The 70,836-nt window shown below is 38.2% G+C and overlaps 6 protein-coding genes and 1 pseudogene across 11 annotated transcripts; 2 read left to right on the top strand and 5 right to left on the bottom strand.

The window, feature by feature from the left end:
- Positions 1-15,844: 15,844 nt before the first annotated feature.
- Positions 15,845-16,581, bottom strand: LOC120294441 (annotated as a pseudogene).
- Positions 16,582-28,206: 11,625 nt separating this feature from the next.
- On the top strand, positions 28,207-32,819 carry LOC104449387 (2,3-bisphosphoglycerate-dependent phosphoglycerate mutase 2). 4 transcript variants are annotated; one of them, XM_010063521.3, is made up of 9 exons: positions 28,209-28,375; positions 29,125-29,405; positions 29,841-30,064; positions 30,445-30,563; positions 30,648-30,804; positions 30,978-31,079; positions 31,178-31,297; positions 32,384-32,446; positions 32,544-32,819. In XM_010063521.3, the coding sequence occupies exons 1-8, from the start codon at positions 28,365-28,367 to the stop codon at positions 32,426-32,428; spliced, it is 1,059 nt and encodes a 352-aa protein (XP_010061823.2). In that variant the 5' UTR covers positions 28,209-28,364; the 3' UTR covers positions 32,429-32,446; positions 32,544-32,819. The 4 variants fall into 4 exon arrangements, with proteins under 4 accessions (XP_010061825.2, XP_010061820.2, XP_010061821.2 ...); XM_010063523.3 differs by lacking the exons at positions 32,384-32,446; positions 32,544-32,819 and adding an exon at positions 32,083-32,377 and having other exon boundaries at positions 28,207-28,375; positions 29,194-29,405; XM_010063518.3 differs by lacking the exons at positions 32,384-32,446; positions 32,544-32,819 and adding an exon at positions 32,083-32,377 and having other exon boundaries at positions 28,207-28,375.
- An 865-nt stretch (positions 32,820-33,684) lies between these two features.
- On the bottom strand, positions 33,685-38,040 carry LOC104449386 (phosphatidylinositol transfer protein 3). Of its 2 annotated transcripts, none has more exons than XM_010063516.3 (6): positions 37,789-38,040; positions 35,965-36,109; positions 35,672-35,854; positions 35,211-35,309; positions 34,592-34,834; positions 33,685-34,291 (listed from the first exon to the last, which is right to left on the bottom strand). In XM_010063516.3, exons 2-6 carry the CDS (start codon positions 36,037-36,039, stop codon positions 33,875-33,877), a joined length of 1,017 nt encoding a protein of 338 aa, XP_010061818.1. In that variant the 5' UTR covers positions 36,040-36,109; positions 37,789-38,040; the 3' UTR covers positions 33,685-33,874. The 2 variants fall into 2 exon arrangements, with proteins under 2 accessions (XP_010061818.1, XP_010061819.1); XM_010063517.3 differs by having other exon boundaries at positions 35,965-36,106.
- Positions 38,041-39,539: 1,499 nt separating this feature from the next.
- On the top strand, positions 39,540-43,268 carry LOC104449383 (metallophosphoesterase 1). Of its 2 annotated transcripts, none has more exons than XM_039314829.1 (4): positions 39,540-39,932; positions 40,639-41,177; positions 42,028-42,114; positions 42,926-43,268. In XM_039314829.1, the coding sequence occupies exons 2-4, from the start codon at positions 40,840-40,842 to the stop codon at positions 43,209-43,211; spliced, it is 711 nt and encodes a 236-aa protein (XP_039170763.1). In that variant the 5' UTR covers positions 39,540-39,932; positions 40,639-40,839; the 3' UTR covers positions 43,212-43,268. The 2 variants fall into 2 exon arrangements, with proteins under 2 accessions (XP_039170763.1, XP_010061817.2); XM_010063515.3 differs by having other exon boundaries at positions 40,580-41,177.
- A 15-nt stretch (positions 43,269-43,283) lies between these two features.
- On the bottom strand, positions 43,284-49,460 carry LOC104449384 (probable beta-D-xylosidase 7). The gene is made up of 6 exons (XM_039314827.1): positions 48,935-49,460; positions 48,531-48,836; positions 46,488-46,657; positions 46,292-46,389; positions 44,067-44,831; positions 43,284-43,981 (listed from the first exon to the last, which is right to left on the bottom strand). The coding sequence occupies exons 1-6, from the start codon at positions 49,442-49,444 to the stop codon at positions 43,392-43,394; spliced, it is 2,439 nt and encodes an 812-aa protein (XP_039170761.1). The 5' UTR covers positions 49,445-49,460; the 3' UTR covers positions 43,284-43,391.
- A 4,287-nt stretch (positions 49,461-53,747) lies between these two features.
- On the bottom strand, positions 53,748-59,435 carry LOC104451906 (probable beta-D-xylosidase 7). Its single transcript, XM_010066464.3, is given in 7 exon segments — positions 53,748-54,526; positions 54,620-55,132; positions 55,135-55,383; positions 56,453-56,550; positions 56,629-56,798; positions 58,610-58,912; positions 58,990-59,435. Coding segments are annotated over 7 exon segments (2,343 nt in total). The 5' UTR covers positions 59,407-59,435; the 3' UTR covers positions 53,748-53,933.
- Positions 59,436-61,150: 1,715 nt separating this feature from the next.
- On the bottom strand, positions 61,151-66,979 carry LOC104449382 (probable beta-D-xylosidase 7). The gene is made up of 6 exons (XM_010063514.3): positions 66,475-66,979; positions 66,061-66,363; positions 64,918-65,087; positions 64,722-64,819; positions 62,021-62,785; positions 61,151-61,931 (listed from the first exon to the last, which is right to left on the bottom strand). Exons 1-6 carry the CDS (start codon positions 66,886-66,888, stop codon positions 61,339-61,341), a joined length of 2,343 nt encoding a protein of 780 aa, XP_010061816.2. The 5' UTR covers positions 66,889-66,979; the 3' UTR covers positions 61,151-61,338.
- Between the last annotated feature and the right edge of the window lie 3,857 nt (positions 66,980-70,836).

Below are 70,836 nucleotides of genomic sequence, written 5' to 3'. Positions count from 1 at the left end.
AATATTCAATATAATTCCTAAAATATATGAAAATAGTCAATGTGATCCTCTTGTCAATTCAATTTAACGGAATTTGTTGATATGACTTTCAATCCATTAAATTTGAATGGTGGATCAAAAAAAAAAATTACATGCGGATTGTCTATGTGAGATATTCAACTCAAATTAGGAAAAGAATTTTTCAACGTGGAATATTTGATGTCCATAATCCTTTTTTTTTTAAAGTAGATGGAGAAAGGCCGACTTGTCATTTTTAAAAGTCTAACTCAACATATAATATTTCACGTTATCAAAAAAACGCATGCTTTGTCAATTGAGCAAATGAAAGGATTGGATTGAACATTTTACTTATAGGGAGGGAAATGCATGTCCAGATTGGCTAGCAAATCAACTTATCTAATCCAACAATGCGGCTGATAATTATGTATTAAATAGAGTACTAATAGGTTTGCTTTCTTTATTGTTAGGATATCATATTGGATTATGTTTATTAGGAAAGTAATGATATAATTTTTGGGTTATGTCCCTATATATATAAAGTTCAAGTATGATATTGCACATTAAACTCAAAGTTTAAGAATCATTTGTGCCAATTTCCCTAAATATTCCTAGAGCTACAGGTACCAATTTTACAACCACCTAATACAAATGATCATGGCATGCGAGCCCGCTTAGGCCTACCTAGTGGGCCAAGTCGGCCCAAAAGGCCAAACAGACAACTCCTTTATTGGGCCTAGCCCATCCAATTATGCTTGCCGGAATCAAGGATGACATTACACATTAAATTCAAAGTTCAAGGATGACACATATGGGTCATATATAAGTCACTTACATTTTGAAGAAACTAGTTGAATTGGTTTAAAAATTGAAAACTTAAAATAAACGGGTCTTAAATGGGTTGGACTTAGAATTCATTTCTAATCGAAGCCTCACACTCTATCTTTCCTTCTTTAACTTTATAAAAATATTTGGTTTTATAAAAATCAAATAATTATTTTTTCTATTTCTTTTTCTTTTTTCTTTCTTCTTCCTCCTTTCTTAGCTGGTGGCCAGTAATTCTAGACAAAGCTCGAGCTCTTGACCTCGAGCAAGCTCGAGGTCGTCGACAATTGGCGAGGCTCGAGCCTCGTTGATCTAGCAAGACTCGAGCTCGCCAGCATCGAGTAAGCTTGAGCTCACCAATGTCTAGCGAGCTCGATCTCGCTAATCTGGCAAGACTGAGGCCTTGCTAATGATTGGAAAGGCTTACGCCTCACCGATCTAGCAAGACTCAAGCTAGCTGTGTCAGGTGAGCTCAATCTCACCAATTTGGCGAGCCTTGAGCTCGTTGACATCGGGCGAGCTTGAGCTTGCCTAGGACTAGTCACCAGCCATTGCCATGGCCAGCGATTAGTCAAAGAAAAAAAAAAAAAAAAAAATTAAAATTAAAATTCAATTTTTTAAAAGAAAAATAATTAAAATTCCATTTTTTTAAAAACATACTGAAAGGAGTCAAGGTGGAAAATTTAATCATACCAAAGGGCAAAAAAATATTTTCTAATTTATTTTCAAATTTATGGGAAAAACCAAAAATATTGTATTTTTCCTAAAAAAGTACTTCTTGGAAAATATTGAAGAATTGTCTGCTAGATTTGTATTGTATGAAAGATTTTTAGCAATACCCATTTAATATATATATCATAAGAAATAAGCTTTCTTAGGTTTAGTTAAATAGGTCAAGTATGAGTCAAAAATTTTGTATTACGATAAATGAATCAGAGTTAAATGTGTTGAATTGGGTCAGATCATTTATTATTCGACCCAAACCCTACCCAATTCACCCATTTAATAGGGATTCACCCACAAGATTTATTCTAGGGCATGACCCCAATCATGGACGTCCAGTCCCCCTCATTGATCAGACTACCACTGGAGAACTCTTTCCATGAAAACCAGTTAGGCATAATGCATGATGACATCGGAGAAATCGTGAGTGGAGCTTTTCATGAAGTGCCGACCCATTCCAAAAAGATGAGCACCGCTGGAACTTCAATAGTGGATTCGGTACACAGAGATCACCTAATATCACTCGTTTTGGCCAGGGAAGGTCTTGGCCAGGGGACTCTAGGATAAGATCGGCAAAAAGAAAGAAAAACACAAGAGGTCGAAGCTTGGTCCTAAAGGAGAAGATGGGTAGAGGACCCCAGCAATTCTTCTCTGTCTTGTCAGATTGTTTTCAGAAGCCTGTCAACATTTTTCAACGGAATGTCCCACATCAGAAAATGAACGGAATGTCCCACGCCAAAAAATCATAGCCTGCCCACTTGCTTTTGCAGTCGGGCCTTTTTTTGTGCTCACGACAGGGGCCATGGGAGTGCCCTTGGGTATCACTTGAAGATATGAGTCACATCAAAGAATTATAGCCTGTCAACCATTATCGATCATTTAGGTGCTACCTGTAAAAGAACAACCCTAACTGTATTTTTGGTATAAATTTGTTGTGTGGTGCATGAATTTGAGCAAACAATTTTCTTCTTAGACCCAATTCACCCAGCCAGGTATAAAAGTTTGTCGAACTAGACTCGATCTACCCATTGCTCAAGTCTAATGGTTAATGAGTGGACCGTGTGTATTATGCACCATGAAAACAAACGTTCTCTTTTTCCGTATTTGATGTTTATCCAACCAAGTTTACGCATAATGACTCTCAAATCATAATGATTTTAACTCAAACTAATCCTACAGTCTGCTTTATACTTAAAGGCTAGAACACCCTGCTCGACGAATTTGGACATGGCGATCTGCATGCATCTTAAGGATCGATTAAAACCGAGGCTCGGGCATGTTGTATTACTGAAAAAGAGGTCACGTATCTGGAGAAGTGGGAATTGAATGATGCCTTATGAACCGGGTCGCAATCCGGTGCTGGGTTCCTAAGCTCCATGGTATGATGCGCTTTGAACGAGGGAAATGAAAAGGACAGTTGAGAAGTCAGCTGCGAAGTGAGGAAAGCAGAGGCACTCGTTAACTCCACTCGGAGTCAACGCATGCCGCCCAACTATGCCCTTCGACACGAGTCTGGTGGTTACATGCTCCGAGAGACATGTTTGACATGAATTGATTAGTTAATTAGGGCGCGTGAGTACAAACAGCAAGATAACTTTCGTGATCCTTATCTTTGAACTCACAATCGTTTACGGAGTATTCCATTTGAACGATAATTATTCAATTCAGCTATAATTCGAAACTCCTATGTTCATAAAACCCATCATGGTAGGTACACTAAAATCCAAGCCAAAAATGAATATCCTTAAAAAAAAAAAAAAAAAAAAAAAAAAAGGGCTCAACGAGCAAACAACATTTCTAGAAGCTACAAAGCTTACTTATACACCACCATTTTCATTGGGTTTCAAATTGTTACACTTATCGGTTAAAAGTTGAGCCTTTCGAGTAAGAACATGATAAAACACATCGGATTCATCACTCAAGACCTATATAACCAAACACCAAGACGATATGGGAGATGTCAAATTTTTGGAGTTACATTAATTTGGACAAAAGATTGGCATACTAGGGAACCCAACATTTGGTCCAACTTATGCAATTTTGCTTACGAAGTTGTCTTAGATGTTTTTGCCAACAGGGTTAAACCTCTGCTGCCTCAGATTGTGTCTGCTAAACAAGTTGCCATTGTTCAAGAACTTCAAATATAAGATAATATTCGGGTCGTGCAGGAACTGTTACATCAGCTGAAGGTAAGGAGTTGGAAGAAGAAATTTCAAGCAATCCTGAAATTGAAAATGAGAAAAGCTCGTGATCAAGTCGAATGAGTCTTTTTGGAAGCATAATTGAGAAATATGGGATTCACGGAAGAATAAATGAATCGGCTCATTCAGTGTAAAGGTGAATAGGGAGCCTTAGGAGTACTTTTAGCTGTTGAGGGGTATGCGGCAAGGGGATCCACTCTCTCCATGTTTGTTCATTTTGATAGCGAATGTTCTATATAGATGGTCAATAAATGCAGCAGGGGAAGAAGGCAGGCTCATTTGATACCCCCTGCATTGGCTTCCTCATCATATCTGTGGAAACAAGTATGGAATCTGAGAACAAAAATCAAACCTTTTGCTCGGAGTGTGTCGGAATGCATTGCCTACAAAGTACATTCTGTTCAGACGGCATATCGTTCAAGATGCACTCTGTAAACGACATCCGGAGACAATACAACACCTGTTTCTTCCTTGTCTGTGGACCCGTGATCTCGGCCTGAAGATGAAAGAAGAGACGCACAGAGATTCCGCACGGGTTCTTCCTTCAATTAGTGCTCTGAAAATCAACGTGGATGGAAATGTGAGAGCTATCTCAGTGATTTTCAAACATCATAGAGGAATTTTTGTGGAAGGGATGGCTCAGAACATTCGGCGAATTCTCTTCCTTGTGATTGGGCTTCTTATCCTCCATTGCAGAGTTAGGACATTCTATCCTCTGATGCCGATTAGCTGTACTCGGCTACTTTTACTTGAATGAGATGAAGGCAAAGGTACTTCTACCCAAAAAAGGGTACATGATAATTCAGTTTTCAGTTCTCCTATGTGGCGATGGCGTGACTAAAACATGGAACACTAAACTAAAACAATGTCGTTTTGGATTTAATTCTAATTTTTAAACATAAGCCTAATTAAATAAAAAATATTTTTAGAAAACACAAAAAAGAGCCGAGGCAAGGACGAAGGCCCTTGCTACCCGTCGCCCGAAAGGGCTGGCAGAGGCTTGGCGAGCACCCATGGCCCCAGTTGAGGCCTCGGCAACCCTCACCGGCCCTAGCCAACCCCTACCGGCCCTTTCGACGGCGGGAGGGGGTGTGCAGCGACAAGGGCCTACCGCCCTTGCCTATAGCTTCATTTTTTTCCTTTTTTCTTGAAATACTTTTTTATTTTATTTAATTAATATTTTGGTTAAAAAATTAGAATTTAAGTCACGTCATCGCCACGTAGGAGAGAGAAAATATTTAAAAACCACGTTAGCATTTTTCGTTGGTCTAAATGAAAAGTTAACTAAAAGACTCGATTGTATCAATTTGACAAGTTTTAAAACTTAATTATACTTTTTTAAAGTTTTAGGACTCAATCATACTTTCATGACAAGTTTTAAAACTTCTTGTGCACATATCTCAATAAATTATATGATTCTACTGCATAAAATACCAATACAGATTGTTCTTTTTTCGATAGACATTAAACTCATAAAAATCATTACCGTTAACCCTATAAACGTCCTTACTGAATTCTCGATCGGTTTCATCGATCAAATGCCTTCCATTGCTCCCTCGTATGTTTTGGCTGAACTATAATCTCCAGAATGCGATGACCCGCCTGTTTGCCCCTTTTTTATGTCCAAAGGCTTAGGGCATGGAGTTTGCTCACATCGACATATATAATATAGTTTTGTCGTAATATATGACAGCATCCAAGTATAAAACTACCGACTATACAGGACGGTGTTGCCGGCTTCGTCGAAACCTCGTAGTCAGAAGACGAATTTTCCAATATAACACGGATTTGTAAGATAGATAAAATAGGGAGGAAAGGACCCTTCTTTATTTTTGGATATTCATGAGCTTATAGTCTATTTACTAATCTGCAAGCATACAAATACAGCTGCAAGCTTAAATCATGGTGATCTTATTGAGAGAAGACGCACGAGTCCAAGCATCTTTATATTCATTAGCCTTATTAATTAGATCCATTGCCGCCGCTAATAGGTATGAGATCTCGATAAGTACAAAGAGAGAACTCCACAGCTGGGCTTTGGACGGCAACCACAATGCAGGAATGGGAAGTATCCTCCATGCTCAACACGAACCCAAGAGACAGCTTTTAGGTTCACTGAAAACCAATCATTCAAACCACAAAACATTTGCTTTTTTTCACGAGACTATGTGTTTCACCATTTCAAGAGGGCCCACCGAGGAGGAACTGAAGAAGGAGAAGGAAAAGAAGAGGAAAGCGAAGCAAAAGGAGAAAGAGAGGGAAGCCAAGGAGAAGGAGAGGAGGAAGAGGGAGGAAAAGGAGAGGGAGGAAAAAGAGAAGAGGACGAGAGCCAAGGAAGAGCCAAGGAAGAGAGCATCTTGGCTGGAGGAGTTGAAGAGGAGAAAGGAAAAGGAGAGGAAAAACGGGAAGAGTTGAGAAGGAAGGAGGAGGAAGAGAAGACACAGAAGGTCAAGCATGGATTGCGCAAGAAACGAGCCTGGTCTCTACACTAACCACAATGTGGTGCATTTCTTTTCTTAGTTATAATCTCGCGCTTCATTTGGCTTTATACTTGCAATTTCATTTCGTTTCTTATATGTAATAATTTGTTGTATACATCAATATCAACTAGCGAATCACCGTTATATTTTTTATTTCGATGAACTCCCAAAGCTTGTTTGATATATATGTAAGAGTTTTCTTGAATTTTTTTTTTAGAATAAATTGTTTTAGTTGGTTAAAATTTTATCTAGTGGGTGGAGGGGCACCATATGTGTGGAAGGCACGTTATATTCACATATTTAAGCAGTATAGAATTATACTTAACATTGATGATTCCTTTCTTACTAATGAGGTGAATTGGAAACTCAAGAAGTTAATGAGAAAAGTGTAAAAAGCTTCTTTCGACGGGTTTATTTTAAAAGTAATTACAGCATACATTGGTTTAAAAAAAAAATTGTACTCAATCGGCTTTATACTCAAATGAGAGAGTGGATAGTTATAATTTTCAAATCAACGGTAGGTAAGACCACTTGCGTGCTCTAGTTCTTCTTATTTTAGTACCACATCTGGAGGATCCCTAGGGACTGCATTTGAGGCTATTCATAATTAATTAGTTATGTTGATGTCGAATAAGTTTTGGGATATAGAACTCTCAAAAATGATAAATTTATCGAATTGACTCTTGTAGGATCATGACACGCCACATTAACATCAGAATAAATAAAACTTTGTTGTCTCCTAATTTTAAAGAGGTAAATACTAATAATCAAAGTTCTGATGAGGTGAATACAATCCCAAATGAAACTCAAATCTTCTTAAACCGCAATAAAAGCCAAAGACAAAAGTGGTTTGACATCTCATATTACAAGTGTTGAACAAATGACAGTAATTTATTTTATCCTTTTTTGTAACGTATGTTGAAACAGACCTGGCGAATATACAGTTTTGGATTTGCTTTGAATATTACAACAGCCAAATATAGACTAAATTATAGGCTTATCTGTTATTCAACAAATTTCCAATTTCAAATCATTTTAACTCACATGTTTCAATTATTTTTAGCATTATTTTGATTTAGTTTGTTATAATCTTTAACAGATTTTGATTTTCAAATTTGCGCACAGCTGTTGCTATCATCGCAAACATAATTTGATTTATAAATATCAACTAATATTTTATCATCATTAACTGATCAAATGGCTTGCGATTTTTTGACTCTCTTTGCATTGTTTTCCCTTATCTTAGTTATTATATTCTAGTAGCATGTCTATGCATTACATGGTTTTATGTGCACATCACCTTAAACGATTTATTAGCATATACAAAATTATAGTAATATTACATGATTTATTTGCACAAGTAGAAGCACACTATATTTTTATAAAATTTCTAGACTATTTTGTTTTAAACGTATTCTTGGGTGTATATTGGAGAATAAGCACACTCATTATAAGATAAAAAAAATTTGATTTAATTTTCACAGTATTATAGATCTTAAATGGATGTATGCATGAATTATAAGATTTATTACTTATGGTACACATGCTCTTTGAATAATTTATAAATATTGAAGATTGAAATTATTTTGTAAAACACATTTGGATGCAAATTAGTGTTGACAAATCACAATCTAATTTTATATTAGAGTGACACAAGACATAACTACGAGAAGCAAAAGAAAAATGTTAACAAAGAAAACTTCACATAGGTAAAACCAATGAAAATGACGAACATGTAAGAGTTTTCTTGAATTTCCTCCATATATATATATATATATATAATTGGTTTAGATGGTTAGAATGTCCACTCTACAAAATTTTATGTAGTGGGTGGAGGGGGACTATATGTGTGGAAGGCACATCGTAATCATATAGCGGTATAGAATTATACTTAACATTGATGATTCCTTTCTTATTAATGAGGTGAATTGGAAACTCAAGAAGTTAATGGGAAATGTGTAAAAAGTTTCTCTAGACAAGTTTATTTTAAGAGTAATTATAGCGTACATTGGTGTTTAAAAAAAAATTACTGAAGCGGCTTTATACTCATCTCAGAAAGCAGATAGTTATAATTTTCAAATCAATGGTAGATAAGGCCACTTGTGTGCTCTATTTCTTCTTAAATTAGTACCACATTTGGAGGATCACTAGGGACCACATTTGAGGGTATTCTTGTTTAATTATTTATGTTTATTTTGAATAAATTTTGGGATATAGATCACTCAAAGATGATAAATTTATTGAATTGACTTTTTTAGTATCATGACACGTCACATAAACATCGGAATAAATAAAACTTTTTTGTCTCCTAATTTTAAGGAGGTAAATACTAATATTCAGAGTTTTAATAACGTGAATATAATCTCAAATGAAATTCAAATTTTCTTTAAACTGGAAGAAAAGCCAAAAAAAAGTGGTTTGACATCTCATTTTACAAGTGTTGAACAAATGATAGCAATTCATTTTATTCCTTTTTGTAATGTATGTTGAAATAGACCACACTGAGAAATGTAAAAGAAATTAGCAAATCCGACAGATATATAGTTTTGGATTTGCTTTGGATTGCAACAACTAAATATAGACCAAATATAGACTTATCTGTTATCCTTAACAAATTTCAAATTTCAAATCATTTTAGTTTTGATTATCCTTAGCACTGTTTTGATTTTAGTTTGTTATGATCATTAACGGATTTTGATTCTCAAGCTCTATTTTGATTTTAGTTTGTTATGATCTTTAACCGATTTTGATTTTAGTTTTTAGTTTGTTACGATCTTTAACAGATTTTGATTCTCAAGCTCTATTTTGATTTTAGTTTGTTATGATCTTTAACCGATTTTGATTCTCAAAGTTGTGTGCAACTGTTTCTATTATCTCAAACATAATTTGATTTATAAATATCAACTGATAATTTATCATCACTGAACCATTTTATGTGCACGATCACAATAAATGATTTATTAGCATATACAAAATTATAGTAATATTATATGATTTATTTGCATAAATAGAAACACATTACTTTTTTTAAAAAAATTCTAGGATATTTTGTTTTAAATGAGTTTTTGGGTGTATATCGGAAAATGAGCACACTCATTATAAGATAAAAACAATTTGATTTAATTTTGACAATATTATAGATCGCATGTATGATTTTAAAATTTATTACTTATGGATGCGAAAGTGTTGACAAATTACAATCGATATTATTTTGTAGGATGCATCTGGATGCGAATTAGTGTTGACATATCACGGTCTAATTTTATATTAGAGTAAAACAATACGCATAATAAAAAGAAAACTTTACATGGGCAAAACCAATGAAAATGACCATTTCCAAGAACTACAAGCTTAATCTCAAACTGTAATGAATGAAAGATAAATCGCGCAAAGACTAAAGACAACTGCAAAGCAAGCATTGAAGGAATATGATCCAGAATTTAAGTTTGTGGGGGCTGGTGCTGGAACTTGACTAAGCCCTCCTCCAGCACTCAGGGAAGACGGAGCAGGACTCTTGGCTTTCGGCAGTGACGAGACTGGTGAATTGGGTGATGGAATGGGTGTCTTGGTTGCTGACGGTTTCGGAGCTGGAGCAGTCTTTGTCCTCGGTGGTGAAGGCGATTTCGGAGCTGGAGCAGTCTTGGTCGGTGGTGGTGAAAGAGTGGGACTCTTTGGCGGTGCTACCGCTGGCCGTGGTGATGGAGTGGGAGCCGCCTTTGGCGGTGCCACCACTTTCTTTGGAGATGATTTTGGCGACCTAACTGCATTAATCAATAAAATTATGTCATTTATACAATTTTACCAAATAAAATGCCCGATCGCCATTATATAGTGTACTTAATTCTACCAATTTTTCCCAAAAAAAAAAAAAAAAAGAAGCGCATTTCTCCGTTACAATTTACCAGGGGGAGCTTCTGGAGAGTCAGAAACTGGGGGAGCTTCTGGAGAGTCTGAAACTGCAAGAAATGAACAAAGCGTTATTAGTATAAATGGAAAAGGCATAAACCCTAAACTTGTGAGAAGAACAATAAACACATTTACAGCCACAAATTTTTGAGACGGAAAAATGAGAGATTCCGCATTCAAAAGGTAGTTCAGCAGCTCTCGTCATATTCAGTGCGATGCCCATTTGAGGGGCTTCCCTAATGGCTTGACAGATACAATCGGCATCTGCTTTTAAGACCGACTTTAAGCCAGAGCAACACGAAGCGCTCGGTTTCAGGGCAACACCACCCACGCTCAAGAAGGATATGCAGTCAATCATACCATAAATGATCTGAGAACAACTAGAATTTGATACGAACGACGAACATGACGGAGAAGGAAGATCTCGCTGACAATTCGCCAATGCCAGAAAAAAAGAAATGAAAATGAGGTAACAAACTTTCGCCATCTTCTCACTCAACGAAAGAGAGCTAAGAAATACAGAGTACTGTATTTATAATGGAGAATGAGAAGAGATTTTGCAACTCAACTTCAGTTGGAATTTAGATTTCGGAAATCTAAATTTTTAATAAATTTTGAATGATATCTTCGAAGAATATAGCGTAGAAATGTTTTTGTTATTTTATTACTGAGCACAATATATAACTTAACCAATATTGAATAGACGTAACACTTAAATCTTTCCAACACAATCTTCCATTACGTTATTCAACGTTATATTATAATCAAAGATAAATGAATTATCAAGTCTACCCATACATTTATCTATCCATTCTTCTATTTAATGTGCGGTAAATAAGAGAAGCCTTCCTATCTATCAGGAAAAAAGAAGATTAATTGCAATTTTATAAAAAAAAATTATTTGTTTAAAGGGAAAAAGTTATATCCATTATACAATATCTCCTATAATTCAAAATTTTCTGTTTAGATTACCATCTTCTAAAATCTCAAAAAATTCATTTCAAAATTCTATTTATCAACAACAACTTAAATCCAACCATATCAATCATCAATCATGTTTAGTTTTTTTTATTTATAAAAAAAAAAATTGATGGAAACTTCATGGATCTACTATTTGTATAAAGAAAATAGAAGGTTATGTTGTGCAAATTAGATGCTAAATGATTATTCAATCGATTTAGCATTTCCTAAAAATTGCATATTATAAATTTTTTTCAAGAAACAGAGCTCTTTAATGTATTTCACTTGTAAATAAGATAGAAGAGGAGGCCCTATATATATGAGTGCAAGACTAACCATAACTGTAGATCTTATTTGGATCTCATGGTGGAATTTACATCTCCCTAACTACCATATACAATTACTATATCGCCTGCTCTCAAAAATATACTAGAACACTCATGAAAACTTTAGAACTTGGGAGATAGGTTGAAGGTTAGTTATTCATGGATCAGTTACTGTCATTCGTATAAAAAGCCACTAGTATGTGTCATCTTCTGGGACTGTGACAATATAGAAAAAGCCAATGTTAATTCAACATGAGCATCACGTGCATATTTTCTGGCTACCAATGTGACGTATACTTTTGATAAATTTTGAACGATATCTTTCACCTATCTTCTAGAGTTAGCAATAATAATAGAATGAACTTTTTAGAAAGCTAAAATTTATTTATAAACTCAAGTCTAAATATTTATGAATAATATAAAATTTGATCTATAAACACTAAACCAGAGTCATCGATCTAAGTCACATATATGGATTTTTCTGAATACTTTTACGAGGTTTAAGGTAGAGTTGGTTAGATTTTTTATTAGAGATACAAAAGTTTGTGGATTGTAAATTACTCCTCTTTGAGTTCCCATTACGTGATACAATCGCATACTTGCGCACAAGAGGATCATATCATCTCTACATCAATAAATTCACAATTAGAAGATACGATTATATAATTAAATTGACTCAGCTTATTAGAAAGTCTAACCTAAAAAAAGAACAAAAAAACTTATTAGAGAGAATATTTGTATATAAAGCATATCATAATTACATATTTAAGTGATACGGAATCATACCGAACCTTGATGATTCCCCCTATTATCAATGAGGTGAATTGACACTTTTAATTGCTATTGTGAGAATTGTAAAATGTTTCTTCATACATGCTTATTTTGAGAGTAAGCATACAAAACATTGATAGTATATAAAGACCATTTTACACAATACACAAGCAGTCTAATACACCATTGAATTAGGAAAAAAGTTATTTACACTAATGTATGCTCTATTATTCTTTAATTTAGGCTCTGTTAAAATGAATAATTGCAAAAAATGCTTCTAAAAACAATCATTTGTGTAGCTTACAAAAATGAAGAAAGTATTTAGACATAAATTATTGATGAAAATGAAAATATTTTTCATTGATTAATTATTTTAAATGATAGTTTTTAAATGGAGCATTAATTGAGGATTTCTCGTTGAAGGACCAACGAGAAGATTCATGTTTGATAATTCATATACATTTCGATTAAGTTTTCGGATATAAATCTCTCAAGGATGATAAATTACCGATGTTACTCGTTTGAGATGATTACACAAGAATGATTGTCTAAAATGTCCTAAACCTATTATATAACAGTTAATTCAATTGTAAATTTTTTAATTTTGTCAATCTAATCATAAATCTTTTGACGATTTGTTAATATAATCCTTTCGAAAAATATTAGAAAAATATCACCAATGCAACAGTCCAGTCATGCCCAAAGGTCTTGATGTGAATAATTTTTGTAATTTTTTAAAATTTTCTAAATTTTTCTTATTTTGTATTTCCTTTTTTTCCTTCATTAAATTTTATACTAATTGGATCATCAGGCCCTAGTGACTCATTGGCCATAGGACCTCGCCTATTGACCGGCGAGGGCATCATAGCCCTCGCTTGGATCTTGGCAACGGCCGTCAGTCGTCACTAGGGTCCCGTCGACCGAAAATCCAATGAGAAATTTTGGGAAAGCTAATGAAAATACACGTATTCCATAAATAAATAAATAAATAAAAGAAACCAATGTACATGACAACAAACTATCCATTTTTCTTAGTTTTCTTTTTGGTATAATGTTTGAGCTTCAATCTAACAAGATAGTGGCAAAGCAAGAATCACTAAGTAGAAAATGCTAAAGTGCTAAACTTTATGTACACGATACAATCAGCTCTGATGTGCTTTCATTGGCGCAATCAAGACAGCCTTAAATTGTGATTTTCACATAAATTAAAGACTTAACCGCACGGTTAGCAAAAGCTTAGAACTGAATTGCTCTAACGAAAGACTTCTATAGTTTGAAGGTGTATTTGTTTCACTGGAAAAATTATGATAAAGGAAAATGTTTTTCATGAAAATCTTTCTTAAAGAAAACAGTTAATTTTCATCTATATTGTGGTTTAGGAAAATTGATTTCCTTCAAATCTAAACCTGTTGTTTTCAGTTTATCAAAAATATTTTCCATAAATCGATTAGTTTTTTGCGATCCAAACACCATAATGTTGCAATTTCTCGGAAATAATTTTCCTTCAAACATATGAACCTAATTTTATCAATTACAAGTATTAAGACTTAAAAGAGGTAGTTGTATTGTTTACATCAGTTTAGGCGTCTGGTTTAACATTTTAGTTGAAAATGATTTGGTCACGCTGAACTTCAAAGATAATTTGTTCAACAATGTTTTTATAATCACAAAGTACACATTTAGTCCTCGAACATATATATATATATATATATATATATATATATATATATATATATATATATATATCAATATGATGTGATTCTTGAACTTTCTATCTATATAATCAAGTTGCCAAATCCATAAAAAAAAAAAAAAAAAAAAAATTATTGAGTTCTTCATTCTTCAATTGGCAAATTCATGCTAAAGGGATTTTTGGAGACCAAATTGCAATTACAACAAATCATTATATGATTAATCGAATATTCAACAACTTCTCATTTTATAATGGCACTGATTATTTCCACATTAGACTTTTGCCTAGCATCACTAGACATGTCAGTTTCAATTTGCTGGAATCGGAAAAGGGGAATTGGGAGGACTTGATTGGAAAGATTCTAAATATTGAAGGGATTGACCATGCAAATTTTGTATGTTCATAGATGTATATTTAGGGCCCAAATAAATACTTTTCTTACTATATATTCTTTGTTTTTTGGGGGGACAATCTCTAATTCTTAGAGCATAATAGATAAATCCAAACCCACCCTCGATAAAAGACCTTGCAGAGAAATTCTCTTGCGCAGAGCAATTTCTAGGGCTTTAGCTTCACCACTCCCAATCTTTACCTTATCTTTATTTCAATTTTTACTTTTTCTTTTTCCCTCATGTGCTACCAATTATTGTTAGGGGCTGGAGTGGGTGAGTGAGGAAGTTGGGTTTTTGTAACTAGTGCACAATACATAACACGCATAGTGATTTGTAAATAGATATAGAAGATGATCCAAAAAAATGGAAAATTAATGAAGAATTGCCACATAAATTTTCATCCAAGAAAGCCAACAAAATTAATGAAATGACTAAAAGAGAAACAAGAAAAAGTTTTAAAAATTAAATACACAAAATGAAAATTTTAAGATTCAAACACATTCATTTGATAAATTTTTAGGATACCCGTCGTAATTTTTCATTTTAATAAACTAAAGGCGCATTATCATTATTCTCTATAATAAGTAAATCATTCTCATTTTGCGAGTGGTCAATTTCGTTTTCCCAGATTTCAGAGAACTTTCAATGACTTATTCGTTCTTAACTCAATTCCTAAAAATCAAATCTCTTTCATTTCACGAAAATTTTAATTCATTTTCCCAAACGCTTCTATTCAAAGTGTTACCAAATTGAGACATGGCTAACACATTGTCATGCAAGTTGGGGTCACCAGTTGTATAAATTGAGAGATCTAAGTACCCAATTGCATATATCACGTAACTTGGAGAACTAAAACGCTGAAAAAAGAAGCTGTCGAGAGTCAAATAGCAACAGCTGGCCCCTGTTTTATTATTCTTGTCCGCCATATAAACGTCTTACCAACCTGGGAGAGAGAAGAGGAGGACAGAGAGACGGAGAGCCTAGCCTTGTCAGGAGGTCGATCTCAAAACATTGCACGGCATCGGCTGTTCGCTTTTAGGAGACGCGGAAGACGACGAGAGCTACAGACGATACCATCCCAAATGATTGCTTCATAGCTCGTTTTCTGGGTTGATTGTTTTTCTTCTTCTTGTTTCTTTCTTTTGGGTTCTCGCGCGATTGATATTCTTTGTACTTCGTGATCGTTCTCTTGTTGGGGCGGTGAAAATTATTGATAGCGTGTTGTTTATGTTGGCTGGCATGTCGTTGAATGATTTCTTGTGCATACAATAAGGATAAAAACAGATGAAAGTAGGAAAGGAATGGTATTCGGCCGCTTCATCTTAGGACTCGCTCTCTCCTCGTTTTGTCATCATACCTTAAAGATCTGTGCCGACTTCCGTTTGGTTCTGTCAGAATTTTCGGTGGGACCAGACATTGATTGTTCTGTCTAAGAATCTTCAAATGGACCGTCCCGATTCTAGGTTCTGTGTGAGTTTACTTTCTTGGTTTGTACTTACACGGGCTTGAAGTTTTTAACCTTTCTTTCAGCGTTTCTTGAATTCATTGAGTGCTTCCGCAGGTGCTCCTTTTATATGACGATGAGGCATTTACCGGGATTATGTTCACCAAAGATGATTTCTGACAACGCCATCCCGCCAGCCTTACCAGGATATCCCGCCCACAAGATGTTTCTGATGTTTTGATCATCTCTGGCAAGTCTAATGTCAACAGGACCTCCACAAAGAATCACCAAAATGACCGGCTTCTTTGCAGCTTGGGTGACAGCCGTGATGAGCTCCTGATGACTGCCGGGAGGACCAAATCCACACGATTGACTCCCTCTCTTGAGTTTGATCTAAACCCATGATCAGCACCACGTGATATGCTGCTTTTGCTACTTCCACGGCCTGGGCAATCGATGGCGACCAACATGCTACATCGTCACAACCCGACTTGCGCGGTGGTCCCACGTAATGGCAAAGCAGCATCAACGCATTGTTGGTATTGGGGCCTATTACAGCAAGCTACATGGACTCCGATCTCTGAAGAGACAGACGCTTTTCTTGCTTCTTCAGAAGCACAATGCCGCTTCGAGCAGCGTCGAGAGCCAAATCTTGATGCTTTTGGGAGTAGACTGATCCAAGCCTATGTCATGGAAAGGTAGCCAAAAGGTTGTTTCTTGGGGTCGCCATTGAAGAGTCATAGCCTCATTCTTATCGAGAAGAGGTTGTGAAGCGCTCTGTCTATCTCAAATACCGACACTTTGTTTTGCTCGACAACGGATTCACTATGTGTCTCCAAGTAATCTCCACAATTGACATCCATGCCTATAGGTTTCAGTGCCATTCAACGATATTAACTTCACGCATTTCGCGTGTCACGATTCTTTCGTCCCAAACAGAAAGCATGCTCGGTGATCTTCTTCGTATTACCACTAATTGAGAAATTGTGAGGTGACTAGTCTATAGTGTAGGGTCTGATGACGTTCCAATTTTTCTGTTCCTTTACTCTTTTGTTCCTCAAAATAAATAAATAAAAAAGTAGAAATCCGTTTGGTAGTGTCAATTAATTTTTCTACTGTTCGGAGTAGAAATGTAGCCGAGGAATAGATTTAGAACAAAAAACTTGAAAAAAGTAACTTCTTATTCTCAGGAACAATTTATGAAATAAGTCTTTTTTTTCTTTTTCTTTTTTCCTTTTCTTCTTCTATCCGTTTGCCGTCATCAATTGCTGGCTGCCAATCACTGCCACCAATCGCCGATTGCTGCCACCAACTAGAGGAGGAGAGAGGAAAAAAATCTAAAAAAATTATTAAAAAATTAAAAGAAATATACGTCACAAAAAGTTTGTGGTTCACACCAAAAAGAAAAAGAATAAAAAGAATTACATGCGACTACTTGGGACAGATTCCCCGGAACATGGTGAAGAAACGGCTACATAAAAGGCCAAGGCATTGACTCTTGAGGATAAGAGATGATGGACCAATCTGAAAATTTAGATGGCCCAAGCCAACTCTCATCCGCTTGTGGTGTCCCATTCATATCCTCAACTCTTATTTTCATTTCCATCGACCAAGATTAAAGGATTAACCATTTTTTATAGTTGATTAACGATTTAATCTTGTTTCTAATTTAATGAAATCTTTTATGGCATACAAATGCCGCGTAAAAAAGAACATTTAATCTTACGGATAATTTGAAAGGATTATAACGAAAGTAATTTTCCTAATGTAGTGATCTCTCTTTCTTTAGGGTACTCTCCAGTAATCAACATCTGGTGAGTGCGTTTCTTTAGATAGTTTCTCCTAATAGGTGAGATATTAGGTGATTATCACATGACATCACCTAACTCAATGCATTTGACATACTGTTAGGCTATAGGGCAACGCAAAATTTTATCGATGAACAAGACTTGTGTAAATTTGAGGCTAACCAAGAGATTTTTCATGAAATTGCTAAGGGATGCATTAATATACCGGTTTTGAGGACATCGGTGACGGCATCCTCTAGCGTCTTGGTATATCCTTGCCTATCAACAGGGTCGCATTCCAATACTATGTACCTGCCATATCTCAGCTCCTATTAGTCAATAAGACATCATCATCTTCTCTACAAAAGCCATGGAGTGAAAAAAAAAATGACATGCCACTTTCACTTATTTACCCATGGAAAGACTAGCCAGTGTTGGAGAGGAGATTGTAATCTGCGCAGCTGGATTTATGGCTTCTGCTCATCGTAATATTATATTGTATCACTCTAATATAAAATTATAACGTGATTTGTCAATTCTAATTGGCATCCAAATGCGTTCTACAAAATAATATCAATCTCCAACATTTACAAATTATTCAAAGAGCATGAGTATCATAAGTAATGAATCTTAAAATTTATAGATAAATCCATTTATGATCTATAATACTGTCAAATTATATCAAATCGTTTCTATATTATAACAAGTGTGTACATTCTCTAATACACACCTAAAAACCCGTTTAAAAAAAATAGTCTATAATTTTTTTTAAAAATAGTGTGCTTCCACTTATGAAAATAACATGCAATATTACTATAATATTATGTATGCTAATAATCAGTTATGGTGATGTGGACATAAAGCCATGTAATGCAAAGACATGCTGCTAGAATATAGTAACTAAGATAAGGAAAAAAATATGGAAAGAGAGTCAAAAAAATTGTAGGCCATCTGATCAGTTAGTTAGTGATGATAAATCATCAGTTGATATTTGTAAATCAAATTATGTTTGAGATAATAGCAATAGCTATGCAAAAATTTGAAAATCAAAATCCGTTAAAGATCATAATAAACTAAAATCAAAATAATGCTAAAGATAATCGAAACATGTCAGTTAAATTGATTTGAAATTCGAATTTGTCAGGGGTAATAGATAAGCCTATATTTAGTATTTTTTTTTTATTGCAATTCAAAGCAAATCCAAAACTGTACATTCACCGAATTCGCTAATGATTATTCAATGAAATAATAGCCAATAGGTGATGTTGTCCAAATTAGATGATAAATAATTATATAATGAATTAATCACCCAATATATTATCACAGGTCAATCGATTTAACATTCCCTAGCCCGTGTAGTCTTAGGAATTTCTTCCTAAGTCACAGACTCTAGAGAGAAGCTCTATAATATATTTCACTTGTGAATGAAAAACAAATGAAGGGGAGAAGGCCCTTATATATAAGTACAAGGGTAACCGTAGCAGTAGATCTCCTCTAGATCTAACGATAAAGATAATATCTCCCCAGCAACCACCTACCCACATTTATTACAACCATATACAATTACTGTATCGCCTGCCCCATGAGTATTCTAGAACACTCGAGAAAAACTCTAGTATTTCGGGAGATAGGTTGAGGGTCGATCATTCATGGATCAATCATGGTCGTTTGTATCTTTTTAGACCGTGACAATATAGTAAAAGCCAATGTTAATCCAACACGAGCATCACATGCATTTCCTAGCTATCAATGTGACACATACTTTTGGTAAACTTTGAATGATATCCTTCACCTATTCTCTAGAGTTAGCAATAATATCAGGATAAACTTTTTAGAAAGCTACAATTAATTTATAAACTCAAATCTAAATATTTATGAATAATATAACGAATACTTTTGGTAAAATTTGAATGATATCTTTAACTTATTTTCTAGAGTTAGCAATAATATCAGGATAAACTTTTTCAAAAGCTAAAATTAATTTATAAACTCAAATCTAAATATTTATGAATAATTTAACGTCTTCAATATGGTGTGCTATGAATTTTCCAAAAGAAACTTGTGTAATTTTAAAAAGAGTAACAACTTTGTGTGCACAGAAAGAATTTGATAAATTACTCTGCAATATCTGAAAAAGATAACATCTATAAAGATTCCACAATCATTCACATTATAAGTCAAATAACGTGGATGAGAGATATTTAGATACTAAAAATTCGTAAGATGTTGTGGATTAATTGATACTGTTATTTGTGTCATTGTACGATTATAAACAATGAACCAGAGTGATCGATCTAAGTCACATACATGGATTTCCCTGAAAACTTTTACAAGGTTTAAGGTAGAGTTAGTTAGATTTTTCTATTAAAGATACAAAAGTTTGTGGATTGTAAATTACTCCTCTCTGAGTTCCCAATACATGAAACAATCGCATGCTTGCACGCAAGTGAGACGAAGGAAGAGGATCATATCATTTCTACATCAACAAAACCGCAATTAGAAGACACGATTGTATAATTCAACTGATTCAACTTATTAGAATGTGTAACCTAAAAAGACTTAAATCAATAGATGGAGAGAGATTATATTTATATATATAAAGCATATCATAAATACGTATTTAAGTGATACCGGATCATACCAAGCCTTGATGATTCCCCCTATTATCAATGAGGTGAATTGACACTTTTAATTGCTAATGTGAGAAGTGTAAAATGTTTCTTGATACATGTTTATTTTGAGAGTAAGTATAGAAAACACCAATGGTATATAAAGACCGTTTTACACAATACACAACCGGTCTAATACACTATTGAATGGGGAAAAAGTTCTTTGCACTTATGTATGCATTATTTTTTATATTAGCCTCTATTTGTTTCACGTAAAATGAATGGTTTGGAAAATATTTTTCTAAAAATAATAGTTGTACTCTTGACAAAATGAATTAATGAAAAATAATTTCACTGTTTGCGAAAGTATTTCGACAAAAATTATTGATGAAAATGAGAATATTTTTCAATGATTAATTAGATTAAACAATGGTTTTTAAAAGGAGCATTAATTGAGGATTGCTAATTGAAGGACCAATGAGAAAATTCAAGTTTGATCATTCATATACATTTCGAATAAGTTTTGTATATAATTCTCTCAAGAATGATAAATTACTAATGTTACTCTTTTGAGATGATGACACGGAAATCATTGTCTGAAATGTCCAAAACCTATTGTATAACAATTAATTCAATTATAAACTTTATAGTCATAAAATTTTTGATGATTTGTCAAATTTAATCCTAAAAATTTTGACATTTTGTCAATATAATTGAGAAAATTGTCCAAAAAATCATAAACCTATTACATTTTTGTCAATTTAATCATAAATCTTCAATTGAATCCTAAACCTTTCAACTTTTTGCAAATTGAGCATATCCAGTCAATTTTGGCTAGAATTCACTAACATGGATACTACCAGTCCTAAGTGATATAACTAGGCGACGCTAACAAAATTTATTAATTTTTTAAATATTTTTTTGAATTCTTTTAATTTTTTTATATCTTTTTTCTTTTTTTTTTTTTCCTTTTGTTCTTTTGGCGAGTCACTCGGCCTCCAACGATTGGCCAAAAGCCACAACCAACGAGGGTTGACCTCGCAAGCCTCAAGTGAGGTCAACTCGCTAGTATCTAGCGAGGGGTGACCTCACTGGCCTCTAGGAAGGCTTGCCCTCACTAGATCAGGTGAGGACGAGCCTCCCTCATGGCCAGTGAGGTGGCCCTCGCTAGCCTTCAGAGAGGTTGACCTTCGCCGGCCTCACCCAAGACTAGCAAGGTCGCCCCTCACCAAATCTCTCCGAGGGTGACCTCGCTTGAGGCCAACAAGGTTGACCCTTCCTAGTCTTGGCCCTCGGGCAATCGCCAAAGGCTGGGCAATCAACCAAAGGAAAAAAAAAAAAGAAAAAAGAAATTAAAAACATAAAAAATTATTTAAAATGAAATTTGTTCACATCAACACTTGGTCATACCACGTTGAGCAGGTTGGCATCCATGTAAATGAATTCCAGCCAAAATTCACCGGATGGACTCAATTAGAAGTGAGAATATTTAGGACTCAATTAGCAAAAATTGAAAAGGTTTATGATTCAATCAGTAAAGTTGAAAGGTTTAAGACTGAATTGGCAAAAATACAATAAATTGTTGACATTTGATTTTTAGCCAATACATCGATAAAAGTAAAACATTCGATATTAAGGTTTCCGATCACAATCAAGCCCATTTCTCGAATCAAAAAGTGTCATCTTTCTTTTCGTTCTTTTGTCTTATCATTGTTGAGCAATTTCTTACTTATTTTTATCAAAAATCCAAAAAGTTAAACAGTTTTGAGTTAATTTTTTATCATCGAATCAATGCTTAATTTTTTTCTTAAAAAGATCTCTTTTGCTCGTAATGGCAATTGAGTCACATTAGTTTTCAAAAACTTCACAAATTTGACCAAAAAATTAACATTTTAGGAAAAGTCAACTAAATTGTTGACTTTTTGTCAAACATTTGACCAAAATTTTGGAAAAATATAAAAATCCACAAATCTCTTCATTCCAATTCCAAGTTGACTTTAGTATCGAAAATTTGGCGAAAATCAATTAAGAACATTGTTTTCTGATTTTTTCGATTTTAGATTCAAAATCGGTCAAAAATAAAATTAGTTTCATTCTAGTCATAATTAAGCTTGGTTCCTTTTACAACATTTCATCTAGTTATCATTACACATTCACTCATTCAATCAATTTCAAGATTGAGCATGCCAAAATGTAGATTCTCATTTTTAGCCCTAATTAGGGAGTCCGAATCAATTCTACATGATTTGCGAACAGTTGTCGCAACCCAATTCTTGCCTTCGCCTTATATGAAGGAGAGGGAAAAGGGCGGATTTAGGAGTACTTGACCATGAGAGTTTTCTTATGGTTTGCATCCACAAATGCATCATCACCTCACATTTCGGGACAAACAATTTGTAAGTTCCCTCACACACGGTCGCAAGCTCTCACAAACTCATATCTCACGTGACAGCGAAAGATGTCGTGACTCTATCTCGACGCCGTGATACATCTTGATTGATGATTTTAAGGTTGAAAGAAACCGGATGTAAAGGTGAGTTCAGGGGTATTTTGACAACTATAATAACTCTCTCAAGATGTACATCTACTAAAGATGACATTACTTCATCTTTTAACATCACCAGTTTGAATAGCTAAATTATGATTGTGAACCTTTTCCTAAGGTTCTTACCCCTCACGATGGGTTTATTAAACGATCTAGTAGTTTGAGATAATCTAAAAAAATAAGACAAGAGTCGCCATTAGCTTCATTTTTTAGGGTCAGCTAGAAAATCCAATTAAGGATCAGGAGTTGTCATTCGATTTCTACGCAACTAGATATTTAGGTTCCGGGACTTGGGTTACACAAATATTTCTATTAGCATCATTCTGGTACCTAACAGTATGTCATATTACCTAAGATGTCCATGCATTTCTTTTTACTTTCAAAATTGTTTAAGCTAAACTAAGTGATCATGTGTAAATGGTCATTCCGTGCTATTCTATTTCAAGAAAGATAAAAGAAAGCATGTAATTGAATTTAAAGTACAAGGCGATAAGTAAACAACCAAGTTAAGTCGTAAATCTATCATACAGTCCTAAAAATTAAAAGAAATAAAAAGAAAGAGAATGAAAGAAAATGAAAGAACCCGCAACTCATTGGGTGTTTATAAAAATGAAGAAACCCGAAACATATGTTAGGTTTGAATAGTATAAAAATATGATCAAAATGGACATCGACCTTCCACCATTTTTCAATCAACTCCATATCTAGGGTCCTAATCTAATCCTACCCTAAACCTAAGCTACGTACATATAATAGAAAGAAACACTGATACACATCAAAACAATCAAAAGCACATGAATAATCAATCACAACCAGGGATACAAATAGGGCCTCAGGATCGACTTTTGCAATTCATGCGTAGGACCCTTTAGACATCTACTTAAGTCATTTTATGACCTATAGTCAGTATTAACCATTTGTGTTCTGGAATGGCCAATAATTCTTATAAGTCCCTAGAAAGAATGTTCTAAACAAATTTCCAAGATTTTCCCTCCACATCAAGCATCATAGCTAACACACATCTAAAATCCACATACATTGGCATGAATTAAACACAAAGGCAGGCCATTGAGCCTTATTTCTCAGCCAATTAATCAATTGAGTAAACCATTGGCAAGTCACTTATTTAATGATCATGCGCCAATCACACATACAAGTATTTCTATTAAATAAGATGATTTTATGCATGCGTAGTACATGTGATGCTTGAAAGATGAGTTTGAAATGTTGAGAAAAGGGGAACAAAATTTTGAAACAAAGGTCATCTCGGTTATGGAACACATTTAATTACTAAGACTAGTCTAAAGCTCGCATAAATACACTTATGGACGTTGCAAACATTTTAAATACAGTCCAAACCATGACAACCACAATGCCAAATCAAAAGTTTAAAAGATTTGAAAACATTTAGACAAAGGAATATATTGACTATAGAATGCATTTAGTTGTCAAGGCTAGTATGGGGCTCACATAAATGCACTCATGAATATCACAAACATTTTAAATACGGTCCAAACCTCAACCTTTCCAGATTCAAATCAAGGATTTGAAAGATTCTAATATTAGACATTGGAAACATCACATATACCAAAAACATTTCATTGTGTAAAGACAAGTATTTCCGATCGATATTGAGAAAATCATGATCGCAAGGTCAATTTATTTATTAAAAACATGTTGACAATGAAAACCATGAAATTTCATGAAGATGCCATGATATACCATGCACACACACTATCCTAAAAGATCTAGATAAGCAAAGGCCTATAATAGAATATTTCAAATAAAGCATCTCGAATCAACAAAATTAAATGGCACCCATTGATGATCTACCGTTGAGAAAATTACGTAGCTTGTGTAATATGATATGGAACAACTTTTATGAAGAAAGCTTCTTTAGAAAAACTAAGCATGATTTTATAAAAATATGACAATACACATCGTTGCATCAGGCAATTGACAAAACAATAGAACATCAAGTCATTGAAACTAAGATTTACCCTACCAAATGAAGTCTAAAAATCATGAAATTTCACCACAGTGAAGATTAAAGGGTGACAATCAAACTTTGTTAAGAGTCTGACCCAAGAATCTCTACTGAAAAATTTATACAAAAATAGCAAGAGTCTGCCTAAACAAAGGTGAAAACAGGGTTCCGAATTTACTCCTAGGTCCGAATTCTAGGCTAGTTTAGCAACAAAAAAAAAAATAGAAAGATCTAAGCGTACCCTGCGACTTCCTCGAAGAGTTCAGGTTCAATCTAGATCAATTCGATGCTCTAAAATTGAGATTTGTAAAATTGTGTGCATAAGTTATTAACAAACCAAAACACAAATATGCATTAATAAGTCCTAAAACCACTTATGCAAGGTAGCAATGGCATGAGATTCGCACACGATAAAGAATTGGATGCGACAAATGATTAGGGTAAACATCTAATCTTAAGTCAACATGCGAAAGAATCACACAAGTCAATCACGATGCAAGATGACTTAAAACTAAATCGACATACTTGATTATTTCAAAGTGCAACTAGCCTAATTGAGGCATTAGTGTTCACATATCAAATAACACTCAATCATGTCAAGTCACATATGCACACAAAACTTGTAATACACATTTTAATAGTCAAGAAGGCATTAATACGCTATTTGGTCTCCAAATGAGCATGATGAAGTGCACCCATGATAAAGTATTAATATAACCTCAATATAACTTAACATGCTTGATTTTGATCACCTAGGGACGTGCAAAAATCTAATGAAAAAATTTAGCATACAAAATGCATAATGGCAAGCATTTTCCATTGAGATAATGGTAAAAACATATACGTGTTACTAAATATCCTAATTGCAACAAAACCTGCATGAATTTAAACATGCAATGGACATACCAAATAACAATGAAATCATGTGAATCATACATTGTTGGAATGCACACGATATGTATTTCAATTTTCATGAAGATCCTATGGCCAAACCGAACTCATCTATATGCTCGTGTTCACCAAAATGCATCTCGGATTGGTGTAGGACAAATTGACCTCGGCTCATATCTAGGTAGTTTTGATCTACTAAAGCTTTTCTGAAAAATCCCGAAAAAAAGTATGTTGTACTAGAGACAATTTGGAACAAATCTCATGAAAGGAATTTTCTCTCAAAAATCAACCACATAAATGAGCACAAAAATAGCAAAGATAGAATGCGAAACAAGAACGGAACCAAAAACGAACCTAAAATACTACAGAATCAAGCAACTTTAAATGTGTTTTTAAGGGTCAAATGATATTCATTTTTGGCGTGCGACCTATTACATCAAAGGTCTCGGAACAAATTTTCTAGGTCTAGAAGACATCAAGATCAAACAAGCTTATCCAGTGCCTTTCTTTAGGCCAAACAATGACCTAGGTGTAGACATAAGAAAATTACAGATTCACATCTATAATACTTAATCAACCATAAAATCATCCTCAATCAATCTTCAAGCAATCTTCAATCTTAGCAAATCATCAATCGATCACATAATTTTCAAATCTAAACATATTTCATAGATCTAATCGTGAATCCTAGTCTCAGTCAGATACACTGATCTTGCTTCATCGGATTTGAGTTTAAGACTTTTACCTTTGTTGCGTTTTCTTTGATTTTTGACGCAATTGGACAAAGTAACCATTACCAAAACCCAAATGGATCTTCGATGAGTAGATCAGATCACTTGAGGACCACCTACGGGCAGCTAGACCACTGGTTTGGCTTGCAAGCAGAACTGGTCTGGTTAGGATCGATCTTAGATTGTCGGTGGAAATCGAGCTGGAGATCCAACAGTCGATCAACTAATCTCCGACCATGACGAGGTTGGGACTCTCTCTATGACTGATTGGAAGTGATCAATGGCTCCCAAAGTCACCGATGGCGCCGATTTGGGTCAGGAACAAAACTAGTTCGAAAACTGGACTGGTCTTCAACGTTGGTGAGAAGAACAGTTGCCGAAGCCTCTTTGACAGCGAATTTACCTATCCTCGACCATAGCTAGGTCGGGGATCTCCTTGGCAACTGACTGGCGATGCTCGAAAGCTCCACTGATCACTGGACGATGCCGATCAATAGGAGGAATCGGCCTGAGCTTAAGCCGGTCCAACTAGCGTCCTTCAATGTTGCGGCGAAGAGGAAAGGAATGGGGAAATCTAGGCCACCGCCTGACCTGCCATGGCTTTGACAAGGACAGAGAGAGGCTAGGGATTGTCGATGAGGATGAACGGCCGTTGGCGGGGATGCTGGCTTGCGGTAATCAGTGCGACGGTGAGGGACGTGAGTGAGCAAGAGAGGGAGAAAGGGAAAGAGGAGATAGAGGCGAGAAAAGAGAGAAATGAGAAAGAATTTCAATTTTAGTGAGATAAAGTTTCTGCACAAATGAGCCCCCATTGAAACTTTGGAGGGAAAAGCATTTTAGACTAGTCCTAAATCGACCGATCTTGTCCGTTGGTTTAATCCGAGGATCAAAAACTTGATTTATTAGCCTAATTAAGTTTTTAAAGGACTAATCATGCTTAAGGCATGTCATATGATCAATCAAATGGGTCTGATTCGTGAAAATTTGGATTTAAAATAAGAATTGCACTTAAGGGCTTAATTAGGGGCTAAATCATAAATTTCCAAAATTCATGAGTTAAAATTGTCAAAAAGGGCACGAGGGTAAAATTGACAAGGTGAGGAGCTCAGAGCCAGTTGCCAAAGGTCCAAAACCAACCAACAAAGGGCTAAACCAACCTACCCTATCGGTAGCTGATTGGACTAGTTAGATCGATTCTTGACCGGTTCCAGCTGATTCTTGCTTGTTTCAACCTGTATGGTCCTTGTGGGTTCAAAGTTTATGCAATTTGGTCCTCTAGAAAATTTGTACAACTTGAGGAGAAATTGTCCAAATTTGATCCAATTAAGCAAATTAAACTCCATTTATGCAATTTATGGATTCTCTATTGACTTAATTGAGTGATTATATAGAAAAACACTGGACCAAAATCATGAGTACATGAAAATCGAACCTTAAAAGCTAAAATGAGCAATTTTGCAATTTTAGGGCTAAAATTCTCTATTCCTGCCTGTTTCAACCTGATAAGATTTAGGATACCCATTGCAATTTTTCCAATGTAACAAATTAAAAGTGCATTTTTTTTCTTATTCACTCAAGTGCATTATCATTATTCGTTATACTAAGTTAGATCATTCTCATTTTGCGAGCAGTTAAATTCATTTTTCCAAATTCAGAGAACTTTCATTGACTTATTCTTTCTTAAGGCAATTCCAAAAAATCAGATCGCTTTTTTACTTCACAAAAGTCTTAATTTCATTTTCCCAAACGTTTCTATCGAAAGTGTCACCAAATCGAGACATGGCTAACACATTGTCACGCAAGTTGGAATACCCAATTACATAAATTGAGAGATCTAGGTACCCAATTGCATATATCACATGACTTGGAGGACTAACGCTGAAAAAGGGAAACTGTCAGGAGTCAAATAGCAACAGCTCGCCGCTGTTATACTTTTCTTGTCCGCTATACGAAAGTCCACCATCCCGGGAGAGACAGAGACAGAGACAGAGTGCCTAGCCTTGTCAGGAGGTCGATCTCGGTACGTCGCAGGGCATCAGCTGTTCGTTTTCAGGAGACGCGGAAGACGACGAGAACTGCAAACGATACCCTCCCAAATGATTGCATCGTAACTCGTTTTCCGGGTTGATTGTCTTTTTCTTCTTCTTGTCCCTTTCTTTCTTTTGGGTTCTCGCCTGATTGGTTCTCTGTACTTCGTGATCGTTTTTCTAGTTGGTTCGGCGGTGAATTGTTGATCGCTTGTTTTATTTATGTCGGCGGGCATGTCGTTGAATGGTCCCTTGTGCGTGCAATAAGGAGAAAATAAATAAGAATGAAAGCAGAAAAAGGAATCATATTCGGCCGCATCATCTTAGGACTCGCTCTCCTCGTTTTGTCGTCGTACCTGAACGATCTGTGCTGAGTTCCGTTTGATTCTGTTGAAAATTATCGGTGGGATCGGACTTTGATTGTCTCTGTGTATGAATCTTCGTGTGAGTTTATTTTCTTGGCTTGTACTTATACAGGCTTAAAGTTTTTTGCTGTACTTTTTTCAAGGTTTCTTGAATTCATTGGGTGCTTCTGCGGATGCCTCTTTTGATATGACGATGAGTATTTCCAGTGAATGCATGAAGTTCAGAATGATTTCAGCATAGTCGTCTTTGATGGACATTGCCAGGACTTTGTTTATTCTATTTTGTCTTTTGTTTACCGAATTTCCTTTTGATGAAGCACATCCATCCTATTGTTAGATCTTACAAGTGGGATCTTTTACATATGCTTGACTAATGTTAGAAGATGTCTGCTTTAGGAGATGCCTGTGTCGGTTTTAATGTCTTCTAAGTTCTAATGGGTATGTGGTTCATCCTGTAACTCCAGAATGGATGCTGCTGTTTGTAATCCATCTCTTGGACCTTCTTCTTCTTCTTCTTCTTGTTATGTAAGTAGCAGACCCAGCTTTTGTCCAGATTTGAGGCGCAGCTCAGTGAGATTATCTTCGGAAGTTTTCAAGGTCAAGATTGGCAGGTTGGAAAGAAGTCTTTGCCGATCTAGCGGAAATAAACTCAGTGCCGTCATAGCTTCAGCTTCTCAAACATCGGTTTCTGATCCAATTTCTACACCTTCAAGGAACGACTTGAGTGACTCATTAAAAAAATCAAGTATGTACATTCACTCTCTGACACATTACTCACATATAATGCTTGGAGTTAACAATTAAAGACTGCACAAGTATATTCTGTTTGCTTAATTATGCTTAGAAAAATCTTTTAACCCACTTTATGCCAAATGCATAGACCTGTTCGACGAGTAATGCTAGCTGCTAAAGATACAAAGGCCGGTGTACAGAAATGATTTGCAAAGGGATGTGATAAACTTTTACGGGTATTTAAACAAGTGGGCCAGATTCAAGATCCCAACAGAACGCAGCCACACTACTCTGTAAACCAATTTTGTGAACCGGTTTTCCCGTTTCTAGTATTATTCTTTCCAAAACATAAGTAATCCTTAACAAAGCTATGTGCCCTCAAATGACTTCAAAATTGTACAGCTTTTTAGAATGAAATCTTATGATTATGTCTTCTCTGTCATGTCAGATGAAGCATCATTGATCCTAATTCGACATGGGGAATCTCTATGGAATGAAAAGAACCTATTTACTGGTAGTGTTGATGTGCCACTTACCAAGAAGGGTGTGGAAGAGGCGATTCAAGCGGGTAAAAGGATTAGCAACATTCCTGTTGACATGATATATACATCATCATTAATCCGTGCACAGATGACTGCAATGCTTGCCATGACTGAGCACCGCCAACAGAAGGTACAAGCATAGCCCTCTCGTGCCATGCAGACCAGTCAAGATGAATAAATAGTCGTACATTTTCCATCTGTCAACTGTCGAACTCTTAGGGATGATTATTACATACTCGAGTAGTTTAGGCTATTGGTTGTCTTATACATGCAGATCCAGCTAGGATTTTGGTAGGCTAGGTGCATAGTTTAGGATATTTTAGTTCAGTTTCATAAGCATCGTCTTCCATGATTTAGAAACCCTGAAGCGACATTCAAAAGTTGTGGTCCTCTGCAATTTTAGACTCAGCCTATGTTAAGTTTGAAGTTGTAGTTCTAGAAAATGGGTTTCACTCTAGTGCTGTGGAGAATTTTCTTCTTTGTTTTAATCTATTTATAGCTTGCATCTAGGTGCCAATCATATTGCATGATGAGAATGAGAGGGCGAGGACATGGGGTCGTATTTTCAGTGAAGAGACCAAAAAGCAATCCATTCCAGTTGTAACAGCTTGGCAATTGAATGAAAGAATGTATAGATCCCTGCCCTCTCTGATCTTTCTTCTGTTTTTGCATCTTCATTTAATACTTATGTGCGGAAACCCTAAATGTTGTAGGTATGGTGAGTTGCAAGGTCTAAATAAACAGGAAACAGTCGAGAGATATGGGAAGGAACAAGTTCATGAGTGGCGGCGAAGTTATGATATTCCCCCACCTAATGGGGAGAGCTTGGCAATGTGCGCTCAAAGAGCTGTCACGTATTTCTGTGATGAGGTGTTTAATAACTTTCCTGGATTTTTTTTTTTTTTTTTTTTTTTTTTTTTTTGGGTTGGGGGGGGGTGGAGGATAATGACATGATAACTGGTCTGACAATCAACCTTCTAAATCTTACAAGGCCTTATCCATGTCATTAATTAACCTGTTACTGTTGATACTGGGTCTTGCAGATTGAACCTCAACTTTTCAATGGAAAAAATGTGATGATTGCAGCCCATGGCAATTCACTGAGATCCATCATCATGTATCTGGACAAATTAACTACTCAAGAGGTGAAGGGCCGTTTTATTTTTGGGGAATATAATTGCTCCTGCAAATCTTTCGTATTCATACTGATTTGCATCAGAAGTAAAATTTTCTCTCTAAGCAGGTTATAAGTTTGGAGCTATCAACTGGAGTTCCGCTATTATACATTTTCAAAGAGGGAAGATTTGTAAGGAGAGGTAGTCCTGTGGGACCTACTGAAGCTGGTGTCTATGCTTATACTGGGGTACGCTGCTGCTGAGAGTCTCACTCTATAATTCTGATTGTGCTTATTTTCCAGGGCTATAGACTGAATGCAACTATTTAATCTTGGTATTGGTTGATTTTTTCCCCGTTTCTTGCCTTACATTGTGCTTAAGCAATAGACAATAGTCTGAGCTCTAGATTTTGGAAGAAAATTTCAGATGAACAATTGGTTTTCATCCTCCTCGTGTCAGCCCCTTTTAGAAATTATAACATTTACAATACGGAAATCATGCAGTTTAAACAAGACAGGGTTGGGGGAAAGTAATATTTGAGAGGTCATGAAAGAGGCCAGGTGATTATGTAAAATCTTCTTTGAGAACTGTTCTGAAGAACTCGCCTCCTAGACCCTTTGATGTTCTTCAGTACAGAAATGTTATGGTTGGAGAATGTGCTGTGGGGAAATTTGCTTTACAAACCAATTTTTTGAAAGTGAGTTTCTTAGTTGAATGGTGACTACATCTTGAGATTATTGATCTTTGCTGAATTTTGTGTTGAACTTAGGCGTAAACGTTTGAAAAAAAAAAAAATTCTTCAGTTGTTTCACACTCAAGTTTACTTTGTATACCACAGATGAAAATGGTTACTGCTAAGAATTGCTTTCCCAATCATTCACAAAGAATGTATATATTTAAAAAAAGAGTTAAAATAGTTTTGGAGCAGTTTCTGCTGTCCATGCAATTTGTTTTTCTGATCCAATAGCTTTATTCTAGAGCTTATACATTTCTACTCACTTAACTCATTAAACCTTGTCTCTCTTTTGGTCAGGCAATTAAATGCACCAGCCTTGTTCTTGTTCATCTTCATTCTTCATTGACTATGAGAATCCCACCCTTGGTGATAATTTGAATACTGGGGAAATTGTTAGTGTTGCAGAAGATTAAAATACCCCTTCACCCTCCTCCCTGCAATTCTGGACCTGCTTATTACCATGATACGTTGTTCTAATGTTCCGGTGTCCAACTGTTCTTGCAAAAATATGTTGAAATGTGGATGAGCTTTGTTGCCAGCCTATTATAATGATGTAGAGCAGTAACTCTAGTACTCATTGTCGTGAATTTTGCTACAGAAATTGGCTCAGTACAGGCAGAAATTGGATGAGATGTCACATTAGCATCCAGGCAGTTGGAAGGTATTACTCTGAGATTTTTTTTTCCTTGCTTTTAGCTTCTTAATATGCTAGTACATGGCTCTGAGCACTAGTTTCTCCCTGTTCTGGTTATATGCAGAGGCTGCATCTGAGTTGCATTGTAAACGAAGACAGTATTGGCCTGCCATAGTATTATTGAAGTTCGAAGAGTAGAAAAGTTACACATACCTCTATCTTTAACTCAGAATATGATTCCCATTTTTCTTTGCTTAAAATATTTTGCAATGTCTTCAGGATTGTAATAGTTAAATTCTTTGGTGGAGTGACTGACGTAACTTGTGCAATATCTTTTGGAAGGAAAAAGGGGAAAAGAAGAGACTCTGCACTTTGGATGTTCCATTTGGCCTTCTGTTCACCTTCTTACACATAACGGATGGACGTGGCAAGTTTTCTTCCCGAATGCCACATCTGAGGATGTGCTTGGCATGTGAAATGATCTTACACAGAAAACATCTTATATGGTCCGAAGAAAATAATGTCCAAAGAGCAGGTTAATCATGTCAAAGTGCAACAACCTTACCACCAAATGATAGCTGATCCATTTCAAAGAGAAAAACGCCCAACCACTGTATTCGGCTGCCTTGGGTATAACCGTATAGGTATATGTCATGGATAAAGTTTAGGATAGCAAGCGAAGGAGCTGAATACAGATATAAAATAGGAATAGACCGGAGGCAGGTGATGTGCTGATGACCAAAAATCAGAGCGCTTTAACAGGACATGATTGTCCTAATTAATCCTGCACGCGGTAATATGGCGTAGAAAAACTGGCGATTTGATGCTTGTGGCAAATTTAAATCACTTTTAACCCACAGGATGTTCTTCATTTATCCATATATGGAAATATACGTATGCACACGTGTTTTGAACAAATATCTACAGCGTGAAGACCATCAATGAGACCAGATTCGAGCCATCGATAAGATGCTGGGTTGACCAGGGCAAATGGCAATCAAATTCACCAACTGATACCCAGGAAAATTTTGTAGGTACCCATAGTTATTTCAGTGACAATGCAACATTGGCCTTTAACAATATCGACAACAGCTTAGATTTGAAAAATGGAAACTACTTTGGATGCTTTGCACAACAAAGAAAAATGATCTACACCGAAAGGAAGAGAAGCTTTCTTTCCAGGAACCAGATTCTTGAACCCTTGTAATGGATTTGCAACGACATACTACAATAAAATGAATTGCTGCTAGAATAAGAAGATAATAAAAGCACCAGGGAACACGACCTGAAACTCCATATTAGAAAGTCACTTGATGCCACAAGGCAACTTCATTAATTAAATAATTGACAGAAGACCAGTTCAAGCTCTAACTAGAATCCCGAAATGGTCAAAGTGCAAAATCTGCACTTACATGTCTAGGTTAGAATGACATCAAAGCTTGCACACGTTCTCTTTTAAGAGTGCACGCTCGTGCTGCAGTTATCACCTATATTTGTTGACGCCACGGCATCGATGGGCGTCACTATCTCCGACTCTACTCCACCCATTATATCTTCTGCCTTCTCATTGTCTGAGGGATCAGAATCTGATAAAGTAATGGAATCTAAAGAAGCAGAAACGGTTATGGCTGCTGCTTGGGTTGCCAACGGAATGCTCCCTCTTGTCCAAGCCAACGGCATCCTCTTGTCGTCTTCTCTCATCCTCTCGGCATACTTACCAATGTCAAAACCATTAGCATCATTGCCACCAAATGCGGATTCAAGCCGATCCATATCAAACAGATCCTCCATTATTTTCTTCGAGTTGAGGTCATCTGAGTAGACAAACTTTACCTTATTGTAAGTTTTGGGCTCAAGGAAGGGTTTCACCACCTGCAGTAACACAATATATTGTTGCAGCAACCGACTTGTTAAGAATGACCGTATCCATCATAATATATTACATGGAAAACTAGTCAGCAACCGCAATTTCCCATTAGCTTAGTTTATGTAAATGAAAAAGTAAAAGAGTGTGACAAATGCTGTTCATGCAGGCAGTTCTAATCCATTTTCTCTGCTTTTTCAAAAAGGGTATTGTATGTGATATTACTAATGATATAGTGTAAAAGTGTTGAGGTGAAAGCACCATAAAAGAAGACAATAGGGAGAGGACGGAGAGAGAGAGAGTCATACCGAAAAGAATGGTTCAAAGAATTTAGGAGGGTTATATAGGATGGCAACACCAAGACGTTCTGGGTATTGATCCTGTAATACATGGGCCGTCTCCTTTGTCACCTTCACTGATATATGTGACATATTGAAACCCTGGAAATCTATCAGCCAGACCATCTGCTCTTGGTTGGACGGCAGATTCAAAATAGCATTTTCCATGCAATAAACCAAGTACTTAATTTGTCCTTTTGTTGACTTCGAGTTCTGCATTTAAAACCAAGTCAAAGCAAACAATTGGCATCATGTTCCAATAAACGAGGTTGCCTTCTCGTTAGATTGCATGCACAATTCAAGTTCACTCTACCTTAAGCCACACAAGCATCTGCAAGGAAATTAACTTTTGCATACAGTGTGCAGTTTCATTGAAAAGATCAACTCCAACATATGAATTATGAAATAATCTTTCCTCATAACGGGAATTTCCCAAGATACATTGCATGAGAACTTGTCAAAAATCCATTTACTTCCATAAAGAGATTGATTTGTTCACGGACTAATATCTCCTGCACGATTTCCATTTCTGGGTGAAAAATCAATTCATACGTCACTACAACCCTCAAAGGAAGAAGAATGATGGAACCTGGTGACTAGGCCTCATGACCAGAACTGTCCTGCCATGTTTGTCTACATAATTCGATCTGTAGATTTTCCCAGTCTCAGCCTCATGAGCAATGTCTTCCTGCTTGATACATTGAACTGCGTCAAAAAGGCTCGGAAATATATAGATAAAACAAATTCTGCCCAACTGGCTCGGCAGAGAACATTCAATTATTACTCAGTTAAGTGAAACAAAATAAAAAGAACATACATAAATTAAGCAGTTTGGTCAAAGATAATATTCTATTCCTAATTACATTTAAACAAAAGCAAAGTACAGGCCTGATTGGCTATTCAAGCTAGTCCTTTAATAATTGGTCTCAATTGAATCCAGAGGAAGTTTGAAAAACTAAAGACCGATTAAAAACTACCACCTATCGGAAAAGAGGCATTGAAATACATAATTTGGAGGATGAATTGGAAACTCAATGCAATACAACATACCCAACGAATTTCTTCAGGCTTATTTTCTGATCTCCACTTCAAGGTATCTTTAAGCATCTTAGTTGCTTTCTTCACATTCCAATTCCGAGCCCTTAAGTGTCTAGCAAGCGATGCATCCGAACAATAAATCGATAACTTTTCTGGCAATGCTGCCGTCCCAATCAATCTCCTCAACTCATTAATCTACAAAACAGGAAGCATCATAAGTAGAAAAAGTCTGCACCCATGACAGGATATTTGCATACCCATCGGTAGTAAGGCACAGTCCAACTCAGGCACTATATTCCACATACCTTTGCCTGCTGCTCTTCTGATGTTAAAAGTTTCTCATTTCCATTTGAAGAGGATTTCTTAGACTCAGAGCTCATTGCTTCAAAGAAGTCGCTACCAGATTCAGCTGTTGAACCTTCACAGCCAAAGGAATTGTCTCTACTACTGCTGTTGGCATTTTCATATTATTAGTATTGCTAAAATGGAAATTAAGTGATAATGTCTACTTTAAGAATCAACAAACTGAAGCAGTACATCCCTGTTCAAAACTCAAGCTAGAAATACATACTCGAAGGAACTTTCAAGAAAATCTGCCATCAAATTAGTGTTACTTATCCAAGAAACGAGAAAGAATGTGCAATCCAAGTAAGTTAACATGCTAGATTGAGTGTCTGGGGGGTAGGGAGGAGACGGAAATTTGAGAATGTAAACTACAGTTTGTCCAAAATCATAGGAAAGATATTCACCAGGTCATTTGCACAAGACTGTTAACTAACAAGAAAATATGGCAACTAACAAAACCTTCAGATTATTTCATTGATTTAGATTATTTCATCGATTTTCTCTTTTTACCAATTTTCACATATATAATGTTAAACATTGGCAACTGTCAATCTGTAATGTCCCCAAATTGCCCTAGAGATGAACAAATAAATCAACCCAAAGTAACTCGCTTCTTGGAATGTAGTACTTCAAAAGGCTGATGTGCCATGTACATAGCAACTTGAGAGCAAAACTAACCTCATCAAGCTTGTAGGCTACATATATGTCTACTATCATGAAAACGGCAAACAAAACAACCTTGACGGGTAAATTTCTGTTGCAATCATGCAACTCTAGCCTTATTTCATTTAGTCACATTACTTCTAATGTTCTTGATCGAGTCACTCAAGCTTTTCAAGGATACGACCTGCACACAGCTAATTAGGTTACAAAGTCACAAAGTAGGACTCTGTAGTGCAGCTCTCATATTTCAGGGTTTGAGGAGGGGATCACACTTAAACTTAGCCTAACATTGCCAAAAGATTTGTTCCCGGATTAAGACTCGTGACCTCGGGTTATAGTCAAGCAACCTTACTGCACCAGCTGAGTTCTACTTTTGTCACGATAACTCTCTTGATAACCAGCTTTTCAGGGGCCAAAAAGTATGCCACTTTGTCTAGGATAAGTTCCAGACCAGAGAAGAGGAGGCCATCTCTGGAATTACATGGTCCAAATCCAACAGGACGGTAATATAATACCCACATTTCAGTGAAGCAATGTCTTTACAAATCAAGAACATTGGACTCAGAAACGTGAACTGCAGCCATTAAGTGTTTTTTTTAAAACCAATCGCACGAAAGCAAACCCCGAAAATTCTCTGTTCCACGAAAGTTGGATTCGGATGGCATATCCATTTGAACACCAAACCCTTATCTTCTTCTTTTCACTGGAAAAAGAAAAAAAACAAAAATACAAATGTTCTTCGTCCCACCGTAGTTACTTTCGACATGAAGGACCGATCGGCAATAAATACAGCACAGGAAAATTCAATGCGATAGAGACCCAGTTATCTCTTTTAACAGGAAAATTCGATTCGCAGGACCCGAATGGATCCGGACCATCCACAACGAAAATAACGGTCGGACGACCGGCAACACGAATCACGACACTCGAGAAAAAAAAAATCAAGAAATTCAGCTCCCAACTTCCTCGGGATCTTATTAGACGATAATAACACCGAATAAACCGAGAAATTCCTGCTCAGATCTCCCCAAGATTTATCCAACCGAAAATTCAAGAAAAAATAAATTAAAAAAAATGGGTACTCCACGGTGTAAAATGACGAGCAAACGTGAGAGTCCAACCTGGAACGAACCAAGAAACACGAGCCACGAATGTTCCGGAGAGACCGACGCTTCAGGAGACCCGCACGGAGCTGCCCGAGAAACAGAGGGAAACGATGGTCAAACCTCGAGCAAGAGAGGAGGAAACTCCGTGACAAGTACAGGTCGAGGAAGAAAGCAGGAGGGAGGAAGAGGAGCCGTGGAGGGAGTGAGCTTTTTGATTGCTTGCGCGACGGAATATTACGCGGATCTCCGCGAGGGAGGATTGAGAGCTACGAAATTGGCTCGTGCGTCTTTCCTTGTCCACACGGAAACGTCACAAAAAATAAAAAAAAAAAAAAAAAAGTCTTGCCCATTTTTTTTGTCACTGAATTATCACAGTGAGCTATCATTATTAAGAAAGCGTATTTGAAATTATTCATTTGAAATTATTCATTTTTTGTGAATTTAAAAAAAAAAAAAACCGTCGGAAGAAATTCTATGTTTCAGGTTGATGTTTTTTCGAATGGATTTGATGGTTCTTGCTCCTGTTTTGGACAAGAAAGAAACAAAGAGGTTCTTTCCCACTTGGAAAGGGGAAGCTATAGCCCTATTGCTTTTTAACTACCCCTGTCTGAACACCTTTTGTTAGATTAGCGCAAAGGCAGATCTCATTGGGAACATGCCCCACCCCTGCTCACCTAACCCACCGGCCCACCAGCTTTAATATTTCTCTGAACGCACATTTTTTTCCAATCTTCGGAGGAGGGAAAAGCGGAGCGGAGTGCGCCAAAGAACATGTTTGATGGTCGCATTGACGTCAAGAAAACCTTTCATAACATGTACGAAAAATTTTAAATTGATATATATATATATGCTATATAGTTACCTCGAATTGATATGGTCATGTCATATATATCTCAAATTATGATCAATTTTAATTTTTTTTAACATCAATGCAACATTAGTATATTAATTTGGCCTTATGGGCTCGGCCTTCCCTCTTAAATTGAATAATTTTTGGTCACTTACAAAGGCGATTATAGGAGATTGGGTCGCACTCATAAAGCAATTAAAAAGTCTATACATGTAATGACCCAATCTAATCCAGGCTTGGACATATTTTAATATTATATTAGGAGTGTGTATAGTTGTTGTAAGACATGAAGTCAAGATGGCTTGAGTTTGTATTGGAGAACAGGGCTCCATGATTCAACGAGTCTTTTATAATATTTAGATTGTCATAGTGAATTTGAGGAAACTCTAAAATGGATTTAGAGAGTAGAGTAATTAGGAACTAAACTACTATAAATAGATTAGTGTAAGCTTTTTATGTCCATACTCTCTTTCACTCCGGTGCATATTATTAACTTTGTTTAATTTTAATTCGTACATCATTCTATCATGTGAAAATTATATTTCTATTAGTTACCTCAATAATTTTGGCCAACGGCCAAGCCTGTGATAGGACAATCCAATGCAATAGTTCCTTTACAGGGCCATTTGGTGATGAGCGATCACCTCCTTGAACTGGCGTAATATTTTTAATCAAGTCTCTCTAGTTTCAAATCCCATTAGTTGGAGTAGTTAAATTGTTCATTGATCAATACATCTATGTAAGGATTTTCCCCGTATCGAGCTAAAGGAGGTCTAATTAATTAAATTTGGAGTCGGACTCGGAGGGTCTCGATTGAAAATTCTACAAATTAAAAAGGTTTTGATTGGACGAATTAAAAGTTTTAGGACCAGAAATCGAAAATCTCCTCTCTCTTTTTCTATTTTTTTTGTTGACATTGACCATCTCCAGCTGAACAAGACGCTCCGCCGGCGAAAGCGATCGAGCGAATGGAAGGCCGCCGCGGCGAAAATGGCGGGTCCGCCGATTCCTCGAAACCCTAAATTTCCGGCCTCCTCGTGCTCGAGCTCGGCTCCTCGGAATCATGCCGATCTCGTGGCGGTCGGCCCTCCCCCTGCTGCTGGCCTCTTCCCTCTTCCTCTTCGACGAGTGGATCTCCACCCCGTCCTGCAGATCCGTCCCCCGCGCCGACCGCGACGGCGAGCGCGACGCGGCGGGGGGCCGCCACGATCTGAAGGTGATGATCGTCTCCGACTTGCTCTTGACGGGGTCCGACGCCGGTTATGCGGACACCTACTTCAGGGACTACTACCTCTCCAAGTTCTTCAAGGTACGTCCCAATCTTTGATTGGGAGTGTGAATGGGAATCGTGGTGAATGCTAGTGGATGGTATCTTCCCTCGACGTGGAAGTGGAACTTTCAGTAGGAAAGTGCAGGAAATGTTAGCTTTTTGGGGCTATGTTGGCAAAAAATGTGAGTTGCTCTAGTTGAAGCAGGTTAAGACAAAACCTTTTCGGCGGCTTTGGCATCTGCACGTCGGGTGCTTTGTGATTTCCATAACGTTTGTTCTTGATTGCATCTTGGGTTGAACATGACTTCACTGAGCATTAGGCATTCTTGCGTTAATGTTTTCTTGGGCACGGATTTTGTATACCAGTGGAATCACTGGGCACATTTGCGGATAGTTGGCCCGAAATAGGTGACAGGATGCAAAAGTGAAATACCATTTACGTTCTGCTGTAAATAGGTTAATCTCTTTGAAAATGATTAGATTTCTTCTGAGACTTGCTAAATCTTTGAGCTTCTAAATTATGATACTTGAATAATGAAGAACTCAAGGAGAAAGTCAATACAAGTGCTTATGGTCAATCTCAGTGATAGGGTAGTGGACCACTGATTTGTTAATAAACTTGTTATTATACACTTCTTTCTGCTTCCTGCCCTATATCCTTCTTTCGCTTTGTAATATGTAAACAGAAATCATTTCAAACTCTCAAGCCTGATATGCTGGTGGTCTTGGGCGATTTTTCTGCCAGAGGTTCGGAGCTGACGAGACGCAAATGGGTCCCTGTACTTCGTCAATTTCATAGATTGATAGGATCTCTTATTGCCCTCCTTTCCATGTCACTTTGGGTGACAGGGATATTGGAGAATGCACAGGACTAGATTCTCACTTGGTTGACTGGATATCCAGCCATCTCCCTGGATTAGATTCAGCTGGTTGTGGTGCCTTTGAGATGGAGAATATAACCTTTGTCTCTCTTAATAGTGTTGCATTGCTTTGTGGCAACAATGCACTACGATTTGGCGTGGAAGAAGTGATAGAGAGGGAAAGCTTAGATTTCCGGACAGAAATTGAAGGGCCAAGAACAGAAATGACCAATGACTTGGGTTCAGATAGGGAAATGTCTCCGAACTTTGCATGGAGAGAGAATTCTATGGCATCTGGCTCTGGTCCTGTTCTCTTGCTTCACTTGCCGTTACACTCAACAGGAAGGAGTAGGAATGATGGGAAACATTGTCATGAGAAAGCTTATAGCAACTTATTGGTGGATGTCAATGAACTGCAGCAGAGGTACACTTGATTATGCCATAACTACTTTCAAATCTTAACTGTAAGAAGTCAATGTTCAAATCTTAGCTGTAAGAAGTCAATTTCATTGCATTGTAGTTGTTAGTTTCCATTTAACATTTCTATAAAGGTGACTCTTCTTCTTCACACATGTTCAGTCACGCGTGCGATGTAACTAGTAAACCTATGTAGTTAACCCTTGTAAATGTAGCCTGTACTGCTGCAGACAAGTTTTCGAACAGAATATCAAGAAGTATTATATTTTGTTGCTCTAAAGAAGATGGAAATTATTAACTTTAGTTTTTGAGAGTTGGGCAGCAGATAGCTATTTACCTGTTGCCATAACGTTAAATGTGGAACTTCTCTGTACGTTAAACACCCCAAATCTTTTTAAGACATGAAATTGCCACACTGCTAAGACATGAAAGCAAACATAGAAAAGCAGGTCTGGGCCAGTATTTTGAGATGTGGTGCGGTAACTTCTCGGAGATTAACCTACAGGGCTATACAGTAGTTTAGGATAAGCTGCAAATGAAAGTTAGGATGATTAGTAGGATCAGTTAAAATAACAGGTATTAACAGGATTTGACTTTGCTTAAATGTGCTACAGTTTAAAAGAGAAGCACCCCTTGAAGTGTAAAAGGAATAATAAGCGAATGCAATGCACAACGAGCTGAAAATAATTGTGTCGCAGGGTTCCCCGGTTTGGATGCTAGTAGCTTGGTTTATGCTCACTATATAGAGAAGATTCTTACGATTCTGATTGACTATTATTTTTACTACTTTTGTTATCTTGTTTGAATTACTAGAAGTTCCTTTTCTTAGCCCCTTGTTGGACATTCCTTTTGGTCAGGAGGCTTGCCGGGACTGGGCCCTATGAGTTATCACACACTATCCCTCCAAATGCAACAGAATACATCTTCCAAGCTCTTAGACCAAGGTAGAGGAAATGTTTGTTCTTTCCTCATTTGCCATAATCTTTGCAGTATTGTTAGTTCATCGAGGCTCTAGCCTTTTATGGAGTTTCAGTCGTTTCTACCCCGACTTCCTATTGATTTCACATGAGCTTTATATGAAGGAATTGAAAATGAACTCAAAGGCAAAGGTTGTGAGAACTTTTAGCAGAAAGTTGTGTGGCCCTCTGGAACCCTCACTCATTTTTTCTTTTTCTTTTTCTGTTTTCCATTTATGTTAATGCTATTATTGGTGCCATATGGACTCCATGTCCATGGTACACAATTGCAAAATTGTCAGAGAAAGACATGTTAGCTTTCGGTAAAAAAATTGTTAAAAAAGTGCTTAACTATAAAGTAGTTTCCAAGTTCATGACAATACAACATCGGGTAACACCAATTCGAAGTTTAATGATGCAATTGAAAAAGTTTAAGGTGACCCTATATCAAGGAGTAGACTTTGGTTACGCAAAACTCAACATTTAGAAAGGGATGATGGTTTGTTATGGTTAATTACTTGATGATGAACATGGTTACAGTCGGAGAATATATTTCTTGGAATATGGTCGTTATGAAATAACAGAAGTTCAAAAGTGAGGTAAATGCTGGGAGGCATTTTAAAATCCTTGGCTAGGCAACATCTGTAGTGCCGATCTGATTAGTCTAAAGCAGGATTATCTTGTTTTCATAAATTAGCCCCATTTTCTTTTAGTAAGATCTATTAATGTTATCATGTAATTATTGTGGATGCATTCATCTGTATTTGTAGCTCAACTATATGCCTCCATGTCCCTGCAGGATTGTTTTTAGTGGGCACAGTCGTGATTTTTGTGATTACCTACACCCGGATGGAACCCGTGAAGTAACTGTTCCACCTATGTCATGGCATGCTAGGGATGATCCCGGATTTGTCATTGCCACATTTAGACAAGGCAAATCTGTAGGTATCAGTCATTGTTATCTTGGTAGGCAATCGTGTGCACTCATCTATATCTTCATATTGGTTCTATCGATGTTAATGACACTTATGGTGAAGTTTTTGAAAACATTCCAGACTATGGTAATGGCTGTAGCTCTTCTGTAACATTTCCTTTGACTTTGGACATTATCATGCTTATTCCGTATTGATACTTTTCTCGTTCAAATGGGGTGGAAGTTGCTGTCGGAATCCTTTTGTGCTATTCTCGCCAAATATGCTAATTGAAGTCTAGCAAGCGCAAAAATCCTTAAAATTTCAAGAAGAACGACTGGCCAAATTCACGCATCAGGCCATCACAGCGATCGGGTACTCTTGATCTCCCACCTCCAAGAAGCGCTGTCCTTCTTCTATTATCATCGTGCCATTTTCATCGGCTTGACTCAGGTTGTCGCAAGGGTTAAATGCCAATTGGATCTCCACGGTTTCGCCCCCCTTCAGTTCCACATTCTGGAAGGCCACCAGCTGCTTACTCGGATTCCCTCTGCTCGGCTTTGCATGCCTCACAAAGAGCAACACTGGGTGCTTGCCTTCCATGTCGCCACGGTTCCTGACCTCGAGTGTGACGGCAATATCGCCCTTCCTGCAAACTGCTCCCAAATCCGAAACTGGTCTATACCGAGGGGAGGCATCCGAGGCTTCATCAGATTGAGATTTAGGGGATTGGTTTAGGTAGAAAAGTTCCTTGGTAACAGATATGAACTTGTAAGAATATTCCGTGTAGCTAAGCCCGTATCCATACTCGAAAACCGATGGGCCTTGGTAGAACCGGTATGTGCGCCCGGGATAGCCAGTGGACGGTTCAGGCCTCATCCTCATGTCGGTCATTGGCACTCCGGTGAATTCTTGTGGGTACCAAGTCACTGGCAGTCTCCCTCCTGTTTCAGAATTCAAAGCCTACCTGATTTTTTCAGAAACTCAGGCACGAGAACCAAGAAGTGAAGAGGGATCATAGGATCTTACCAGGATTATATTCACCAAGGATGATTTCTGACAACGCCATCCCGCCGGCCTCACCAGGATAACCGGCCCACAAGATGCTTCCGATGTTCTGATCTTCAATGGCAAATCTAATGTCAACGGGACCCCCACAGAGAATCACCAAAATGACCGGCTTCTTTGCAGCTTGGGCAACGGTCGTGATGAGCTCCTGTTGCCTGCCGGGAAGGACCAAATCCACACGATCGAACTTCTCCCTCTCTTGAGTTTGATCTAACCCCATGATTAGCACCACGTGATCTACTACTTTTGCTACTTCCACGGCCTGGGCGATCTGCAGCACCGAACATGTTACATTGTCGCAACCCGCCTGATACCTTGTGTCATTCACATAACTTTGCAGAGCCTGCAGCAGTGTTACGGACTTGCACGGCGGTCCCGCGTAGTTCCCAAGTAGCATCGAGGCATTGTTGGCATTGGGGCCTATTACCCCAAGCGACATGGAATCTGATCTCTGAAGAGGCAGACGATTTTCTTTATTCTTCAGAAGCACAATGCCGCTTTGAGCAGCCTCAAGAGCCAAATCTTGATGCTTTTGGGAGCAGACCTGATCCGGGCCTATGTTGCCGAAAGGTTGTTTCTTGGGGTCGCCATTGAAGAGTCCTAGCCTCATTCTCACTGAGAAGAGGTTGTTAAGCGCTTTGTCTATCTCGGACACCGACACTTTCTTTTGCTTGACAGCGGATTTAGCATGTTTCTGTAGGTAATCTCCACAGTTGACATCCATGCCTGCAAGTTTCAGTACCATTCGATTGTATTAACTTCACAAATTTCACATGTGTCACGATTCTTTTGTCCGAAACAGAAAACATACTTGGTGATCTTCGTATTACTGCTAATTGAGAAATTGTGACTGGTCATCCGGTGATCACCGGTGGAGTATCTTGCCGTAAGGCAATGAACAACTGTTCCAGTGCTTAAGTTTGCAAATTCACAATTTGCAAAGTAGTGATCTTGGCTAAATGTTTTGGTCATGAGTGAAGGTCAACGTGTTTGAAACGATAGGATTTATAGAAATTCTATCACATATTGTCAGCAGTTTCTTAATCATTATTCTTTTTCCTTCTAAAAGCGACGAAGACACATATTGAAAGAATAAAAATTGCAACTTCGAAAGACAATTTTAAGGGAATTTATTATTATTATTATTATTATTATTTGGGGTTCATCGGCCGAATTTGCTTTACCTGGAAAAAGGCCATCGTGCTAGTGGGGCGCATATAATAATTGAATTTTGCTAGGGCCTAGGCCATAACGTGATCAGTCCCCTCCTTTTTTATGTTTCTTCTTCAGGATTTTAGCCCCTCTTTTCATTTCTGTCTTGAGTGATATGAACCTTAATGCTTCAGTGTCATCAATTCACACGTAAAAACATAAACTGAAAAGGTCCAGAGCCATGCATTGAATGCATGCATGAAGTTCCAAGAAAACGCCACGCCGAGGCTCAACTAGCCGCGAATCAAAGAGAGATTCTAATGCTGGACCGTTCGTCGAAAATCAAATCTCGGATGCTAAAAGATCTCATCGGCCAAAAACATAAAGAAAATATGCAAAAAAGATGCCGGGAAAAAAAAAGAATCAAAAGAATTACATGCGACTACTCGGGACAGATTCCCCAGGACATGGGTGAAGAAAAGGCAACATAAAGGGCCAAGGCATTTGACTCTTGAGGACAAGAGGTGAGGGACCAATCTGAAAAATTAGGTAGCGCAAGCAGACTCTCATCAGCCTGTGGTGGTCCCATTCATATTCTCCACTCTTATTTTCGTTTCATCGACCAACATTAAAGGATTAACCATTATTTTATAGTTGATTAACAATTTAATCTTGTTTCTAATGCAATGTTTCCATCGCTATTGCTGCCCGAAATCTTGTAAGGCATACAAGTGCCGCATAAAAAAGATCACTTTAGAACCTTTGATTTGAAAGGGCTATAACAAAAGTAATTTTCCTAACAAAGTGATCTCTCTTTAGGTTACTTTATGGTAGGTGATACCTCATAAGTGTGTTTCATTAGAGACTTTCTCCTGATAGGAGAAATATTAGGCGACGGCATCACTTAACTCGATGCATTTGACATAACATTAGGCTATAGGCCATGCAATATTTTACTGATGGATCCAACTCATGCAAATTTGAGGCTAATCATGAGATTTTTCATGAAAATGCTAAGGAATGCATTAACGTACCAGCTTTGAGGACATCGGCAACAGCATCCTCTGGTGTCTTGGCATATCTTTGGTCTTCGTATATGATGGAGACAGCATCGCAATCCGATACTATGTACCTGCCATATCTCAGCTCCAATTAGTCAGCAAAGTCATCCTCATCTTCTCTACAGAAGCCATGGAGTAAAAAACAGGACGTGCCACTTTCACTTATTACCCGTCGAAAGACCATTGTTGACGGACGGTGTTGGAGAGGAGATTGTAATCTGCGCAGCTGGGGGTGCCGTTGACTTGGTTGTAAGCGCACATGAGCCCACTGGCCTTCCCGTCCTGGATGCACCTTTGAAACGGCGGCTGAAAGGTATCTGCCATGTCTTGTGCCGTCACCTGAATTGACCCCCACACAAATATTGCAAGTTAATTAAGACCGAGAGTCGAAGATAATGCGGAAAATACATTTGAGAAATTTCTATATATTTCACAATATATATCAATGAAGAATGCCTAGAGGCTTTATTAGATAATTATTCTAATGATAATATCTCAATTTATATATACACAGTCAAATGGAGATATACGTGTAATCTTAAGAGATACTGATGATCAACATAAATATAATAATTATTTCTAACATAGGAATTATTATAGAAAAATCCCTAATTATCTTTAAAATTCCCTCAAATTAAAGGTGATTAAGTCAGTTTTAAGTTTGAAATCAAGTGAAAACAGTGCCACCAAAACTTGTATATTCTGAAATCAGCATAGATCAAAGACAGGGTGATGCATGGTGGCGCTAGTGATGATTCCAAGTTTCCGTTGACGATGAGATTTCATTTTCGGTTGGCTTTTCCTAGAATAAAAGGGCAGATGTGCAGCACTTTTAACCACCAGTCAATCAATCCCCAATCAATGGACGTGCAGGATTTGCTTCTTCTCTAATCACGTGCTCTAATAGGACTTTTTTTTTTTCTTGGGAGGGGGGAACCAATCCAAAAGTAGATACAAACTTCCAAGATATCCTCAATATCAATTAACCCCGCAGGACAAGACACCTGGGAATTTTACCTAAAGGTAAGCATGGTTTTAAAAGTAGAACCGGAGAATCGAATTGGTGAGAACCTGTCTAGTTTGAGGTTTCAGTGCACCCTGATTTGGTTCTCAATTTCATTTTTTTAGGAACCACTGGTTCGATTCCTGGTTTTGAAGGGAACCAAAGCAAAAACCAGACCGAGAACTAACTCAAAACCGAGACCATTAGATCTATTTTACATAGAGCAACAACAAAATTGGATATCACACTAATTTTCCAAGACCATTATATCTATTTTAGTTTCATTTCTTGAAAACAAACATATAACAATGATGTCTTTTGTAATTCATGTCATTCTATGTTATTGATAGAATAAGATAAATTACCCTACAATACGTTATTTAGTGAAAATATGCAATGGCAAGTATCATACTATTACAAAATTCCACATCACATTCAATATATTCAAGGTAGAATTAATGTGCCCATTAAAGCATATTGGATTCCATGGACCTTGTGCTCCAGAGGATCGTAGATATGGTGATTGGTGAAACTTATGTTGTCACATGTTAACATATATGGCAATAATCTAGATTTTAATCTCTCATTTGCTTTATTTATATGAACCCCTTCTAATATATTATGTTATTTTTGTGTATGTGAGAAATTGACATGTCAAGATGATGGAGGGACTTGAAAAGATGACTCCGATCATAGAATTGTAATCGTCTAGCAATGAAGGTTTATGAGTTGAAGTGTGATAAATATATGTGATGAGGCATTCTAATACTTATTTTATTTAAATTAATAATAATGATCATTTAAAACTATTATTTAGTGATTATCTATGTTATTTATTTTATTTGAGATCGTTAAAATTTAGAGCAATTTTTCATGGATGCTTGAAAATAAAAGTTTTATAATTCAGGTGTTGTGTGACATATTTTTAACTTTTTATTGTTTATTTTATTTTCCGTATCAATGTTTTATGGATTATTTTTATCGACAAATGAAAATTCTTATTTTTATTAACAATAAAATAAAATAAGGAAATTATTAGATCTTATTATTTGTGATAAAGTAGGTTTCAAATTTAAAAAAAAAAATAAAGGGGATCTTGACTTTCAGGATTCAAAACCGCTCACCACTACTCTAAGGAAACGACAAAGAACAGAGAAACAGGCGTGCGAGAGTAATGAGTGGTAACGTTCATTTCAGAGTATCACTGACCCGAGCATCGAAGATGTAACGGTCCACGCCCTTCCAGTTGTCCAAATCGTAGGCGGTGAAGTGCTTGCAGCAAGCCGACGCCTGGAGGCTCCTCCCACGCGGCTCCCCTCCGCCCTGGAAGGCGTCGCCTTGGAAGCCCCGCACGAACGAGACGGCGTACTTTCCGGCGACCAGCGGGTCCTCGCCGGGCGTCTCCTGCCCTCTCCCCCACCTCGGGTCTCTGAATATGTTGATGTTGGGCGCCCAGAACGTCATCCCCGTCGCCTGCCCCGCGTTGTACATCCCCCTCGTCTCTGTCCCTATCGCCTGCAATGCCAACGATTCGGTTCGGGTCGGATCACGGTTTTTTCTTTCTCTTTCCCTCTTCTTTGGGTGCACCATTTGTGGAAATGGGATTGGTTTACCTGGCCGATGCGGTACCAGAGGTCGCCGTCGAAGGAGGCGGCGGTGAGGATGACCTGGGGGAAACTGGTGGCGGACCGGATGGTGCCGTTGAAGCGGATGCCGTGGCGGTCTCTGATGCCGTGGAGGGCCTCGGACCACCACTCGTAGGCGGGGACGCCGAGGCGGGGGATGGCCGGGGCGGAGTTGACCAGCTGCGAGATCTTCTCGTTCAATGTGAGCCTGGAGACGAGGTCCTGGGCGCGCTGGCTGATGGGGAGCGAAGCATTGCAGAAGGGGAAGGCCGTGGCGGAGGGCCTTGATGGGCTGCACGCGACCGGCGGCGGCTGGGCGGAGGCGGCGGGAAGGGAGAGGAGGGTGGCGACGGAGATGAAGACGATGAGTAGAGGGAGGATCTGTACTCGGTGGTTTCTCATCTTGGTGGTTCTTGGAGATGGTGAGAGCGTGAGAGTGAGTGACAGGCTTTTGCAGGGAACAGTGTCAGTGAGAGCAGCGGGTAAAGATAGCTCCATTCTCTTGACCTTTTCTTTTCTCTCCTTTTTCGGCAAATAATCGAGCCAATTCCATAAAAAAAAGCTAACTTTTGATATTATCCAAAATATGGCCCGAACTTTATTTTATCTAATAAAAAAGTATGAACTTTATGTGTTATCCTAAATCTGACCCAAACTTTATTTTGTTTAAAAAAAATCACAAACTTTCACTTGTGTTTCTAATCTGGCCATCCTTTAACCCTCATTTCACAATCATCCAACGTGACATTTCCACATCAGCAATAATATCCAACACAGCAAAATGATGCTGCATTCGAGTGTTTGGAGAAAGTGTTAAATTTAAGTCTGCTATCCAATAAGGTGAGCCTGATTTCATAAAAAAGCACAAACTTTAATTATTGTCCCAAATCTAACTCGAATTTTATTTTGTTTAAAAAAACACGAACTTTAGGTGTTGTTCCAAATTTGGCCTGAACTTTATTTTATCTAAAAAAAAAAGCACAAACTTTCACTTATGTCTCAAATCTGGCCTTCCATTAACCCTCATTCCACAGTCATCCGACGTGGCATTTCCACATTAGCAATAATATCTAACACGGCAAAATGATGCTGCATTTGAGTGTTTGGAGGAAGTGTTAAATTTAAGTCCACCCTCCAATGAGGTGAACTTTACAGATGATTCTCATGAGAAAAATAATTCAGCAGCTTCAGTTTCAAGGGACGAGGCACATAGCTAGGGCCACTAGATCAATTAAAAATTGATAAGCTTTTTGCAATATCAGAAGCTGGGTTGGAAGTAGAATATTACATTACCTTAAAGCGAGATAGTAAAAACGTGTGCATATTGTAGTTAAATAAAGATGTAAGGCCTATTTGTAATAGACTTACTTTATTTTGTCTCAAATAAAGTTCGGGTCAGATTTGGGACAACACCTAAAGTTTGTGTTTTTTTTTTTTTTAAAACAAAATAAAGTTCGAGCCAGATTTTTTACAACACCTAAAATTCGTGCTTTTTTATGGAATTGGCCCCAAATAATCTTGAAAAGAAAAGGGAAAATATGCCTCGGGTATTACCATTTAATGTTACCAGCCATTTTCACCCACCCCTATAGTTCCAAACACTCATTTACTTTGAAATGACCACATTACCTTTTGTAGATTTCACCTTTGATATAACCATGTTCCTCTCAAATAAAAATTAAATGTGAGACCCACTCTTAATTTAAGATTAATGTTTGCCTCTTCTTTTTTATTTATTCGTTTTCTTTCGCCATTTGGAACAAAAATTGGTGTACTTCTTTTCTTGAAAAAATTTTATTTGGTAAATAGCTAACTAATTATTGTGTTTCTGACAAAAAAAAGTACTTATTTTTATAATGAGTTATTTAATTCATTGTTTTTGTAAGGGGAAACTATTATTAAAAAATAACTTAAGCACAAAAAAGAGTATACTCTTTGAGCAAATTGTGTATAATGCATATATCAACCATGATATTCAATCTTTGAGTAAATTCTCATAAATTTGTACAAAAAATCAAGTCAAAAATTCATAGTCATTATGATAATCCAAGGAATTAAAGTGAATAATTGGTAGATAAAACTAGCATTTCTTTAATCTGATATATGCTTAGTGCTTGCTTAGATTGTAATAATGGAGAATAAGTTTAGAAGAAATGTAATGAGTGTGAAAGGAGTGGTGTAAAAAAGATGAACGTATAAGAAGTGGTTAGGATGAAAAAACAAAATTGTTTGGAAAGGATGTGAGTAACCTTTTCTTTTAGTAAAATTGAAAAAAAAAAAAGAAGATAAATAATCTTAAATCAAGAGTATGACTTGCAAGAGACATTTTGTTGATAGGATATGTTACAAGCCAATAAGAGGATGAAAATAACGTGAGCCAAATAGAATTAAGTACATAAATCTTGTAAAAAATTCGTAAATTTTACAACATCGCTATTGGAGTCATGCAATTTCTAATGTAGCATATAAGTTTTCAATCGGTACTAGAAAAAGCAACAATCTATGTACATAATAGTTTCAGCCGTTACTAAGTCCACATGGCTATTTAGATATGATCATATTACTTTGAAAAGCAAGAATCAACAATGCTACATGTCCATTCAATGGCTAATTTAGATCTGATCGTGAGTGGAAAAAAAAAAAGGCATGTATCATCAAATATTCAATATGACATTCAAGTAACTGATTCTACCCAATTGAAAGGATTTTCTAATCAATCTAAAGATCATTTCGATTCTATTAGTAAAAAGGATTAGAATATCGAACTTTGATCAATCAATGAAAACTTCCACAACTAAAGAAAAGATGATTGTTTGGGATCCTTCTTTTCTTCAAACGGAATGAACAGAGTAAAATCAGACCAATTTTCTAAATGTGTTCCTAGATATTTTAGGTTATTGAATGAACAGAGTAAAATCAGACCAATTTTCTAAATGTGTTCCTAGATATTTTAGGTTATTCACAAAACGTGAGAAAAAGATGGAGAATCATCTGCTTCCGAAAGAAATGAAGAATTTATTGAGAATCCTACAAGATCTGTCATTTCCTTTTTCTCAGACGGATGATCAGGACTTCATCTATGTTCGAAGTTATCTCGTGCTATCCCTCCAAATGCATTAGTAGGAGAATATATTTCTTGGAATATGTTTGTTATGGAATAACAGAAGTACAGAAGTGAGGGAAATGCTGGGAGGCATATTAAAATCCTAGGTTGGGTGACATCTGTGATGCCGATCTGATTAGTCTAAAGCAGGATTATCTTGCTTTCATAAAATTAGCCCCATTTTCTTTTAGTAAGATCTATTAATGTTATTATGTAATTATTGTGGTTGTATTCATCTGTATTTGTAGCTCAACTATATGCCTCTATGTCGCTGCAGGATTGTTTTTGGTGGGCACAGTCTTGATTTTTGTGATTACCTACACCCGGATGGAACTCGTGAATTAACTGTTCCACCCACGTCGTGGCATGCCAGGGACGATCCCGGATTTGTCACTGCCACATTTAGACAAGGCAAATCTGTCGGTATCAGTCATTGCTTTCTTGGTAGGCAAACGTATGCATTCATCTATATCTTTATGTCGGTTTTGTTGATGTTGATGACACTTCCATTGAAGTTTTTGACAACATTCTGGACTATGGTAATGGCTGTACTCTCCTGTAACATTTCTTTTCAAGTGATTTACAATTTCTCATTCTGATTGTGGCTCTTTACAGCCTCTAAATTTCAAGTATCCTTTGATCATGTATTTTTGGCCAAGTCGTTTTGAGCATTAGGTCCGGGTGGACCTGAACCCGCTGAGATGTGTTAACAGTTTTAAGTAGAAATTGTCCCCTCAATCCGTCATTCCCCTTTTCCATAGTGATACTCCAATTTGGGGAAAGTTTCAATTTTGGTCCCCACAATTCAATTCTCGATCAATTTCTCCCAAAACAGACAATCAAAGAATTTTTCAGTTTATTCTTTTGAAAATTGGGATACCTAAGTGCCAAGTCCAATGACTCTAGTTAGAAATCTTATGTAACAGTTTTTTTTATTAATATAACTCACATACGTGACTCGTAGGAGAGATGAATCAGCAAAAAAGAGTCAAAACGACATTATTTACCTCGGATTTGAATTGTAATATAAATATTAATTAAATTAAATTTAAAACTAAAATTAAAAAAAAAAAAAAAATGCATAGGCAAGGGGTACGCAAGCCCTCATCACCGCCTCCACACCATTATCAAGAAGGGCCAACGACAGTGGGGGAGGGTTAGCCAGGGTCGCTAGGCCTCGCCAAGGGCTAAAAACCCTACTCGACCGACAATGAGGGCTTAGCCCTCACCAGCATCTAGGCGACGGTTGTGACCCTCTCCCAAATCTAAAGAAAGTTGTCGGCCCTCACCTAGCCGGGCCAAGGGCCACCCCCAGCCTCCCCTCCTCCCCCCCCTCCCCTCGGGCAACGATGGGTAGGCAACAGCAAGGGCTTGCATAGCCCTCACTTCGCTTTTTTAAAATATATATAGTTTTAAATTCAATTTAATTAATATTTATATTAAAATTCAAACCCAAGGCAAAACAATATCGTTCTCACCTTTTTAGCCATGTCAATATGCAAAACGACATCATTTTGTATTTGTCTCACCGAAAAAATGCTAAATCAACATTTTGACCAAATTTTTTCACCGCTAGCATTTTATTCGATTTTAACACTTAAATATACATTTTCTAATTTTTGACACTTAAGTATCCTTAGTGCCAAGTTTTGACACTCCAAGGATCCGAATATCCTACTAGTTCTCATGGCGATGGAATAAATGGAAAACTACTTGAAAATTCATTACGATCATTCCTTGTTGATCCTTTTCTCGTGCAAGTGGGGAGAAGTTGCCGTTTTATTTTTTTCTAGTTACACTTGCCAGTTGAAACGCTAATCTAAGTATGTAGCAAGCAATTTAATCCTTAAAATTAAAAGATGAACGACTGGCTAAATTCACATATCAGGCCATCACGTCGATCGGGTACTCTTGATCTCCCACCCGCAAGAAGCGCCGCCCTTCTTCTAATATCATCACGCCATTTTCATCGGCTCGGCTCAGGTGGTCGCAAGGGTTCAATGCCAATCGGACCTCCACAGTTTCGCCCCCCTTCAGTTCCACACTCTGGAAGGCCACCAGCTGCTTCACTGGACTCCTGCTGCTTGGCTTCGCATGCCTCACAAAGAGCAACACCGGGTGCTTGCCTACCATGTCGCCATGGTTCTTGACTTCGACCGTGACTACAAAATTGCTCTTCTTGCAAAACGCTGCTCCCAAATCCGAAACCGGTCTGTATCGAGGGGAGTCGTCCGAGGCTTCATCAAGTTGAGATTTAGGGGATTGGTTTAGGTAGAAAAGTTCCTTGGTAACAGATATGAACTTGTAAGAATGTTCCGTGTAGCTAAGCCCATATCCATACTCGAAAACCGATTGGCCTTGGTAGAACCGGTATGTACGCCCGGGATAGCCGGTGGATGGTTCAGGCCTCATCCTCATGTCAGTCATTGGCACTGTGGTGAATTCTCGCGGGTACCAAGTCACTGGCAATCTCCCTCCTGTTTCAGAAGTGAGAGAATTTAATCACGACCTGATTTTTTCAGAAACTCAGATACAAGAACCATGAAATGAAGGGGATCATAGGATCTTACCAGGATTATATTCACCAAAGATGATTTCTGACAACGCCATCCCGCCAGCCTCTCCAGGATAACCGGCCCACAAGATGCTTCCAATGTTCTGATCATCTCTGGCGAATCTAATGTCAACAGGACCTCCACAAAGAATCACCAAAATGACCGGCTTCTTTGTAGCTTGGGCGACGGTTGTGATGAACTCTTGTTGCCTACCGGGAAGGACCAAATCCACACGATCGAAGTTCTCCCTCTCTTGAGTTTGATCTAACCCCATGATCAGCACCACGTGATCCGCTGCTTTCGCTACTTCCATGGCCTGGGCAATCTGGGGCGACGAACACTCTACATCGTCACAACCCGGCTGGTACCTCGTGTCCTTCACGTAATTCTGCAGAGCCTGCAGCAGCGTCACGGACTTGCATGGGGGTCCCGCATAGTTCCCGAGCAGCTTCCAGGCATTGTTAGCATTGGGGCCTATTACAGCAAGCGACATGGACTCCGTTCTCTGAAGAGGCAGACGCTTTTTATGTTCTTCAGAAGCACAATGCCGCTTCGAGCAGCCTCAAGAGCCAAATCTTGATGCTTTTGGGAGCAGACCTGACCCGGGCCTATGTTGCCGAAAGGCTGTTTCTTGGGGTCGCCATCAAAAAGTCCTAGCCTCATTCTTACCGAGAAGAGGTTGTGAAGCGCTCTATTTATCTCGGATACTGACACTTTCTTTTGCTCGACAGTGGATTTGGTATGTCTCTTCAGGTAGTCTCCACAGTTGACATCCATGCCTGCAGGTTTCGGTACCATTCGATGATGTTAACTTCACAAACTTCGCATATGACATGACTCTCTCGTTCGAAATTGAAAGCATACTCGGTGATATCATAGAGGAAGTGGTGATGTCAGAGGGATTTTACAAATCCATTGATTTGAGATGACTTATTTACACCCTTTTATTTTTTTTCGTATTTCTACTCATTGAGAAAATGTGAGGTGATTGGTGATTTGGTGATTACTGGTCTAGTATACTGCCACTTCTAAGGCAATCAACAACTGTTCATTTCTGAGTGATTGAACCTTCATTCTCCAGTGTCATCAATTCATGCGTAAAAAAGAAAACCGAAAAGGTCCAAAGCCGAACATCGTGTGCATGCGCGTAGTTTCAAGAAAGAAAACCCCATGCTAAGACTTGACTGGCAGGGAATCAAAGAGAGATATTCTAAATGCACACGATGATGGTCATTCGTTCGAAAATCAGATCTCGAATCCTAAAAGAATCTCATTCACCATAAACATTTAGAAAATATGCGAAAAAAGATACCGAGAAAAATTGAAAACAAAAGAATACATGCGACTACTTGGGACATATTCCCAGAACGTGCATAAAGGGCCAAAGGCAGTTGACTCTTGAGGATAAGAGATGATGGACCAATCTGAATAATAAGGTAGCCCAAGCCAACTCTCATCGGCTTGTGGTGGTCCCATTCATATCCTCAACTCTTATATTCATCGACCAAGATTAAAGGATTAACCTTTTTTAGTAGTTGATTAACGATATAATCACATTTCTAATGTAACGTTTCCATCGCTATTACTAGCCGAAATTTTGTAAGGCATACAAATGCTGCGTAAAAAAGATCATTTCCATGGGTTTTTTTTTGTTTTGTTTTCTATACACTTCTCCTGATAGGAGAAATATTAGGTGATTATCTTTACACACCATCACCTAATTTGATGCATTTGACATAACGTTAGGCTATAGGGCGGCACAAAATTTTACTGATAGACACAACTCGTGAGAATTTTAGGCTAGTCATCAGCTTGTTCATATAAATGCTAAGGAATGCATTAACATACCGGCTTTGAGGACATCGGCGACGGCATCTTCTGGTGTCTTGGCATATCCCTGATTTTCGTATATGATAGCGACGCCGTCGCAATCCGATGTTATGTACCTGCCATAACTCAGCTACTAGTAGTCAACAAACCATCATCTTCTTCTCTTCAAAAGCCATCAACTTTCACTTATTTACCCGTCGAAAGACCATTGTCCACGGGCAATGTTGGAGAGGAGGTTGTAGTCTGCGCAATTGGGGACGCCATTGACCCGATTGTAAGCACACATGATTCCACTTGCCTTCCCATCCTGAATGCACTTCTGAAACGGGGGTTGGAATGTATCCGCCATGTCTTGTGCCGTCACCTGAATCGACCCAATTCAAATATTGCAAGTTATCACGAGTTGAGAATAATATGAAAAAATAAAGTTGAGGAATTTCTATATATTTCATAATATATATTAATGAAAAGTACATTAACTTATAAGTCTTATAAGATAACTATTTAAAAATAATATCATAATCAAGATATGCACAATTAAATGAAGATAAATGTGCAATGTACGTGCAATAAAGGCCAAGCTCATAGCTAGAAAACCTAGGCTAGGCCTATAGCTAAAAAAACCTACTTTCAAGGAGTATTATTTGAATATGAAATCTAATCATGGAAATCCAACATCCCACTTTTTTTTTACTACTCAAGGCTTCGATATTTGTAGCATACGTGCAATATTGACAACAAAAATATCATAATTATCTTAAACATAAGAAATTATCCTAGAGATGTCCGACTTATGTTTAACACCACGCAATCTAAATAGCAACCCAAATCATATCACTGCCGCTTCTAATCAGGCCAAAATGGCAACTTAAACAGTAACTTCCACGGGTCTTAGGCAAAATGGAGGTTTACTTTTAGCGATGTTTCTTGTATATACATCACAATAGAATGATCTATGTACAACATTGTTCAGCTGGTTAAAACTATTATGGTGTATACACTTTTCCTTTCTTACAGTGAGTAAATTCATCTACCATAAAGATATCGCGTTATTAAGCTATCTCCGCAGCTGTTGAAGAAAAATACAAGAAAACCCTCCAGCATATTTTTCTGTGGAAGTGTAAATAGTGGAAATCAGACCTCTTTCAGATCTTGACCCCTAGTTACATAAATTAAATTCAGATAATATGACCCACAGTATATCTTATTAAATTCACTCATGTATAGACCGAATTAACATGTTTTTTTTTTTCCTGTACCAGCGACTTTTTTTTTTTTTCCACTAGAATAAAAGGACAGATGTACAGCACTTCATTTTTAAGAAGGCGAAAGAAGCCACACAAAAATAAATAAATAAATAATCTCAAATTATGTCAATAGCTACACATTTACTTGAAATTTTTTGGTAAAGTAAAAAAATCCTAACCTTGTAATTATGTGACGCATTTATTTTTTGTCATAATTCCATTAAATGATTTTTCAATCAAAATAACTAAGCCACATGGGCACATATCAATACTATTTGCTTTCTAGTATAATTTTTATTGAGAAAACTTTGACGGAGGATGAATGCATCCCACAAGTATAAGTTTAAGTTTATGATTTTTTATATTTAAAAAAAATGAAATTTAAAGTAAATGTGGCTTTTGATGCCTTTGGCCCTTTTAAAAAGGGAAACAACACAAATGATTCTTGAATTCCGGCCCAATATGTAATATAATCGGTCCTTGAACTTTCATTCGTATTGTGATATGGTTCATGAACTTTTACTTTATTCGATATAATCCATACACTTTTGATACATGTTAAATATAATCCCTAAAATATATAAAAATGTTCGATGTTGTTCTTGAACTTGAATTAATAGAAGAATAATATTGAATATAGTTCAGACTAAGTTGAACATTTATTAAAATTTCAGAGATCACATTGAATAACGTAAAAGTTTAGAGATCATATTGCATATTAAGCAAAAGTTCAGGGATTAACTAAGATCAATTATTGGGTCAAACTCATTTTTCTTTGTAAATAAACAATAAATGGATACAGAAGATCTGCTTCTGCTCTAATTATATGCTTTAATTAGGCATTTTAACTTATGGGGATATAGACGATTTGAGGAACAGATAGGCCAAAGCTACGACCGCTAGCGGTGATTTTAGTCCTGTCACTGACCCGAGCATCGAAGACGAACCGGTTCACGCCCTTCCAGTTGTCCAGATCGTAGGCGGTGAAGTGCTTGCAGCAAGCAGATGCCTGAAGGCTCCCGCGGGGGTTCCCTCCTCCTTGGAAGGCATCGCCTTGGACGCCTCGCACGTACGAGACGGCGTACTTGCCGGTGACCAGCGAGTCCTCGCCGGGCGTCTCCTGCCCTCTCCCCCACCTCGGGTCTCTGAATATGTTGATGTTCGGGGCCCAGAACGTCATCCCCTTCGCCTGCCCCGAGTTGTACACCGCCCTCGCCTCGGTCCCTATCGCCTGCAATGCCACCGTTTCGGCTCGGTTCAAGTCACTTTTTTGGTGCACTGATTGGTCTTTCGTGGTCGCAAGCTTACCTGGCCGATGCGGTACCAGAGGTTGGCGTCGAAGGAGGCGGCGGTGAGGATGACCTGGGGGAAGCTGGTGGCGGACCGGATGGTGCCGTTGAAGCGGATGCCGGGGCCGGATTCGGAGACGCCGTGGAGGGACTCGGACCACCATTCGTAGGCGGGGATGCCGAGCCGGGGGATGGCCGGGGCGGAGCTGACCAGCTGCGAGATCTTCTCGTCCAATGTGAGCCTGTAGACGAGGTCCTGGGCACGCTGGCTGATGGGTAGAGAGGCATTGCAGAAGGGGAATGACGTGGTGGAGGGGCCTGATGGGTCACACGAGAACGGCGGCGGCTGGGCGGAGGTGGCGGGAGGGGAGAGGAGGGTGGCGACGGAGATGAGGACGATGAGTAGAGGGAGGCTCTTGACTCGGTGGTTTCTCATTTTTTGGCGGGTTCTTGGAGATGGATGAAGGCAACTGCGTCGGTGAGGGCAGTAAGTAAAGAGAACTCCATTCTTGATTTTTTTTTCTTCTTTTTTCAGCAATAAAATCTTGAAAATTTTTGTTGAAGGAAAGGGAAAATATACCTACCATTAAATGTTATGTTACCATATCTTATACTTTCCTAATGTTATGCTACCATATCTATACTTTCCAACTTCTTCTATACACTTGATATACAATCTAACCAAACATAATTACAACCAAAGAGAATTTCAAATAAAGACCAAAAGTGAATCAATTTTTTTCAAAAAGAGTTCAAAGTGGATATTGTTTCAAATAAAGACTTGAAATGACTAAATTAGTCTCTAAAATTTCAGCATCCTTTAATTTTCTTCTTTTGACCGAGGTAACTATACTAAATTGGTGCATATGATCCTTCATTTGCCAATAATAGTCTACCGTATATTGTTCAAGCAACATATAAAAAATGTGTGAACATGTGGTGTCGTGTCACATATTGTGCTATACCACACCAATGACAACGACTTTATTGATTTGTTAGAGTTGTGAATTTTCTATGTTTATCTCCACCAAGTAAAGATTTAGTGGAGCTGTCAAAATTAATTGTATTTGATCGATCCGACTGCTCTTTCAGCATCTAACATGATTTTGTTTTCGGGCATAGAGTTGTGAAGGCTCCTTTATTATTACTTGAAGTGGTCGTACAAGGATCATGTGCATTCATGTGCCATAATGCACGGCTTTCCCAGACATGAGCAGGAAAAAAGGTTTTAGATGATTGCATTGTAGATGCATCCTTGCATCTCTTGTTTAATCTGGAGTTAGCGATTATGTTTCAATGAGCAATATCGGTAATTCCCTATGGGCTTTGTGATATCGTGTCACATCACAAACGACGTATCTGCTATAAAATGCCTGCCATCAATTTAATTGACGTGTTCATTTTTGTTGAATGTAGTGAAAGATGAATGATGTACCCGGAAACAGATGAAAGAAGATCTGATGAACCCAACAATTGATGTAACCTAACAACGATGTCTTTCGACGTTGCAGACTCTCTTCCCTTCCCTCCTTCGCAAGTTGACGAGAGACGTCTAGAATCGACAGCTAATGGGGCTTCTGAAGAGCAGAGAAAAGCGCCTGCCCCTTCAAGAGATCGAAGTCCACGTGGCTTGTTGCAATAGGCCTCAACTGTCAACAAAGCCTGGAAGCTGGTCGGAAGCTACGCAGGACCGCCGTGCTAGAACGTGACGCTGCTGCAGGCTCTGCAGAGTTATGCGAAGGACACGAGGTATCAGCCGGGGTTGTGACTGTGTAAGAGCGTTCACTGCCGACGATTGCCCGGGCCATAAGCAGCAGATCACGTGGTGCTTATCATGGGTTTAGGTCAAATTCAAGAGAGGGAGGACTTTGATCGTGTGGATTTGGTCCTTCCCGGCAGGCAACAAAAGTTCATCACGACTGTCGCCCAAGCTGCGAAGAAGGCACAGCCACTTTGGTGCTTCTTCGTGGAGGTCCCGTCGACGTAAGATTCGCCAGATATGATCAGAACATAGGAAGCATATTCTGGGCCGGTGTCCTGGTGAGGCCTGATCCGGACCTAATCAAAGCATTTCATAGCTAGAAGAAACTGCCGGTGACACTGGAAATTGGAACCAAGCATGACAAAAACCCATTCATTCGCAAAGCAACATGAACAAATTAAAACAGAGAATTCGGAGATACAATGGAAAACTACTTGAAAATTCATTGATGCTTAATCCTTATTGATCCTTTTCTCATGCAAATAGGGAGAAGTTGCCGTTCGAACATTTTCTTGTTACACTTGCCAATTGAAACGTTAATAGAAGGATGCAACAAGCTATAAAATCCTTAACAACGCAAGATGAACAACCGCCCAATTTCGCGTATCAGGCCATCACGTTGATCGGGTACTCTTGATCTCCCACCTCCAAGAAGCGCCACCCTTCTTCTAATATCATCACACCATTTTCATTGGCTCGGCTCAGGTGGTCGCAGGGGTTCAATGCCAATTGCACCTTCATGGTTTCGCCCCCCTTCAGTTCCACACTCTGGAAGGCCACCAGCTGCTTCATCGGGCTCCCGCTGCTTGGCTTTGCATGCCTCACAAAGAGCAACACTGGGTGCTTGCCCACCATGTCGCCATGGTTCTTGACTTTGACCGTGGCCACAAAATTGCTCTTCTTGCAAAAATCTGCTCCCAAATCTGAAACTAGTCTGTACCGAGGGGAGGCGTCTGAGGCTTCATCCGGTTGAGATTTAGCGGATTGGCTTAGGTAGAAAAGTTCCCTGGTAACAGATATGAACTTATAAGAATATTCTGTGTAGCTAAGCCCGTGTCCATACTCAAAAATCGACTGGCCTTGGTAGAACCGGTATGTACGCCCAGGATAGCCAGTGGATGGTTCAGGCCTCATCCTCATGTCAGTCATTGGCACTCTAGTGAATTCTTGCGGGTACCAAGTCACTGGCAATCTCCCTCCTGTTTCAATAGTAAAAGAAAACGTCCTGATTTTTTCAAGAAACTCAGGTACAGAAGCCAAGAAGTGAAGAGGGATCGTAGGATTTTACCAGGATTATGTTCACCAAAGATGATTTCTGACAATGCCATCCCGCCGGCCTCACCAGGATAACCGGCCCACAAGATGCTTCCGATGTTCTGATCATCTCTGGCGAATCTTATGTCAACAGGACCTCCACAAAGAATCACCAAGATGACTGGCTTCTTTGCAGCCTGGGCGACAGTCGTGATGAACTCCTGTTGCCTGCCAGGAAGGACCAAATCCACACGATCAAAGTCCTCCCTCTCTTGAGTTTGATCTAACCCCATGATCAGGACCACGTGATCTGCTGCTTTCGCTACTTCCACAGCCTGGGCAATCTGCGGTGACGAACACACTACATCGTCACAACCCGGCTGATACCTTGTGTCCTTCACATAACTCTGCAGAGCCTGCAGCAGCGTCACAGACTTGCATGGCGGTCCTGCATAGTTCCCGAGCAGGTTTGAGGCCTTGTTGGCATTGGGGCCTATTACAGCAAGCGATGCAGACTTCGATCTCTGAAGAGGTAGGTGCTTTTCTTTGTTCTTCAGAAGCACGATGCCACTTCGAGCAGCCTCGAGAGCCAAATCTTGATGCTTTTGGGAGCAGACCTGATCAGGGCCTATGTTGCCAAATGGCTGTTTCTTGGGGTCGCCATTGAAGAGTCCTAGCCTCATTCTTACCGAGAAGAGGTTGTGAAGTGCTCTGTCTATCTCGGATACTGACACTTTCCTTTGCTCAACAGCAGATTTGGTATGATTTTGCAGATAGGTTCCACAGTTGACATCCATGCCTACAGGTTGCATTACCATTAACTTCACAAATTCGAGTGCATCACCATTCTTTCATCCGAATCCGAAAGCACACTATGATTTTTTCGTATTTCCACTAATTGAGAAAATGTGAGGTGATTGGTGATCTGGCAACCACCGGTGTAGTGTACTGCCAGTTCTAAGGCAATCAACAACTGATCCAGTGCTTTTGTTTGCAAACTGTGGATTCACAAAATGCGCGATCTTGGCTAAATGTTTTGGTCATGAGTGAAGGTCAATGCTGTTGAAACGATAGGAGTTATAGAATTCTATCACAAATTGTTTTCATGCTTCCAAATTTTTTCCTCTAAAAGTGACAAAAAGACATTTAAAGAAAAACTTGGAAAGACTTTAAAGGGATTCTCTCTCTCTCTCTCTCTCTCTCTCCTGTTTATTGGCCATATTCGCTTTACCTGTATAAAGAAAAATGGACATCTTGCTTGCACGGCGCATACAATAATTGAATTTGCTAGGGCCTAAGGCCATAACGTGATAGATCTCCTCCTGTTTTGTGTTTCTTTTCTATGATTTTTGCCCCTGTACATTTCTGTCTTGAGTGACCGAACCTTCATTCTTCAGTATCACCAATTCACGCGTGAAATCGAAAGCTGAAATGGTCCAAAGCCGAACATTGTTTGCAGGCATTAAGTTCCAAGGACATGCCATGCCAAGGCTCGACTATTCGTGAATCAAAGGGAGATATTCTAGTGCTGGACCATTCATCGAAATCAAATCCCAAATGCTGAAAAGATCTCATTGGCCAAAAACATAGAAAATATGCGAAAAAAGACACCAAGGGGAAAAAAATCAAAAGAATACATAATAGAACGCGGTGAAGAAAAGGGAGCATAAAGGGCCAAGGCCTTTGACTTTTGAGGATAAGAGATGATGGACCAATTTGAATAGTACGATAAGATCAGCTCGTGGTGGCCCCGTTCATATCCTCAATCCTCCTTTCAATCGACCAAGATCAAAGGATTCACCATTTTTTTAATAATTGATTGATGATTTAATCTTGTTTTAAATGTAATCTTTCAATCACTATTACTAACCCAGATATGTGGAGATTCCACAAAACAAGAAAAAGAAAAAAGAGAACACTATGAAGGTAGCTATATTATGTGCAATACCACGTGATTTGTGAAGAAAATCACCAATGGATAAAAGCCACCAAAAATTCTAAATTATACCCACTATAACACATTTAACGCCAACTTTTCTTTATAATACGAAAATCTCAAACTTGTACCTATGTGACACATTTGCTCTAAACTTGTATAATGTTATGCATTTACTCTTCTTCTTTTTTTATGACACAAGAAATCCCAAACTTGCATCCATGTAATATATTTACTCCAAAAATTTAGTGTGATAAAAGAAGGTTCGGATTTTTTTGTATCATAAAAAAAAAGGTTTAGAATAAATGTATCGCACAAGTATATATTGGGTTTTTAGTGTTATTGAAAAAAGTTAGGGATAAATATGTCACACAGATACAAGTTTGAAGTTTTTTGTGTCACAAATAATTTATGATAAATATGTGACAACAGATAAAGTCTAGGGTTTTTAAGGCTTTTTCCCTTCACATTATACCCCTGAAATCTTGCAAGACATACCAATGCTACATGTAAAAGATCAATCGGAATCTTACTCATGATTTGAAAGGGTTATAACAAAAGTACTTTTTCTTATAAAGTGATCTCTCTCTTCAGGTCACTCTCTAATAATCGACATCTCGCGAGTGTGTTTATTAGATTACCTTCTCCTAATAGGAGAAATATTAGGTGATTATTACCTAACTCCATGCATTTAATATACCGTTAGGCTACAGGGCAATGCAGAATTTTACCGTTATAGGGAAATTTGAGGCTAGCATGAGGAAGCGTTCATGAAAATGCTAAGGAATGGATAACATACCAGCTTTGAGGGCATCGGCAACGGCATCCTCAGGTGTCTTGGCGTATTTTTGATTGTCATACATGATGGATACAGCATCGCAATCCGATGTTATGTACCTGCCATATCTCAACTCCTATTAGTTAACACGTCATCCTCATCTTCTCTACAATAGCCATGGAGTATTAAAATGGACTTGTCACTTTCACTTATTTACCCGTGGAAAGACCACTGACGACGGGCAATGTTGGAGAGAAGATTGTAGTCGGCGCAGCTAGGGACGCCGTTGACCCGGTTATAAGCGCACATGATCCCACTAGCCTTCCCGTCCTGAATGCACTTCTGAAATGGTGGCTGGAACGTATCCGCCATGTCTTGTGCCGTCACCTGAATCGACTCGACACAAACATCGTAAGTTAAGTGAGACCAGGTAGTCCAAAAAAGCAACCCAAATCTTTACCGCTACTGTTCCCACAAGATTTGATTCTAACTTTTAAGAAAAGCAACCAGGTCATACGGGCAAACTTATATGCAACTTCCACCGTCCATGTCTTCCCGCAATGTCCTTGTCTCATGCTCTAAAAACGTAATATACGTTATACATTGTTGTTCAGTGGAACCTATTCTATCAATGTACTACAATCACAGGAACGATCAATGCACGACAATGCTCAGAGTGATGCAAACGATTTATGATGGTATACGCTTTTCTTTCTTATAATGAGTAAATTCACCTATTCACCTTCGATGAAGACGGTGCAATAAGCTATTCTCCTAGCTATTTGAAAAAGAAAAAGAGGACAAGAAGCTCATCCTTTTAAGGAAGTATAGACAGTAAAAGTCGGACATCTTTCAGAGCTCGACCTAGGTTGAATAAATTAAATTCAGATAACGATCATGGCCCACAACATAATCTAATAAAATTCACTCACGCATGGGCCGAATTCACTTTTTGGTAATCTTACAAAATTCACTCATGTATGGCCCGAATTCACTTTCGGTAATTTCCTAGAATAAAACAGCAGATGTGCAGCACCTTTCCTTTTTAAAAATGCCACCAATCAGTCAAAGGCCCAATTGAATAATCCCTCAATTAATGGACACTCATGATCTGCTTCAGCCCTAATCACGTGCTCTTATGGGCAATTTAACTTGTGAAGGAGGGAAGAGCGAGAAGGAATCTTTGAACCCCGTCCTAAATCCGCTCCAAAGCCAGACACAAACTTCCAAAACATCCTAAAGCATCAGTTAACCCCACAAGACAAGACGCTCGGGAAATCCGCCAAACGTTGTATAAGAAAATGACGAGGTGCAGGAGAGCACGAGGGTAGCGGATCATTTTTTAAGTCCTGTCACTCACCTGAGCATCGAAGTCGTAACGATCCACGCCCTTCCAGCGGTCCAGATCGTAGGCGGTGAAGTGCTTGCAGCAAGCGGACGCCTGGAGACCCCCTCGGGACTTCCCTCCGCCCTGGGGGCGGTCGCCCTGGACGCCTCGCACGTACGAGACGGCGTACTTTCCGGTGACCAGCGGGTCCTCGCCGGGCGTCTCCTGCCCTCTCCCCCACCTCGGGTCTCTGAATATGTTGATGTTGGGCGCCCAGAACGTCATCCCCGTCGCCTGCCCCGCGTTGTACACCGCCCTCGCCTCGGTCCCTATCACCTGCGATGCCACCGATTCGGGTCGATTCGGGTCGGGTCACTTCTGTGTTCGGTGCCCTCTTTCTGGAATAGCGAGTGGTCTTTTTGGGGGCGGGGGGGTTCGGGAGCTTACCTGGCCGATGCGGTACCAGAGGTCGGCGTCGAAGGAGGCGGCGGTGAGGATGACCTGGGGGAAGCTGGTGGCGGACTTGATGGTGCCGTCGAAGTGGATGCCGCGGCCGGCGTTGGAGACGCCGTGGAGGGACTCGGACCACCACTCGTAGGCGGGGACGCCGAGCCGGGGGATGGCCGGGGTGGAGCTGACCAGCTGCGAGATCTTCTCGTCCAATGTGAGCCTGGAGACGACGTCCTGGGCGCGCTTGCTGATGGGGAGCGAGGCCTTGCAGAAGGGGAAGGACTTGGTGGAGGGGCTCGATGGGTCGCACGAGAACGGCGGCGGCTGGGCAGCGGCGGGAGTGGAGAGGAGGGTGGCGGCGGAGGCGAAGGTGATGAGCAGAGAGAGGATTTGGACTTGGCGGTTTCTCATCTTGGCTGGGTTTTTTTGGAGACGGTGAGAGTGTGGGAGAGTGGCTTTTGAAGTGAGGGGAGAGTGTCAGTGAAGAGCAGTGGGTGGGTGAAGAGAGCGCCATTCTTGACCTTTCCTTTTCTTTTTTTAGCCAAAAACCTCTTTTAATTTTTTTTTTTATTAATGAGAAGAATGCCTGAGATATGCCATTGAATGTTACCATCTACACTTTTAAAACTTTTTATCAGACCACAAAAAGAATATGTACTTTTGACACTTTTTCCCCATGCTGATTCCCTAAGGTTAATCAAATTTTATTCCAAATTATCAACAAAAAAAAAGCTTACTTCCAACTTGATTTCAAATCTGTCCATACGTCAAAAAATCATCATTGTTTTTTTCAACTACATAATTTGACAAATGTTATGCAAAGATATCCCCTCTTTTTTAGAAGCTAGGTTACAGATAGCTTATAATGGAGTCTCACCTAAAATCTTCTTGGTAAGGTGAGAGATTTCAATAGGGGGAGTTATGCTAAATTTCATCAAATAGCTCCAACATCTATACACGCCGATGTATTTTTTTTTTTTATCATAGCTGATGTAGTTCAAAAATAGGAAACTTCAATAGTATCACCAAGGTTTCTATTGTTCTTTACAAGATGAGGGGTTGGTGAAAACTTCAATTTTGATAATGAACTTATAAAGATTATGATATCGTTAATTTTGAGTAAATTAGCTGCTCTATTTAAATGGGTAAGAAGATTTAAGATAAGAATAAAAGTTAAGTAATTTTTATGAGATAAATGAAAATTTCATGTCAAAATTGAGACCGAACCTAAAGTTTAAAGTTTTTATAAGGTAATTAGGCCATTTTTTTCATGCATTTGGAGATAATTTCTTACAACCCATATATAATTAAGCATAGAAAATTTTGTGAAATTTCGTAAACTACGTTTCTTAGAATTCCTCGTCATCACTGGAAAAGCGAGTAATCATTCGCAATAGTTGTTTCGGCCGCGTGCTATGCACATGACTATTTGGATCCGATCGAGAGTTCTATATGACAAGTTGTTGTTCTGTCCTTGTTGGGTAATTGATCGGTCTTGGTCCATGCAGGGTGGGGCCCCTTTTCTACGGAGAAAAAAGCTCTTCGACTTACGATTCGTACTCGAAAAAAAAAGAGAGGAAAAAGGACGACAAGGCTCGATCACAGAACTAGAATTTTCGTGCCGAAAACATTTAACGAATCAGATTCGACCGTCGCCCCGACAATAATTGTCCATATAGAATTTTCAAAGAAGCGTGCTTTGGAAAGTTGATCATTTTGCTTCGTCGCGCTATAGTAAAATGTAACCTGTTCGACGTCTTGGACAATGTTCCCGGAACTGCGTTAGAGCTGCATTCTCTGCCTCGGCGGTTGATGTAACCTAACAACGATGCAATCGCACTGGACGCTGTGGACTCCTTCCCTCCTTCACAAGTTTCCTTTTTGAGAGAAAAAAGGGCTCAAACTCTTCAAACCTATGAGCTCAAAGTTTGAGTGAGATGGTGAAAAGACTGAAAGATGATGGAATGGGACCAAAGCTTTTTCCTCTTCTTTTTTGGCTCAAACACTTCCTTTACCATGTACTGATTATATTACATCTCGCCTTTTCCTCCTTTAAATGTTGTACCCACATAGCCAAATGTGGGGTCCTTTTCAAAATTTGTTTCTTTTTCTTCCATTTTCCTTCTTCTTGTTCTCACTTGTGTTGAAGCATATTGTCGACACTTCTTCATCTTCCTCCTCCGACACCTCCCATGCACATCAATAATTGGGCGGTCCCACAAAGCCTCACAACTTCCTCTTTAACTTACTATTGCCCTTCACAATTTCTTGGCATGTCTGGCAGAACCACCTCTGTACTAGCACAATCTTCCTCAAAATATAATTTTCTGCAGTGATCCTTTGATTCTTACGATGATTTATGAGAATCGAATCGAAATAGACTCATCGAGGTGCTCGAGTTCACAAGCAACTTGAGCAAAGACCCGAATATGAAAAAGATAACTCTAATGCATCTACAACATTAGATCCATGAGTCCCTAATCAACAAAACTACCAAGATGAAATAGGAAAATGGAAGAAGAAGAAACAAATTAAAAAAAAAAAAAAAAAATCCCCAATAGTTCCCACTTTTGACTCTTTGCAAGTACAACATGGAAAAAACAAGGCATAATGCAATCAATATATTGTAAAAGAGAGTTCTAATTCAAATAAAGAGTGGAAATAACACAGCCCTAATGGAAAACTGTAGGGGTGTGCAATCGGATTGAGTATACTCGGGAATCAAACTGGCCCACTCGGAAAATAGGATTAGGAACTGGTTCTCATTAAAACTGATCAGGGAATCGGTTCCCAAAATTCGGAGCCGATTTGAACCAGTTTGGGAACCGGGTCCAAGTGATTACCCACCCGAAGCTGGTTCTCGGACCGGTTTTAGAACTAATTTGGGAACCTGTTTTGTAAGTACAAGTCCAAAATCCTATTGTTTCCCTAATTTCTATTCTTATTCCCACATCGTACGGCATTTTTTCTCGTGGCTCTCTAAGACATGCACAACACTCCTCATTCGTCGTTCCTTTTCCTCACTCACTTCCCTCCCTCAGTTCGACAGACAAACAGCATCTGTCGCCGCCAAATTCCTATGTGCCATATGGATTGGCTCACATAATTTCTCTTTTAGAGGAGGAGTTATACTTGCAGCAAAGATTTGTTAACTGTTTTAAATAAATGAACAGCTTTATATAGTAGTTGTCAGAATAAAACTAATATTAAACTCATATTTATTGCTAATGTTTATGCAATGTTATGATTTTTACTTTACCTTATGATTTTATTTATTATAATTAGCCTTGTAGATCCTTAATTTTTCATTTACTAAAAAATTTCATGTACTTATTCATTACAAGTGTTTAATATTTGAATACAAATTATGAGGATTACGTTATTTTCTCGCGTATTAATGTAAAATTCAAAGCCGTATAGAATATCGAGCGGTTGCAAAATAAGTTTTAGTGGAAATGACCCTGGAACTAGATCGGAAAAACAAGGTAGGTCAAATACAAGGTCCAATACAAACAGAAATCTGAGTTAAAAAAAAAAAAGAAAGCAGGTTATAATAGGGTCGGTAGGGTCCAGGTCTAGACCCTACCTACCTTGGACCCAATCACCCCCGAAAAACTGGGAACAATGGTATCCTAATCTAAAACAATGTTCTCTTTTACAATCATCGGTGATCTTAATTTTCTTGCTAAAAAGCCCAATAAAATCGGAACTTCCCATCTATGACTTTTCCATTGATACAAGCAATCATTCCAACGAACTTTTTGCTTTGCAACCTTTTCCTATTACGCAAAACCAAGCAGCGGGAATGAAATTGAAAATGGAATGACCATATTCTAATTCCCCCCTTGGGAACTAGATTTCTAATATCGTCGACATTAACCAACCTTCATGGGCCCGGAATCTGCTTCCCAGTTGGTCTTCTTGGGCCTTCAACAAACGCTTTATTTTTGGGTCGCACGTCACAAACACTTTCAAATGGTGGAAAGCAAGAAAGTTGATGGGCCAAATGTTTGGCCCATAATGGGTAGGTTAGCTTTAGCATATTTGAGCCCAAGGCCCATCTGTCTTGGGCTTGGTGTCAGTGTCGCCCTACAAGCATCGTTCCTTTGTCCTCGCTCTCGGGAGGCAGATGATCTCTGTCTATAGACTATAGTTATGAGTCGATCTTATGTCTCGTCTTTTTGTGAAAAGAAAACACCTTTTTTTCGATCTTCTCAATCTCGGACTTTCTAAATTCCCCTAGCTTTATTTATCACATACTTACCTATTTCATACATAATTATTCATTTTTTTCCTTTACCCCTCTATAAAACAGGGTAAATTTAAATATGGAGTCGATGTGGTTATTAGTTTCGATAC

The sequence above is a fragment of the Eucalyptus grandis genome, chromosome 6 (genome assembly GCF_016545825.1).
Source record: "Eucalyptus grandis isolate ANBG69807.140 chromosome 6, ASM1654582v1, whole genome shotgun sequence".
NCBI classification, from domain to species: domain Eukaryota; kingdom Viridiplantae; phylum Streptophyta; class Magnoliopsida; order Myrtales; family Myrtaceae; genus Eucalyptus; species Eucalyptus grandis.
The sequence above is the reverse complement of the archived record's forward strand: the minus strand, read 5'-3'. Positions and strand labels throughout refer to the sequence as shown.

Bases quoted from the DNA above. Each gene is read 5' to 3' on its own strand.
- LOC104449387 (XM_010063518.3), top strand. The intron at 31,080-31,177 runs GTGAAGGGCCGT...CTCTCTAAGCAG, and splicing joins ACAAATTAACTACTCAAGAG to GTTATAAGTTTGGAGCTATC. The intron at 31,298-32,082 runs GTACGCTGCTGC...TCTTTTGGTCAG, and splicing joins GTGTCTATGCTTATACTGGG to GCAATTAAATGCACCAGCCT.
- LOC104449386 (XM_010063516.3), bottom strand. From the start codon at position 36,039: ATGAGCTCTGAGTCTAAGAAATCCTCTTCAAATGGAAATGAGAAACTT. The intron at 35,310-35,671 runs GTATGTTGTATT...TGTATCAAGCAG, and splicing joins AGCCTGAAGAAATTCGTTGG to GAAGACATTGCTCATGAGGC. The intron at 34,835-35,210 runs GTTCCATCATTC...TTTTAAATGCAG, and splicing joins TCATGAGGCCTAGTCACCAG to AACTCGAAGTCAACAAAAGG.
- LOC104449383 (XM_039314829.1), top strand. From the start codon at position 40,840: ATGGAGAATATAACCTTTGTCTCTCTTAATAGTGTTGCATTGCTTTGT. The intron at 41,178-42,027 runs GTACACTTGATT...CCTTTTGGTCAG, and splicing joins GTCAATGAACTGCAGCAGAG to GAGGCTTGCCGGGACTGGGC. The intron at 42,115-42,925 runs GTAGAGGAAATG...ATGTCCCTGCAG, and splicing joins TTCCAAGCTCTTAGACCAAG to GATTGTTTTTAGTGGGCACA.
- LOC104449384 (XM_039314827.1), bottom strand. From the start codon at position 49,444: ATGGAGCTATCTTTACCCGCTGCTCTCACTGACACTGTTCCCTGCAAA. The intron at 48,837-48,934 runs GTAAACCAATCC...TTGGCATTGCAG, and splicing joins TCTGGTACCGCATCGGCCAG to GCGATAGGGACAGAGACGAG. The intron at 44,832-46,291 runs GTACGTTAATGC...TGAAACTTGCAG, and splicing joins TGCCGATGTCCTCAAAGCTG to GCATGGATGTCAACTGTGGA.
- LOC104449382 (XM_010063514.3), bottom strand. From the start codon at position 66,888: ATGAGAAACCGCCAAGTCCAAATCCTCTCTCTGCTCATCACCTTCGCC. The intron at 65,088-66,060 runs GTGAGTGACAGG...GAGTCGATTCAG, and splicing joins GTTACGACTTCGATGCTCAG to GTGACGGCACAAGACATGGC. The intron at 64,820-64,917 runs GTAAATAAGTGA...GAGATATGGCAG, and splicing joins CGTCAGTGGTCTTTCCACGG to GTACATAACATCGGATTGCG.